Consider the following 70,928-nt stretch of genomic DNA (forward strand, 5'->3'; position numbering starts at 1 on the left):
TCACGGCGAAGCTATCCAAGAACATAAAGGGGAAAGGGGAAACTTCTAGTGCGCCGGCCGCGGTGAGCTCGATCTCCGGTGAGGTCAAGTCATGGCGGTGACGGGTCCGGCGATTATGCCATCAACTCAGCTCGAGAGGCTCTACCAGAGGGTGGACGAGGTAGAGGAGATGTCGGGGAAGCGGTGGGCGAGACAGAGCGAGGTGAGACGCGGCGGCGAGCGCGCGGGGGCTCGACGGAGCTTCCGGCGGCAATGGCGACGGCTGCGGCTTTCACTTCTCTCGGTGCCTCAGACGCGCGCGAGAGGGAGAGAGCGACTGAGAGCGAGCGAGACGGCAGGCGAACGCAGCTGCTTTGATGTCAACCGCGGCCAGCGACGCCAGGCCGATCACGGCGCGGGGCGGCCACGCGGCGGCCGGTGTCTGAGCCCGGTCGGCCACTGTGCCGATTCAGAAGCTTTTGATTCAGTTACTTTGATGCCGACTGATAGCGAATATTGTCGACCAGATATCTCTCAAACCGTGGTGATCCAGGTTAAGTCGTAGATAACAAAGTTGGAGACCTACGTGAGTACTACAAGTTTGCTAATTGGAGCTCGAGCTAATTCACCATGGATTTCCATCTACAGGGTTCCAAAGTTGTCTTCATGAAAACTGAAAAGTAGTTCTAATACTTAGAAAATTTCTAAGTGTTGAAACAGCACTGATCTTAGGCTTGTGGGCCCTTTTTGAACATGTTGTGCACATTTTCATGACTTGGCTTCTAAACAAAGTTTGTTCCTTATAAAATTCTCTACATCTTTGCTTTAGGTTGCTCAGACATGCAAACATCCTAAGCCACACTTTTTAAACAGTCAAACAAAAGGGTTCAGGGGTCAAATTTGGTCAAACCATGACTTGGAAACCTAATTAGCCAAAGTGATCAACATGAACCATGTTCCAAAAGACATTCTATGTGTAACTAAGTTACTTACAAGTATTTCTAGCCACACCATGCATTGGTCACACAAGAATCAATCAAGGTATATACTGAAACAATGAAAAACACAAGAAATGTTGCAAATGTTTCATAGTCATGTTTCACATGTTTCATGATCTTGTTGCATAGTATTAACTAATCTTGTTTCACTAAGTGAGTGTCACATGTTGCACTTCAGTGTTGCACACTTTACATTTCATAAAAGAACAACACACATGAAATATACAACATGTTGCAATGTTTCGTAATTATGTTTCATGTGCTACAAGTTCACGAAGGGATGCATGATGCTCATGTTCATGAAATGCAGTGCAAATGTGGAAGGCAAACACCTGGGGTGTTACAACTATGTTGCAAATTGAAAGCCCTAGTTTGGTTTTGGATAATTGATGAAACCTTAGGCCCTGTTTGAGTGTTGTTGTTTCTTAAAACTATGGTATTACGAAACCACAGTTTAAAAAACGTAGGTATGTAATACCATAGTATTTAGAACCGCAGTGTTTCCCTGTTTAAGAAAAGCCATGACGTGTTTAGCTACATAGCGATATGTTGCTTTTAAGACTAGTTGGTTGTGTCTATGCTGCTAAAAATAGCATGTATCTCTAAAAATAGCAGTGAAAAAGAGACGTGCCATCAGAGATGGACACGCGTCACCAAGCTTTGTAAAAAATAAAGAGGGTTGGGACCAAGTTTTTTAATTAAAAAAAACTATGGTTTTATTAATACCGTAGTTTCTAAAACTCTAAATTAATAACATCCAAACACCTTCTTTCTTTTAGATACCTAGGTATTTTTAAAAACTATGGTATTGATCTAAAACTCTAAAAAACTTAGTATATAAACAGGGCTTAGTGTACTAATCATTGCTCTAAGTGTATATGAGATAGGATTGGTACACACCAAGATATGGAGCTAGATGATGGTGTCCATGGTGATGGAGATGGACAAATGATGGATCAAGTGCTCCAACTTGAAAAAGAAGAAAGAGAAAAACAAAAATAGACTCAAGGCAAAGGTATATTTGATAGGGCCATTTTTACTTCGCCAAACAAGATACCATAGAGGATGTGTTTGGATTTAGGATAGATAATCGTACTATAAAGAGGAAAAATCTTCAATTGCAATGGTTATCTAGTGCCACTAAGTGTGAGTTTCATTTACATATACCTTGCGCTTAGTGACGTGGTGAGATGCATGAGAAAAGTTCGAGAAAATTCCTGGTGAAAAGCTATCTCAAGTGCTAAAATTAGTTTGGTGACTTTAGGGAGAGATAACACTTGTTTTTGGCATGTCGTGGAGTCTGGACGAGAAATTCCAGCTCAATGGACTTAAATTGCTTGGAAGGGGTTCTCGGTTGGCCTATTTAATTGGAATTTTATCCGGCCCGAGCTGAAATTTCCAAAGGAGAAGAAGAGCGCTGGGTGATGGGCGATCCAGTCGCGTGGGCCTCTGGCCGCATGGGCCACCTGCTCTCGCTGGCCCAGGAGGTGGACGGTCGCAGCCGGTCAGCTGGGCCGGCCCGTCGAGCTGCGTGGGACAATGTTGGGGGCTTGTTTGGTTTGCATTTTGCCTGGGCAAATAGCTGCCTGGATGCTGCCTGGAGTGTATTTGGATGGAGCCCTGAAAACGTGTCTGGGCCAGGCGAGGCACCCTCTGCCAGGCCACCGAAAATGACCGCCTGGCTACTGCTACCGATGAAAACGGATCGGATACGGACGGATATCACCAATATTATATTTGTTTTCATATTTCTGTCCGGATTCGGATTCGAATACGGATAGTGTCAACTATGTCGGATAGAATATGATTGGATATCGACATCATAAATATGTGATTTGAGTATTCGGATACGGATACGGATACGGTATCGGATGTTGGATATCCGGACTCGGATACGGACAGATCTCAAACCCTCTAAACGGATTCGGTTTCGAATACGGTCGTAAAATATCCGTACCGTTTTCATCCCTAGCTACAGCACGCTGCTACCTAGGCTAAATCAATACGGTAATGCACTTTTTATCTTGTTTTTTATTTGCTGTAGTCATTTAATTTTGTTTTTTTGTCTCACCATCAAGATATAAAGGTGTGACCGAAACACCTTCCCATGTTTCCTTATAATATCCGTCCCTTAATTATATGTGTAAATAGTTGTCAAGTAAAATAATAAAATTATTTTTTTTGTTTTATATTATTTATTTATAAAAGCAATGATTTATTTTTGCCTTTATTTAATTGTGTCTATTACTCAAATGATATTAAGTAAGGTTATAAACAAAAGAAAACATATTTTCTCTTTTTATTAAACTTCTTAGGCACATGCCTACAACCAAACAAATTATCTCTCAACTTCTCTAGCGAGGCAGATTTTATTAAAATCTCATACAACTTTCAGATAATATGTTTTACCGGACAAGTTATCCAGGCTTCCAACCAAACGCGCCCGTGCCTTCTGGGGTCGCGCTGGGCGCGCGCGATTGCATGCTTGATCGAGCGAGCGGCGGCCGCGTTGACCACGCGGTGAAGGAGCGCGGGTCTGCCCGTACCCGCGTGGAGTGCGGGGTCCTCGCCTGGTTTTCGCCGCTCCACCGGTTGGACAGAAGGGAGCTGGTGGGACCAGCACGTCAGGGATACAGAGAGAGTTGAGCGTGGTGCTGTTTCTGCTGCATGCGAGCACACGAAGAGAGAGGGACCGCAGGAGCGCCAGTGACTGAGTGAGGGAGTGGTGTCTGCGGCTCGGCTGCATGCGTGTCGACCGCTCGTTGGTGCTTGAAACCGCGTGGGAGGCTGAATGCTACATACGCTCGTTGACCAAGTAGGAGGCGTGCTCGGTGATTGGCCTGGAGCCAATGGCCGCTGTTCAACCGCAGGATGCAGGGGTGCGTTGTCCACCAGAGAGTGGATGCGCGTGGTGCCTCGCGGGACCCGCGTGCCAGCTGCTGGGAGATCGCCATTTGTGACCGTTACGCAGAGAATTGGAGGCCAGGGCCAGCTGCCCTGTAGCCGTTGGGCTGGGCCTGGGCGCCTGTGCTGCCGTGCCTGGGTCTGGTGTTGGGCGCTGGAGGGGATAAGGGGTCATCTTCCCTCTCTTCTCTATTCTTCCAACTCAAGAATCCTAAGAGAAAAACAAAGCTCTCTCTTCTCCTCTCTCACTCCCAAAAATTTGTACTCCAATCAAGTGACAGATAAAGCTCTAGTGTTGATCTTGAGAGCTTCAAGAGCATCTCCTCCCTCTCATCTCTCTCTCCTAGCTTGTTGCTCATTTGAGAGAGGATTTGGGGAAACCCCTAGTGTGTAATGCATCTGTGATTGCATATTTGGTGGCTAGGTGGTGATTGCAATTGTGGATTTCTTGTTACTCTTGGTGATTGCCGTTACCTAGACGGTTAGTGATTTATTGAATGATGAGGGGATTTGATGATTGTGTCCACCCCCAATCAAGGATTATATTCGTGAGTGTTCTTGGGCTTATTCCCTGGCGGAGCGCCAAAAGCAACTTTAGTGAATTCTGTATAGCTTTTGGATCCCCATCTTATGTTGGTTGTGTAGCACCCTATTGAGGGTTAGGCGTGTGATGCCTATTAGCTCGTGAACCTTGAAGTGAGTGAATCGCTACAACGGGGACATAGCTTGCCAGCAAGCAAGTGAACCTCAGAAGAAAGATCATTGTGTCATCTTGTCTTCCGGGATATTCAATGTGATTGATTGATTGTCACTTGCCACGGCGGTATAATTACCTTCAACATCTCTTGTGTATTTGCTTTCTAGTGTTGCTAAGCTCTTTAGTGTAATTAGTTTGAGAGCTAGCTTTGTTTGTCTTATAGTTTTGGCTAGTGAGGCTCTTTAGTCTAGTCTTTGAGAGCTCACTAACTTAGAGAGTAGTGACTTAGCCTTTGTATGATATAGTGATCATAGCAACTAGAATTGTGGATAGTTGACTTGCATTTTTAGTAGGCTAGCGCAACACTTGCTTCACCACTTAATTATCTAGCCTCTTGGCTTAAGTGTTGTTGTAGAAATTGATATAGGCTATTCACCCCCCCTCTAGCCATATAGGACCTTTTACAAGTGTATGTTCCAAATCTCTCATCTGTTTAAGACATATGTTGCAATTGTTTCATCTGAGTCTTGCAAAAGTAGTTCTAGATATAGGTGTGGAGGAAGCCCAAGCTCTCGATAGCCATGCTGCTGCCGAGCCAACATGGAGAAGGTCGGCTATTGCGCCTCCCTAGTGTGGCAAAGATGGATGCCATGGACAAGGAGCAGTGAGGATGGAATGTCGCGGCAGATTGGGCGGGATGGGTGTAGGGCCAGATGCATCGGGCGGGACTGTAACACCCTCGGTGTTACAATGTATAGTATTTTGCTAAAACACTGCATGAGTGTCATATTTATGTGTAAATGTGTGTAATATAGAGTGTAAAGCAATGTACGTAACTTGAAACGACCATCGAAAACGTGAAACGAAAGTTACATTCCATGTCGTGTTTTATCACTTAGGGTTTTAAACAATTTTTTATTGAACAGAAATATTATAGAATGCACATACAGAACTTTAATAAAGTTTGTAGTATAAGATTCATAGGTGACAATGAAATACTTGCGGTCGAGAATGGGATTCACTAGCTAGCTTACTTAATAGCTTGGAAATCGCATTCGACGCGAAATCGATCGAGACTTTGTCGAATTTCCTAAGTCGAAAAATGCTTTGACGAAGCTAAGTTTGACAATTTTTGTAGAAGAATCAGGCTAAGTAGTGGTATGGTCTTAGGATTTGTTTTAGTAGCTTGACATGCCATCTTGAGTGTAAAATAGGTGGTTTAGCAACTTGGACCACTGAGATGGATTTTTGGGACTACTTTAAAAAGCGTGTAGGGCATGTTCTCGATCGGCTTCAGCATCTGGACGCGGTCACCAGGCTTCAGGTTGGCTCGGCGCCGCAGCACTGGCTTGTCCAAGCGCACACACGTGCACACCGCCGCGTAGGCCCACACTGCCGTTGCACGTGTCCCGAGCACGCGATCACGCACACGCACATCCACTGCCCGGTGGCCTGGTCCGCTTCGGCCACCACCGCCGTTGTCACTGGGCCCACTAGCCCTGGCCAATCTGCTGTCCGCCTCTTCGCCAGTGTCGCTGCCTCCGTTGCATCGCGTCACCACTGCTGCTGCTAGCCTGCGGCCGCAAGTGCTGAGTCGCCTGAGTCGCTCTACCACCGCCGTCGCGTTCGCCTGGCCGCTCTACCGCCTCACGCTCGCCTACGTGGGACCGTGCACGCGTGGCCACACTTGGCCTGTATGGCCGACGCATGGCCCTACCCGCACGTCGCCTTGCCACGCGTGGGCTTGCCCCGCCTGCATTGCCATCACATCCACGCTCGATGCAACGCTATGCTGCTGCCTCCCATAGACCGGTGCCAGCCACTATGGTGCATAGGGCCGCACCATCGTCATCGGCTTGCGATTTATGGCCATGCGGCCACTGTCTAAAGCATGTTTCGTTGCCCCCCCCCATCGCCCTATAGCACATGCACGCTTGTGCGTCGAGTGGACAGCCATGTCCCGCCACAGCAGCAACAAGCCAAGCCATGCCAGTTTTTTCCCCTGTTCCTCTGTCGCCAGACCCACGCCTTTCAATTCGGCCTGGTGGAGCCACCTCAGTCCAATTAGCTTTGTCCATGGCTTCACGGTGTAGTCAGCCAGCCACCCGACCCCATCGTGCGGTGTTACTCACTGAGCCATGCTCCAATTTGGAGCTTTCCTCTCGCCGGGTCGTTAAGTCCATCTCGGCACGCGTCGACGGCAAGGCCCCTAATCCAGAGCTGCTCATGTTCGTTTCGTTGCCCCGCTAGCTTCACCTCCACCTACTCATCACCCGGTGCACCCTTGCCAAGTCGCTACCACCCTCTAGCCACACCTGACGCAGCTTTGCCACCGCGGTGCACCACCGCACCCGTCCGTGTGCACGCGGCCAGCTTGGCTCGGGCCACCTCCGGTCGAACCACCACCTCGTCTTGGTCCATGGTGAGTGCCTGGAGCTCACTCGCTACCCTATTTACTCCGATGTTGTTGTGACTCACCGGAACACCACCACCTTGTTGCAGGAGCTCCGCCGCCGTGGTCCGGCTTTACTGCGGCATCCTGGCTCGTGCTTTCTTCGCCCAATGCTTCACATTCGCGCCTAGGCTGGTATTGACTCGCTATTGGGGGCGGGGAGGTGCTGGTCTGGCCGGCGTGACCACCGGGTATCGCTGTTGCGAAGACAGAGTGGTCTGAGGGCTTATCTACAAAGTAGATGACTATAGGAATAGTGCCGTATGTCTCAGGGTGATTTGTCGGTAGGTCGGGGACGTTTTCGCAAAACGGCCATCGCGCGCGGGCCTCCCCATCGCGGGCCGTCGTCGCGTGCCTAGGCCACCACCGCGTGGGCCGCGTTGGTGGGTCACGTAGGCACGTGCACTGCGTGGGAGTGGGCCAAGCCGCTCGCGCGATGGGCCACGTGGGTGGATTCGGTTTTCCTTTTTCTAGTGAAGTGATAAATGTTTATTCAATTTAGTTTTGAGCTGAACTTTGAAAAATTATAGTAAATTCTATATGTGTCCAAAAATAGTGAAACAAAATTTGTTAGGTTCACAAAAATGCTATCTATCTGTTGGTGCAGTTAGTTTATAATTAGCTATGGTAATGATAGACTCATAAATTCACTTTAGAAAGCTTAGTATTATTTAGCTTAATATTTATAGGATTTTTTTGTTGCAAATTGGTGATAGCTTTAGCCATGAAATTTTTACAGTAGGCTCATTAGATTATTATGTGCTTACTATAATTTTTGTAGCCCTAGAGTAGGTAGATAAATAGAATAGCTAGCACCTTAGTCGGTAGGACTAGCTTAGTAGCTTGATGGGTGTATTTTATTTTAAGAGTTGCTGTTGTCGTATTACTAAGTATTGCATCATCATTTCATGCATGTAGATAACGAGTTAGTAGAGTTTGTGCCTGTGGACGAATAGGACTATGAGGAGATTATTGAGGAGTATGAGGAGGAGATTCTCATACAGGAGGGAGCCCTGGAGCCATTCATCACTGACTTTGTTGACACACCGCCTGCTAAAGGCAAGCCCCGATGCATAACCCCTATTTTTAAATGATTAGTGAATATATATATATGATGTGCATTTACGTTATATGCATTTTATGGAAACTACATGCATAGATATACTTACCTATGAGTCCTACTAGTATAGGTCGAGTAGCTGCTATGCTTAGGGTATCGGTAGCGTGAGTAACCTGTCGTTACTCATAATAGATGATAATTATGATCACTCATGATAAAATGGTGGAAAGGAATAATGGTAACCGGATAGGGATATGGTTTGGGTATTGATGAGTGTAAGAGGTTGTGTCCTACGGCCAACAGGGCATAGCTTGGTTACACTTGTTCTCTGTCTATGTCGGTTAAGGATCGATCATTGCATTAGGTTTTAGGCAAGTCACAGACTTATTATCCCGAGCACATACTTGGGTATGGGTGCAGAAAAGACTTGTTGCTCTCTTATTGTGGGTTTTGGCTCTTTCTGAACTGATTGATTGGAGGTGGAGATGGTAGAGGTCTAAGCACCGCACTAAGTCTGAGACTTAGGAGCAGGGGCTCAGAGTCCAAGTTTGGATGGGGACCTGGACCCTTTGATAGGAGAGTGATGGGTTGATCCTACTTGTGTCTAGGGTACAAGCGGGGCATATGTTTTAGAGGTACCCAGCTGGGGGTATTGATTCACGAATCATCGGGCAATCCGATATGACTTTTCTATAGTCTAGCACCGTAGTAAGAACTAAAAGATAAAGGTGATGAAATGGAACTGTTTGCTCAACTCTTGCTTGAAAATAGAACATGTGCTTATATAGAATGGCTAGATAAAGAATTAATCATGATCGCTAATAATAACATAAATAAGGATCTACTATTAGCATTGCTTTCTACAAAAACAAACCCAACAAACCATAAAGCTTATCATATCCCTTGGAGTCAGGAAAGTATTTTCACTAGTTGGATAAGTCTTATGAGTACATTGTGTACTCAGAGTTTATTTATCCCTGTTGCAGGTAATGCTTGAGGAGTAGCCGTTGTGTGAAGGATTCATCTGGTGGGCATAGACGGATCCTTATTCGTTATCGATAGATATGTATTTTCATTCCGCTGTTTAATATTCTGTACTCTAAATTTGGTATTGTAACAATATATTTCTAAGAACTCTGGATGTATGAAATGGATTAAGTATTGTAACTCGTTCTTATTATTGGATCCTTGGGAAAAAAATGTGGACTTTTTGGGCTCTCCCTTGGGGTGTGCCCGACGAAACCCACTCGATGTAGCTTGCTTTCAGGGTGCTTAGTGTTAGTGGAAGACAAGCGCCTCTGTAAATGCGTTATTTCGTGTGGTTCTACCATAGGGACGGGGAGTGGGATGGGCGTGGGCGATGGGGCTTGCGTCGGGCGTGGGCGAGGGAGCTATGTCCGAACGGACGCCGCATCCGGACATCTGAGCGTTAGTGTCTCCATTAATATAGAAGGTTGGTCGCCGGCACAGTGGGCTCTCTCTTTCACAAAGTTTAGTGGAATTCATGTGTTTGCATAAAATGAATGAAGAATTAATCCCAAAAACACCGCGACCGTTCCAAGTTCCTTGGTACGATGAAACATTGATTCCAAAACCGCCGGCCTTCACATCGCCTCTCATGCTCCTCGCGTGTACATGTACGCCTATCTCCGTGGCTAGCCATCGGTGTTGTGTCATGCAACACAGCATGTCTGTTGACTCCGGATATGCGAAAACAACCATCGTACTAACTGAGCGCGCCCGTGTTGCAGCCATTTCCCCCCGTCCACGCCTCCACCTCCACCACATCGGGTGCCACCATCCATTGTTCTGGCTGCCCGCACCATGATGCATTGAAAACACATGTTGCAAACGTATGTTCTAGTTGTTTCAGAGGTACGTTGCAAGTGTTTTATATGAATGTTTCACATATTGCAATGGCTATACCCCTATGTTGCAATAGTTTGTTCAAAATGTTTCATTCGTTTCAGGCGTATATTGCAAATGTTTTATCTAGATTTTGCACATGTTGCAATGGGTATGTTGCAGCATTGCAGGTGTACGTTCCAAATATTTTATCTGTTTTAGACGTATATTGCAATTGTTTTATCTGAGTATTGCAAAAGTAGATCTGGATGTAGGTGTGGAGGAAGATTTTTTTTCTTTTTAACCTTTTTTAAAATAGTTTTTGAAATTAACACGGTTGCTTTTTATTTCTAAATCTAACCCATTTGGCCGCACCTAAGTCCCTGACGCGATCAAAACACGCTGCCGCGCCACATGCATCGGCGCGGAGGTAGTTCTAGTCAAGATGTAGCACCAAAAAGTATCTTCATTTGACACTGTGCAAAAGATATTCATTTTTCAAGGCAATAAGAGCTTATACGTGATTAATATGTTGCTAAAAAATTATATTATTTTTTAATATCTTAACGACCTTAAATAAAAAAAACTCGAAACTATGAAGTTGTAGATCCCAACTAGAGCTACAACTTTCATATAGAAAATATCTCCATTTAACACTATATAAGAAAGATATGATTTTTCAAAGACGACAGACACTTGTATGTGATTAGTTAATATACAGCTGAACATTTGTTTAATTTTTTTTAGCATCTTAACTTTCTCAAATTAAAAAAACCTCAAGACTAGAAAGTCATGGAGAGCTATAATTTTTATATAAACATCATTTTCATCCAAGTCATTTGAAAAAGATATAATTTTTCTAGTTTGCGCTTGCCATGTCAGTCTAGTTGGCGCGATGCTACAGTGCTGTCACGTCAACAGAAGTGGCACGACAAGCTTTTCTAGCTGGGAATCGCTGTCCACCGTGGCAGATCGTGCCGCGCTGATGGATGTGATGCGACATCGTGTTTTGGCCATGCCAGGGACTTAGGCACGACCAAACGGGCTAGATTCAGAAATAAAAAATGGTGTTAATTTTTAAAACTATTTTAAGAAAAAGTTAAAAATAAAAAAATATAGAGGAAGCCCAAGCGCTCGGTGGTCGTGCTGCTGCCCGAGCGGTGACACGGAGAAGACCGGCTGCTGCAGCTCCCTCATGTGGCGAAGATGGAGGCCGTGGATGCGGGAGTGGCGGGGATAGAATCTCACGACAGATTGGGCAGGATGGGCGTGGCACATCTAGGATGGTGAGTGGAATAGGCATGGGCGAGAGAGCTGCGTCGGGTGCGGGAGCTCTGTCTGGACGAATGCCACATCAGGAGCGGCACTGGTGATGGCGAGGGAGCTGCATCGAGCTCAGGCAAGGGAGCTACGTCCAGACGGACGCTGCATCCGGATGTCTAGACGCTAGTGTCTCCATTCACATAGAAGGCTGATCGCCAGCATAGTAGGCTCTCTTTCGCAAAGTTTGGTAAAATTCTTGTGGTTGCATAAAATCAGTGAAGAATTCATCCCAAAAACACTACAACTGTTCCAAGTTCCTTGCTATAATGAATCGTTGGATCCAAAACCGACGGCCTTTACATCGCCTCTCACTCTCCTCATGTGTACGTGTATGGCTATCGTTGTGACTCCCTAAACAGTAGCCACCGGTGTCGTGTCATGCAATGCAGCATGTCTGTTGACTCCGGACAAGCGGAAACAACCACTGTACCGACCGCGCGCGCCCACGTTGAAGCTATTTTCCTGGTTGCGTGGGGTGCCTCCATGTGTGAGTTCGACGAGTCAGCCGCCCTATGTTGCGCTAAAAATATGTGTTACAAATGTATGTTCCAGTTGTTTTAGATGTTTCGAAGATATGTTGTGTAACACCCTCGGTGTTACCATTTAAACAACTTGCTAAACTATGTCATGAGTATTATGTTTATGTGACAATGCATGTGATAAAGTGTGTAGATCAATTTTTTGTAACTCAAAACGGTCAACAAAAATGCTAAACGAAAGTTGATTCAATAGTCATGTTATATCACTTAGGGTTTAAAACCAATTCTTATTAAGCAAAAATACTATAGAACATGTGTGTGACACTTAAATAAAGTTGGAAGTACAAATTTGGTAGATGGAAATGCAACTTTTGTTTCGGTAAATAAATGTTGTTCAATAGTATTTTTGATAGCTCAAGGATTGAATTTGGAATTTAATTGCAGCCTCTAGAACTAAAATGAGCAAGTGTGAAAACCTAATGATGATGCCATTTTGGCATTTAAATTTTAATCAAATTTCTTAAACACTAGATTCGTGTTTTTGCACTATTGGTTGTACCATAGTGAGTACTTTAGCATGGGGTAGTTCATGGGCTAGTTTGAATTTGGGTTGGTGTTTTAAAAATTGCTCAAACTTTCATAGAACTTGTTGTTGGCCTTGTTTTGGACTCAGTTCATGAACAAGCGCACTGCTTAGCGAACCTATTTTGGCGTGTCTCTATCTCTCTCGCTAATCCATCTAAGTTTGCGTTTGATGCTCCTCTTAATAGCCCTTAGTACTATCTTGAGCCCTGTCGAATTGGTTTGGTCTCTACCGAGTTAGTTTGATTTTGGTCGGCGCTTTAAAAGTCATGCACGTCAATGGAATGGCTGCCTGTGTCGTTAGCTACGCTCCTTGCGTCGTCACCGCGTGAGGCCATGGGCCGGCGCGCATATGCCACGTCATGGGCCATCATGCTGCTGCTGCCGCCGTACGGTGTTGTGCCGTGCCTGCACCTGTGCCGTGCGTGCTCGGTCGTGCTGTTACGCTGCTATGCCACTACACACGCTGCCGCACGCGAGGCCGCTGGCCACTACCAGCCAAGCGCCAAAGCTAGCCGATGTGGCACCCGTCTCAACCACTCGATCCACCTACCGTCGAGTCACTACCTACCTCCATTGTCCCATTGTGTTGCTGCCCTTGTCGCAAAACCACTGCCCCATCTACCGTTGCCGTCGACAAAACCGCACCACTGCACGAGTTTAATTCGCGCAGCACGGGATATCGGACCTCGATTCAATGCCCCAATAGCTAGGTGTGAAAGCTAGCTAATAGCCCGACCTGCACCAAGGCATAGCCAAGCTTTATTGCCGGCTAGTTTTAAGTTTTGCTCGCCGCCGATCAGTTTCATCGTCATGCCTTAGCCTGGTTGGGGGTGAGTCTCTTGTCACCCATAGTAGTTCAATTGATGGCTTGAACTCATCGTGACCTCCTCTATCTGGTGCTCGCCTCAGCTTGGCCAGAACCCTCACCGGTGATGAGTTGACGCATCCATGCCACGCTCAGAATGCCGCCGTACCACATAGGTGCACGTGGCTAGACCTACTCGAGCCGCCTCCGATTCAATAGTCACCTCGGCTAGACTCGTGGTAATCTCCTGTTGCTCCCTCACCTCCCGTTGTCCTCATCGCCGCTCTAGTTCATCAAAACAGCCTCGCCGACCACCATGAACCATGCTACTCTAGTAGCCACCATGGTCGGCTAGGCTGCAGTGCCTCTCTGAGTCCCCAACCACCGCCCCTAGACGCGTACCGTAGTAACTTAGATGCTCGGCCACCCCAGGCCACCGGAGACCCCCGTAGGTGCCCGGCGTAACCGTCGAGTACCGGAGGGTGCCGCGCCGTCACGCGCGCCGCTGTCACGGACCACACATCAAGGATTAGAGGAAACCCAAGTGGTTAAGTGGGAATATTAGAGAAAGAGATAAATAGTGTTTGGACCGTGGGAGGATTCGATCGAAATCCGAGGGCCCTTTTGTAAAAATGCCAGCGCGCGTGGGGCTCTTTCATCGTAGGCCGCTCGCTGGGCCAGCCTGTTTGCTCGGCCACGCTCCGCACGGGGCCATTGGGCCGCTAGGTCGAGTTACTTGACACCGACCCCTTTCTTTTTCTAAAATATTTTCTAATTTAGTTTCTAGGCCAAACTTGTGAATTCAATATAAATTCGTGTAGTTGACCAAAAATTGTGAAACTAATTTTGTTAAGCTTCTAAAATCATGGTCTACCTACTAGTGTACTTGGTTCACGTGGTTCTAAAATATTTCATGGATGCTTTAAATGTTTTAACATGCTCTAAAATTATTAAAGTATGAACTTGTAGGAATTTTTGTGGCAAAATAATGATAGTGTTAGCTTTGAAAAATTTATAGTAGCTTCACAATATTATTATGTGCTTTCTGTAATTTTTGTAGCTCTATAATAATTAGTTTGCTAAGGTAGCTAAATGAGCCCTAGTACGAAAATATATATTTAATCAATCACATGTCATAAATAATTGAGGGTTTGTAGAATGATTTTTTCCCCCAGAAACAAGCCTTACTTGGCGACGTGAATATATAGACTAGTATGTCAGTCATTAAGCTAGCTCGTTAGCTCGCGGAGCGTAATTGTATTATAGAGTTGCAGTTACCAATGATTAATTGTGTCTCTGCGTTGCATCCACGTATATTATAATAGGAACAACGATGGATCATGGAGATGACCGAAGTAGCGTAAAAAGATGGTGCCTTGATGATCGTGTCACCATGATGGAATGCTAATCCTTATTTACATCTTGCCCAGACAAGCCCCGGTGCATAACCCCTATTATTTTACACTTTATTTTATGCTTGTGCATTAAGTTTAAGGACTTGAATGAAACACACTTGCATATATATATATATATCTTTATCCTATGAGTCTTACTAGTATGATAGGATCGTGTAGATTGCTATGCTACAAGACTCCGGTAGAAGTCGAGTGATTGCCTGTTACTCGCGAGAGATAAAAAAATATTATTGTTGTTATTATATTACTATCACATGGAATATATATGAATGATAATTGGAGACCGAGCAGAATGACTTTGGATCTGGACTTGGTTTGGCATTCGAGCGAGGCTCGGATAGCACTTGTTCCACCTGTATCGGTTAAGGACTGTCTGTTGCATCGGATGGCACTTGCTTATGGGAGCGGAAAGGCTCGTTGCTCTCTTGTTGTGGGTTTCGGCTCTTTCTGGACCGACTGATTGGAGGCGGGGATGGTGGAGGTCTAAGCACCACACTGAGTCCGGAACTCAGGTGTGGGGGCTTGGAGTCCAAGTTTGGACGGGGACCTGGATCTCTTGACAGGAAAGTGGTGGGTTGGTCCTACTTGTGCCTAGGGTATAAGCGAGGTGTGTGTTTTAGGGTACCCAATTGGGATACATTGATTCGCGAATCACCATGTAGTACGGTACGACTTGTCTACGATCTAGCACCATAGTAAGAACTAGAATATAAAAGATGGTAAAATGGTTCAGATTGCTTACCATCTGCTTGAAAGTAGTACATGTGTTTACATAGAATGGTTAGTTAATAAACTAATGATGATTGCTAATAAAATTGAATATAAGGATGCACACTTAGTAATGCCTATTGAAGATGCAATAAACCCACAAGTCAGATAGCCTTGCATATCCTTGGAGTCTATTCTTTTCTCTTGACGGGTAAGCCTTGCGGAGTATAATTGAGTACTCAGGGTTTGTTCTACCCAGTTGTAGGTGACAGGTGGATGCTAAAGCTGACACTTGTGTGTGGGAACCTCTTGGTGGGCTCAGCGAGGATGTCCTTAACGTTGCAGACATAGAGTTTATTTAAAAATGCCACTCAAAATATTTTACAATGAAAAAACTTATAACCTGTTATGATGTATATAACGGATCATCATGTTATTGTTTAACTTGTCATTAAATGATTTTGTTTCCGCTGAAACTCTGATAACATGGTTATATTCCGCTGTTATAAACAAGAAATATTATACTATAATGTTGCATGGAAAGTGACGTAAGAAATGACTTAAGAATATTGTAAGCTTTATTCTCTCATTTGTGATCCTGATGGAAAAATATGGATTTTTGGGTTCTCCCTTGGGGTGTGCTCGACAGAACTACGTAATTTAGTGTTCTTCCTTGAGTACTTAGTATCTAATGAAAGCCTAAGTACTCCTGGGAGGCATTAGATTAGATGGTTCTGCCACATGTTGCAAGTATTTCATATGGATATTGTAAAGGTACATCCAGATGTTGCACATGTTGCAATGGCTATACACGTATGTTGGAAGAGTTCGTTTAAAATATTTATCTGTTTTAGACGTATGTTGCAAGTGTTTTATCTAGATATTGCATATGTTGTAATGGTTGTGTTGTAAGTGTATGTCCCAAATATTTTCTCTCTTTCAGATGTATGTTACAATTCTTTTTCATCTGAGTGTTGTAAAAGTATATCTGGATGTTGGTGTGGAGGAAGCTTAGGCCCTCGGTGGTCGTGTTGCTACTCGAGCAGTGACACAAAGAAGGCCGGCTTCTACGGCACCCTGGTGTGGCGAAGATGGAGGCCGTGGACGCGGGAGCAGTAGGGACGGGATGCCACGACGGATCGGGCGGGTTGGGCAGCGGGGTGGGCCTGGGCGTGGCACATCAGGTGGGTTAGGGAGCGTGAATATGGGCGCCGGCGAGGAAGCTGCGCCGGGCGTGGGCGAGGGAGCTTTGTCCGGACGAACGCCACATCCGGAGCGGGATTGGTGCTGGTGTGGGAGTTGCGTCGGGCGCGGGCAAGGGAAATGCTACGTCTGGACATCTGGACACTAGTGTCTCCGGAAGACAAATCATGAGTTATAAACCTATAGTAGTTAATGGACAGTTTATATAGCATTCTCAATAATCTATAGGGGTCGGCTAATCCTAATAATGACTCTATGTAGCTCTGACCCTAGCACAAGCATTATTTTTTACTTTCATCGAGAGACAAAATTACGCAACATGAGAGAAAGTAGAAAACAAAATTCGGAACACCATACTAGCTAGAGAATTGCTATCCGTCATGTGGATGTTTTGGGAGAAGGCAGCAACCGAATTTTTGGCAGTCCATGCCGTGCCATGGCGTGCCATGGCCGTCCGAGGGTGATGGCTCCCATAGTCTCGTTCCCGTCCTCCGCCGCCCTCCACGCCAGACACCACAATCGCCGATCTGCGCCACCACTGCAACCGGAGCGCTAGAGCGGTGGAGCCCGCCGCCTCCCTTGTTCTACAGCCATCCGTCCTCATTGGGTCCCACCAGTGCCCGACGTCCGGCAGCACCGCCGCACATGGCACTGGAGGCCGGGGCCGGGGGGACGGGTGGGAGCAGCCCTCCCTCTCAATCCTCTGGTGTGAGCAGGCGAGCAGCCATCCAACCGTCTGCGGCCTCCCCCCGGCACCAGCCGTCCGCCGCTACCGACCCCCCCCCACCCCCCATGCCGCCCTCTGCCACGGCCGCTGCTCCCACTGCCATGGCCGTCCTCGGCGTTTGCGCGGGCGCGGCCCCTCCCGTCCGCGATTCGATTTGCAAATATTTGCAATTTTTGTTTGTCTGTCATATATTTCTCTGGTATATCTGTAGCGCACATAAATAATTTGTAAAATTTTCTGAAAAATGGCATATATTTTCTAGGATCCGCAAACTATAGAAATAAAAGTTGTGTTATCCCTAAATTATATCACTCTATTCAATAAATTACACCAAAAATTTATTGTAAATATAGTGATAACACAATGTAAATATAGATAGAAGACAACTAAAATGTATCGGAAAATTCAGTTATCGAGAGGACCCAAAACGACCTATTGTTGGGTAGAAGTTTTCACTAGCTATCCAGGCATTAACGAGTAATGAAGGACGCGTGTCGATCTTCAACTTCAAGTACGCGGGAACTCCACCGGCGCTGGGGACGCGAAGCCCTTGTGGTAGAGCAGGTCGCTCATGACGCTGTTGGCGCGCTGCGTCAGGTGCACGCCATCCCAGCTAATGCGCTCGTCGGGCCTCGCGCACACCGACGTGCCTGGCGCGCCGCACATCCGGTCCATGTCGAAGTTGTACGCGCCGCCGCCAGCGCCGCAGCACGCCTCGGTCCGCGCCGCCTCGTCGAACTCCGCCTTGCCGGCGTTCCTCAGCATCCGCACGTACGCGTAGAAGTAGTCGGCGTAGGAGATGGTCGCCGACGCGTAGGACCGGCGCAGCTCCCGGATGCCCTGCTGCAGCAGCACGTTGTGCATCTGGGCGAACAGGTTCAGCGCCGCCAGGCAGCCGTTGGCGTCGTAGGCTGCCGGGTCCGTCTCGTTCACCGCCGCCATGTAGCTCGGCACGCACCCAAGCGGGAAGTTGCCCGGAATCACCACCCGCGTCGCGCCCATGTCGAGGAGCTCCCTTGCCGCGCTCGTGACGGACCGCACTACGTCCGGGACGAGCGCCATCGCCTCAACCACGCCGGTCGCCATGCGGCCCAAGTTGTAGATGCTGCGCGCGCCGCCGGCCGCCGGCTTGTTCGCCGAGAAGGCGTAGTTGTAGTCGTTGCCGCCGATCTCCCCCACCATGACCAGCGAATGAGCCAGTTTCTCGTGGATCTCCTGCGGGGACCGGGTGTTGGCGCTCATGAAGTCCTTGAACCGCTGCAGCTGGACGCCCAGAGAGCTGTTGGTGTGAGGGACGGCGACCCCTCTCCTGGCGAGCGCCGCCGCGTCGAGGGCCGTGGCACCGGCCACGGCGAAGTTGACGCCGTGTGAGAAGTCGGCGCCCTCGTCGAGGTACGGGTTCAGCAGCGGCAAGCCGAGATCCTTCGCGAGATAGTCTATCATGAGGTACCCGTCGGAGCATCGCCCGGTGGCGCCGCCGATGGCGGACCCGTAGGGAAGACCCGTGGTGTGCTGCAGCATGCCCGTGGCGCCTTCGCGAAGCAGGTTACCGGTGTCCGACAGGGAGTCGCCGAAGTTGTAGATGGCAGTGATGCCGTCCACCACCGCCTTCTCTTCCACTGTCGATGACTTCGCCGTCTGTTCCGGCGCCGGCCTTGCATGGCACGGGCCGACGATGAGCAGCATCGCCACTAAGGCGGCGAGCAGGATGCGAGCCATGGTCGCCATGTCAGTATGTCACGTACTGCAAGTGCGCGCGGTGTTCGTTTTGGAGGCCAGCAGGCGCCTTTTATGAGCGCGCCGTGAGCCCCATTTGCTTGCCGGGTTCGGACAAGGAAACGAGCATGTCCGAGCCGGAGAGAGCTGACGCGCATGCCCGAGCAAACCGAGTCGGAGTCGCCACGTCACCACGTCTTTCTCGCACGAATCTCCAGGCGACCGGGGTGAGGGGGTTAGGAGAAAGCCGCGTGTCCTTGCACGGATCTTGAGGCAGGTTGGGGGGAGGGTTAAAGCCCAGGCCGAAGGGTTTGCTCGTCTTCCTCTCTCTCCCCTCCTCTCCCGCGGCGGCGCGTGCGAGACCTATCCGCCGCCACGCCATGGCCAAGTACAACGTGGTGCAGAAGAACAAGCGCCAGTGGAAGCAGGACCGCAAGCGCGCCGCGCATGGGGAGCCCGGCACCGGCAAGCTCAAGCAGCGGACCGCGCCCGTCTCCATGTCCGGCAAGCGGAAACGCAAGCTCGAGCGCCGCCTCAACCGGGTAAGTCTGGTGGCTTTTCTTAGCTAGGAGGTCTTTCGTGCGATTGTTTGGCTTCTCTGATGTTTTTTGGTGGGTTATTGCTGTGCAGGAGCAGAAAGAGGCTGCGATGATTAAGGCGCTGGAGAACAATATGGGAGATGTCGACATGGTCTCTGCTGAAGGTGAGAGATTCTAGGGACGATTGCTTGTTTCGATTGAGTTAGATCGGATTTTGGAGAATTGGTGTAGTGGTGATTGCAAAGGATTGACCTAGACTGGCTATTTGGACGGTTAGTAATAATTGCAACAGTTAATGATTGTGTGGTTCGTGTATTTGTAGGATAATTAGTGGCTCTGTAAAGATTTTTAGCAGTCCTGTATCAATCGAAAGTTACACTTGAGGGATAACTGACCGTTTGAGTGTGTAAACTTGACCCTCCATTTGGTGAGCAAATTAGATATTTGGTGACCATTCTCATATTCCTGGCTATTGCATCTTTGGTCATGAAAAAAAAAGTTGTTTGTGCTGTTGACAATTTCCATTGCCTTATGCTTGTTGATGTTTCATTTTGGCATTTGGAAACGAGTTGTGATTTGGGTCATATGCAACTGTGATGCTTGTCTTAGGTCACAGGGTCGCAGCTTCACCAAGTCACCAATAACTCGGATGCCCTGCAATCTTTCCCATGCTGTTGTAACATAATACTGGTTATACCAGCAGAGTACCTGATTTAATGCTAATATATATAAATGTAGCACTGATTGCACTGATGCAACAGTAGTTAGTTGGAGTTGAGACTACAGGACTGATGGCAACATGAGGCACTGTTAATCATGGTGTTAGCTCCACCTATTTATGTTAAGCTTGTCCTTCTAGTAGATTCAAAGACTTGAAAACGTAGGTTTCTGTTTAGTATAGTGTTGCAGATCAGGAAAGTAAGGTGTTTTAGTGTATTGTGCTCAGAGTGCTCTAGATTTGCACCTCTAGGGAAAGTTAGCCTTCTTTGTGTTTGTAACTTTTATTGTCCATTCACATTATAACAGAGAGTATCTATAAAAACATACTGTACCAAACAAAGCTATTCCTGTTTATTGTGATGAAATATATTTCAAGACAGCAACTGCCCCTATCCTTTCAATACAGCTTCTAGTGTTGCATTGTCTGTACTCTGTAGACAGGCTAATCAAATAAGAGAAGCTAAATTATTGGCTGCTAAAGTGTAGTGAAAAATATGCCTACCCATGCTAATATATCTGTTAGTACCTATTGTAGTTTAACTTTTATTGCTGAAGCTTTCGAAGGCTTTGCACCATTATGCAAACAAAGTTAAAACATATGGTTGAACTGTTTGATCTTCTCCAAGAAAAGAGAAGGGAGACGATGCATTGAGAGATTCTTGGTTTCAGGAAATATGCTCGATTTTTGTGTATATCTATTATTTTAATTGGCAGAGATAAACATAAGAGACATGCTTAATATGAATACCGATGAAGAGCTGCCCATCTAATCTCATAGTGGAACTATTTGTACGATCTAATGTCTGCAATAAATTTTAGTCGGCATTTTTGTAGAAAGTTAGCTTCATTTGCCTCTCATTTGTGTCAGATCTATTAGCTTGCTCACAATGTTTTCAACTTCCCGACATTGTTTGATCAGGGATGTGACCATGGTGTACTTTTTATTTTCACAAAGAAAATAGACTTCTAACTTGGGTACCTGGTCTTAGGTTGACCCACTTACGACCTACCTATAGGGAATTCTATTGCTTTCTATTGTTTCTGTCATGCTATTTCAGTGTGTTGCTTGATGTTATTTCCACTTGTGTTTAGCTAGGCAACTTTTTTTTCCCTTTGGACCTTGTGTTAACTTTCCTGAATATTTATCTGATGATTACTGCAACACCATTTCTTACTTTGGTATTTTTTTATTGACAGAGTCTTCTGAAGCTGCAAAGGGCAAGTCTCAAGTGAAGTTCAGTGTGAAGAAAAACTCAAGAATACAGATCAAGAGATTAAAGGGAAAAGGTATCCTGTTGTTCAAATTGTAAATGGTAACACATTCAAACTTCATTTCCTTCTTGGAAATGATAGTATTGCTTGAGGCATGTAATCATGGTGATTCACTCTGCAGGCAGGAAGAAAGCCAAAAATGCAAAACCACCTGCGAAGGAGAAAGTTGATGCCATGGTAGAATGATGGATAAGACTGAATCACTAGAATGATGATATGAGCCTTTGTATGTTTGCTCAGAGCTTGCAGCAAGGATTGCAGGGACTGACCTGACGGAACACTGGAGCGTGAACTGCCTCTTGCATCTACTGCCTGAATGTTCATTAGAAGCTACTTAGGTCTGGTGTTAATGTGTCGAACTTCAAACATGAATCTACCTTTAATAGTGAAGTATGCATGTTTTATTCATGTTCCATATTGTGTTTGTGGAGATGTTTTGTTGTGAATTTGCGGCTGTTGGCTTCTACAGTAAGCAACTACCATAACCCTATGTTTCTCCCTAGCATCGGACGGCAATTGTTGTAGTCAGGCATAACCGATCCGCAGTGATACACAATTGCCTGTTAAACAGTATTCCCGGTTTAGGCAGACGGGAGCATCCCTTGCTGTCCTACATTCTTCTTTTACTTGTGCGCAAGTGCGTGCTGATCTATTTGTCTGAACTTGTTAATAGAACACAGAAGCTTCATGGCTTGCGAATTGCTAATCGAAGCCATTTCATAGCAGATGAATCAAGACTATGAATCATGGTGGAAGCTTGCTGGCTGTTGTGGTCTTGTCAGTAGTCTGTATAAGGTTGCCAAGTGAAATCCTGTGTGTCTGTCAATTTTGGTCTGAATAATTCTGCGTAAAACGATCTTTCTTCTGTAATTCTAGCATCAGTTTAGCTGATAAGATTGCCTAGTGAATTGAAAGTAATCCCCCTGTGCTCTTACAGTCTTACTGCTGCATCCAAATTTGTCCACAACTAAAGAATTTATACATGTTCAGTTACGAAACAAGTAACAGCCATGCTCAGTATACTTAAGCACATTGCCTGACACAAGATTTTCCATTCATTGTTACATCATCACTACATGATACACAAAAAAAAAAAAAAAAAAAAATCAGAGACAGTCACAGGTCCAACATAGCTACTGATCACACCAATCCACTTTCTATGTTCTTACAATCTACAGCTGCCGATCTTTCAAAAAAACTGCAATCTACAGCTGCCGTGCTCCTGCACTCTGCTCGCCGCGCGCTGCCTACGCGTCGGCCTTGAGGACGAGCCCGAGCTGCCGCATGAGGCTGGGATGGCCATACTCCGCGATGCCGTGACGCTGCAGATCCCGTGGGTGGATGGTCTCATCGGGCAGCGCCGCCCTCTCCATCTCCAACAGCTGTCGGCGAAGGTTCGCCCTGTAGAGCAGACCGGGCATGTAGACAGCCTTGGGCGCGGCATGCTGGACGCCTTGGACCTTCTTTGCTTCGGTACTCTGCTGCACCACTTGTGCCGGCTCCGACGGTGGCTGCGCAGACGTGGCAATGGTCTGCTCGGGAGGAACTTGAGCTGGGCGATCAACACACTCGTCGCTGTCGGAGTAGCTTTCGCTAGCAGAGTCGCTGTCCGTGTCGAATCACCGCTGCTGCTTGAGCTCGGCTTGCTGCCGGTTTCGACGATGGGGGACAGGCCGCAGATGTCGATGTACTCCGCTTCCTCCTGCTCCAGAACGACTTCGCCTTTGCTCTCCTCAGCGAGCTTGTCGTCCTTGCTCTCCTCGGCGACCTTGTCGAGTCGCGTCTGATAGAGAATTTAGGATCTAGGAGAGCGGCGGTTGACTTCACTAATTCGGTATAAACATCGTATAGTTTATCGATGTGAAAACCTAGAGAGACCTATACCTTTGGCTTGGCTGAAGAGGATAGAGGAGGAAGAAGCCGTCATGGCAGTGGCGACGCAACGTAGAGCGGTAGGAATCCAAAAGGACAGGCGTGTGGCCGGCGGTGCTTTCCTATCACAGCAGCGCGCCTATGATCGGATAGGGCCTTCTAGGGGTTGTCAGTGGATTAGTGGACGTTAGCCAACCTCGTTCCCTACCTTTCTCTTTTATAGCGCTATGTGACAGAGATCTGCCGACTTAGAAGTCAGTTGAGCGCCCCCCTAATCAGGACGCGGTCAAGGGAGCCCGACTCGATCGTTGGATCGAAGTCGGATGAGATCAATCCTAATATTCTCCCCCATTATCTTATCTTATACTTTAAGCTTAGTCTTAAACTTAAAATACTTAACTTGGCATCCATTTCATTACAGATTAGTGTATAGAGCATGTCTCGTCATAATAGTCAGCACTATTAAATTAACATGCTATAATACATCTTTCTATTTTGAAACAGATCTTTAACTTATTCTAGGCCCTTAGTATCCAGAAATCATAAGCTTTCCCGTAAACCCATGTCGACTGTGTGTTCTTTGAACGCACTGGGTGGTAAGCCTTTGATAAGCGGATCCGCAAGTACTTACTCGGTTCTTATATGCTTAATGCTTTCAAAATGATTCTGGATTTTCTCCTTTACAACATATAACTTAATGCCAATGTGTTTGACAGCACACTTGACCTGTTGTCATATGAGTAAACTACTTTAAATGGTTATTGTTGTTGTCTACCATTGTTAATTCCGAGTACAAATTCCCTTAACCATTTTTGCATGTCCTTGAAGCCTCATAACAAGCTATACTATGTGTATGCATCATTGATGATACAACAACGGTTTTGTCGGGTATCTTAGAATGGGGTACCCCAAGCAAAACATCAAAATTGGTTGCTAAAGTCCCATCCAAAAAGAAAAAGCTAAAAGGTAAGTCGTGGGCCCCTCACCCGCCACGACCAAGCCCACCGGGTCCTCCCCCTCCTCGCCTCGAGCCTCGAGCAGGAGGTCTCGGCATCCTGACGCCAACTCCGCTTCGCGCGAGGCTCCCCAGGGAAGGCCTCGGCAAGGAACGCCGTCTCCGCCCCGCCCGAGGCTCTCCACGGAAGGCCTCGACAGGAAGCGCGTTCTCCGTATCGCGCGAGGCCACTCGCGCGAGGCCTCGGCAAGGAGCCTGATCTCCGTCTCGCGCGAGGCCTCATTCTCCGTGTCGCTCGAGGCCGGCTCGTCCGCGGTCCGTCGCCCCCCGCCTCGGCCGACCCTCCCGACAGCGCGTCACGTCTCATTAATACTTTCAACCACTCCCGCAATCTCAGCCGGACAGCGGCTCAACGTCACAGAATGGCCGACGCGACCCGAAGTCGCATCAGCGCCATACCGGCTGGGACAGGGCACGGCGGGGGTTACCGGCAACTGTGTCCCAGCACTGTGTCCACGATCAGCGCCTGGGACAGGGTATGACGGGGGTTACCGGTAACTGTGTCCCAGCACTGTGTCCACGATCAGCGCCTGGGATAGGGTATGACGGGGGTTACCGGCCACTGTGTCCTAACGCTGCACCCACGACCCGCCGCCTGCTCAAGGCCTCGGCACTGTACACCGGGGCCTCGGCAATCTCGGGGTTCGTGCCTGCCGAGACCCCCCCACCGCAGTACAAGCCTCGGCACCGACCAGGCCTCAGCCTCGCGCACAATCTGTCCATCGGGGTTTGCACGTTCGCCGCCATGTCCGCTCCGAGATATTCCCGGGGCTCCCACGACGCACAGGACCTGATGGGACAACCACGCCGCTTCAGTATTCCAAGGACGGATCGCTCCTACGGCCACGCCGCCACCGGAACGGGCCACAGGGTTCGGACGTGCCACTCCTATTGGCACAACGTTGCATAGTGATACATGTACTGCTCTCGTCCTCCCTTCAACTATAAAAGGAGAGGACTTGTGCCTCTTAGGGGGGGAGGAAAAAGACCGGATAACACATACACACATGCACACATTCCAGCCGCTTGAGAGCAACATCTCAGACGGCCCACTCACACCCTGCCGAGACCTGGGACTAGTTACCTCTCTCCCTTAGCTTGTAACCCCCTACTATGAGCACTTCGGTGCAAGGAATACAAGTTCTATCCCTCAGACTGGACGTAGGGCGCCGATTGCCCGAACCAGTATAAACCTTGTGTCTCTTTGCATCACCATCCGAAATCGGGAGCACGCAGAACAAATTCACTAGTCGGTCGAGGACCCCCCGGTCCGAAACACCGATAGTTGGCGCGCCAGGTAGGGGCGCTGCGTGTCGGTTTCGTCATCCCAGCAGGTTCCGGATGGCAGACCCGGTACGACCATTGCGTCTCGGCACCGTAGTTTAGTTTGGGAGCCTAGAGTTCATGTCTCTAGGGCATGAGTATGACATGGTACTCCTCACTCCTCGAGCCCCGCCGTCCGACGATGAAGTTATGCACCGGCAGCCCAGGCGCAGGCGGCGCCCGGGCGGCCGCTCTCGCCGCGCTCGCCAGGCACGACGCGAGCAGGGCCACCCCGACGCTACGTGAACCCGGGGCGGCACGCCACTCCCCGCCGATATCCTACGACCAGCTGTTGGTACGGGGTCCCTGGCCGGGGACCTGTCTGGCCTGAGCTTGGACAAAGGGAAATCACCGGTGGCTTGCGATGGCGCCTAGTCGTCAAGCTCCGCTCCACCACTCCCCGAAGAACCGACCCCGGCGGAGCAGAATCTGGCAACGGCACCATCCTCATACCCCTTTGGGTTGAGAAATGCCGCCGCTTCTTACGCCTACATATACGCTGCCACTCACGAGGATCCCTTAGAGCGCTGAGGATCAGCGCCACCCTCGACGTCAAATAGGAAGCCGTGCTCATCGACTTTCTCCGTGCGAACACCGACATATTCGCATAGAGTCCCTCGGACATGCCAGGCATACCAAGGGAGGTCGCCGAGCACGCCCTGGACATTCGGGCCGGATCTAGACCGGCGAGGCAACGCCTGCGCCGCTTCGACGAAGAAAAGCGCAGGGCCATCGGAGAGGAGGTACAGAAACTCTTGGCGGCCGGGTTCATCAAGGAAGTGTCCCACCCAGAGTGGTTGGCTAACCCCGTTTTAGTCAAGAAGAAAAATGGGAAATGGAGGATGTGTGTAGACTACACTAGTCTGAACAAAGCCTGTCCAAAGGTCCCCTTCCCATTACCTCGAATCGATCAAATCATTGATTCCACCGCAGGATATGAGACCCTATCTTTCCTTGATGCGTACTCTGGTTACCATCAGATCAAGATGAAAGAGTCCGACCAGCTCGCGACTTCTTTCATCACACCGTTTGGCATGTACTGCTACGTGACGATGCCCTTCGACCTCAGAAACGCGGGTGCCACGTACCAGCGATGCATGACCCAGGTTTTTGGTGACAACATCGGGCAGACCGTCGAGGCCTACGTAGATGACATTGTGGTCAAAACCAGAAAGGCTGAGAATCTCGTGAATGACTTGAGGGTAACCTTCAAATGCCTTAGAGAGAAGGGCATCAAGCTCAATTCCAAGAAGTGTGTGTTCGGGGTCCCTCGAGGCATGCTCTTAGGATTCATAGTCTCGAAACGCGGCATTGAGGCCAACCCAGAGAAGGTCTTGGCTATAACCAGCATGGGACCAATCAGAGACCTCAAGGGAGTACAGAGGGTCATGGGATGCCTTGTGGCCCTGAGCCGCTTCATCTCGCGCCTCGACGAAAAAGGTTTGCCTCTATACCGACTCTTGAGAAAATCCGAGCGTTTTTCTTGGACCCCCAAGGCCGAGGAAGCCCTTGACAGACTCAAGAGGCTGCTCACCAATCCTCCCGTTCCGATGCCCCCGGCCATGGACGAGGTCCTCATACTCTACGTCGCCGCAACAACCCAAGTGGCCAGCGCCGCCATAGTAGTAGAGAGGCAGGAAGAAGGACATACTCTGCCTACCCAATGACCTATCTATTTCATCAGCGAGGTGCTCTCCGAGACCAAAGTGCGCTACCCCCACATCCAGAAGCTAGTCTACGCCGTGGTCCTGGCCTGGCGCAAACTGCGCCACTACTTTGAGTCGCACCCAGTGACTGTGGTATCATCCTTCCTCCTAGGCGAGATAGTTCATAACCGGGAGGCCTCGAGCAGGATATCCAAGTGGGCTGTCGAGCTCATGGGGGAAACATTGACCTTTGCGCCTCGAAAAGCGATCAAGTCTTAGGTCTTGGCCGATTTCGTGGCTGAATGGACAGATACCCAACTACCACCTGCTCAAATTCAGATGGAGTGCTGGACCCTGTACTTTGACGGATCCCTAATGAAGACCGGGGTAGGTGTGGGTCTGCTCTTCATTTCGCCCCTCGGAGTACACATGCACTACATGGTGCGGCTCCACTTCGCCGCCTCCAATAACGTGGCCGAATACGAGGCCCTCGTTAATGGCTTACAAGTCGCCATCAAGCTTGGGGCACGGTGCCTTGATGTCCGAGGCGACTCACGGCTCATCATAGATCAGGTGATGAAGGAGTCAAACTGCCTTGACCCTAAAATGGAGGCTTACTGCAAAATGGTACGATGCCTAGAAGACAAGTTCGATGGTCTCAAACTAAATCACGTCGCACGAAAGTATAACGAGGCCGCCGATGAGCTGGCAAAGATGGCCTCGGCATGGGCCCCGGTCCCCCCAAATGTCTTCGCCAGAGACCTTCACAAACCTTCCATCGGCTGCACCTCGACAGCAGAGGAGGGCCCACCTGGGGAACCCATGGCAAAGCCCGATGCCCCCTCTGCTGCCAAGACCCTCTCGGCCGAGCCCGAGATCATGGAAGTCAACGCCGAACCTCCGCAGACTGATCAGGACGCGGATTGGCAAGTCCCGTTCCTCGATTGGCTTGATCGGGGGGAGCTTCCCGACGACCGAACTAAAGCACGATGGCTTGCGCGCCGAGCCAAGACCTACGCCCTCTATAATGGCGAATTATACAGGCGAAGTCCCTCAGGTGTCCTTCAACAATGCATCAGTTCCGAGGCGGGCCAAACCCTGCTTTGGGACTTACACGCAGGCACCTACGGGCACCATGTGGCGCCTCGGACGCTCGTAGGGAACGCTTTCCGCCAAGGGTTCTACTGGCCGACGGCGGTCGCCGACGCTACCCAGCTAGTACACTCTTGCGAAGGATGCCAGTACTATGCTCGGCAGACACATCTCCCGGCCCTGGCCTTGCAGACCATCCCCATCACATGGCTGTTTGCTGTGTGGGGGCTCGACATGGTCGGGCCTCTGCAAAAGGCCCCCGGGGGCTACACCCATCTACTGGTATCCATCGACAAGTTCTCTAAATGGATCGAGGCCCGTCCGATCAATCGAATCAAATCCGAGCAGGCAGTGCTGTTCTTCACTGACATTATCCACCGGTTTGGGGTCCCCAACACCATCATCACCGACAACGGGACGTAGTTCACCGGCAAAAAGTTCCTGATGTTTTGCGACGACCACCACATCCGTGTGGCCTGGTCGGCCGTAGGACACCTAAGGACCAACGGCCAAGTAGAGCGTGCCAACGACATGATCCTACAAGGCCTCAAGCCACGAATTCACAACCGGTTGAAAAAGTTTGGCAAGAAATGGCTCGCCGAACTCCCGTCGGTCATCTGGAGCCTGAGAAACACTCCAAGCCAAGCCACGAGGTTCACGCCTTTCTTCCTAGTCTATGGGGCCGAAGCCATCCTCCCCACCGACCTGGAATATGGTTCCCCGAGGCTGCAAGCCTATAACGAACAAAGTAACCGCACAACCCGAGAGGACGCCCTCGATCAGCTGGAGGAAGCCCGAGACGTCACGCTACTACACTCAGCCAAGTATCAGCAGAGCCTGTGGCGCTATCAGGCCCGACGCGTCCGAGGCCGAGACCTGAAGGTAGGCGACCTGGTGTTGAGGCTAGCACAGAGCAACAAGGGTCGCCACAAGCTGACCCCGCCATGGGAAGGACCGTACATCATTACCCAAGTCCTGAAGCCCGGGACCTACAAGCTGGCCAACGAAAAGGGCGAAATCTTCACCAACGCTTGGAACATAGAACAGCTACGTCACTTTTATCCCTAAATTTCCAAGCATTGTATATGTCGTTTCTCGAAATACAATTAAAAAGCACTCTTTAGTTGGTCTTTACTTTTCGAGAAACCCCCTGAGCCCACCGTAGGTCTCGGCAGTACAATAAACACAACAAGGGAGACCCGGCTCTGCCTCAGCAGAACCAAGCCTCCCTCGGGGGCTAGATGGGGGACTCCCCCTAGGTCCCACACACCATTTTTAGTTGCTTTTTGAAAAAATTCCTACGCCAAGTCTCTAGCAGGTTCTGACGAATCATTTGTAAAGACTCACCGGACCAAGGTCCATTTCCTAAGCAAGAGGCCGGTAGAGTCACGAGACGGCCTACGCCCCCAGGCTATGGCACTCCCTCACTACCTCTCGCTCAAGGGACGGCTTAGGCCCCACAGGGGTGTTTTGCAAACGAAATCTGATCAGAAGCAACAGAGGGCAAAGGCTCGGAAATATGAGAAAAACAACTAAGAAACACAAATACGTCAGAAATAAAGGCCTCGACGGCCACAAACGCTATGATACAAAAATAACCCCTATTCTATCTTTACATAGCCCTCGGGGCCCAGATTATGGCTCAGGGCCTCCAGCACCGGCAGATGGCAGGGGAGGAACCACCTCGTCTTCAAAGAGCGTCGCCAGCGCCATGCCAGGGCCTTCCGCCGCCTCCAGCAGCTTCGCGACCGCTGCGTGGGCCTCCTCGTCATCATCAGGTAGAACATAGCCATCATTGATGGTCGGAAGGTCGACGCTAAGGTAGTGAGAGGAGATGACGGCCATCGCTCGCTTGACACCCGTGTGCAGCGCCCCTCGAAGCTGCTCGCGCATCTGGCTGCTCAGCGCAATCAAGCGGCTCCCAAGGGAGCTGCCCGACTAAACCCCCTCGACCTCTAGGGCCTCGTAGGTAAAAAGGGCAGCACACTTTAGTGCCTCGTGCTCCCCGATCTCGGTCTTGAGCACCGTCTGCACCGTGCTAGAAGCCTCGGTGGCCCGAATGATCTCCGCCTCAGACTCTGCACCACAAAAAATGGAATAAGGTCGAGCCAGAGAAGAAACAACCTAAGCTAGGGACGGAAGCCCACGGAGCTCACCCTTAGCCTTCAGCTCCCAGCGTCGAGTCTCGGCCTGATAGGCCTTGGCTTTCTCCTCCAACCGCTGGGCCTCGACCCGAGAGGCCTCGGCCGCCCTGGAAGCTTCACTCCCCAGCTCTGCGTCATACAAGGAAGTTAGGGAGCGGACATAAGAGGAAGAAAACAAAACAAGGGGACTCAAACTCACCCTCGACTATCCCCCTCAAAACCACAGCCTTGATTTGCGAGGCCTCAACCGCAGCAAGGGCCTCGTTCAGAGCGCCTTTGGTCAGCCGGTGCGCACTCTCCTCTGCCCCTAGCTGCCCGACGAGGGCCTTGCCCGAGGCCATCGCTTCTTCAGCTCGGGATCTGAAGGCATCCCGATCGCTGATGGCGCAGGTAAGCTCCTCCTCTAGCTCCTTGATCCACACCGCCAAGGGAGCGAGCTACGTCTGGGCTGTGGCCGCCTCGACCTTCACATCGGCACAGCGAAGGCGAAGGTCCTCCACCTCCGCGCTTCGTGCCGACAGAAGCTCGTTAGCATCGGCAAGAAGGCCCCTCTGCCTCTGAAGCTGGTCCCAGATTCCCCTCTCCCACCGGAGGAAGACCGACTTCCCGAGGGACTGGGTCTCGAGCTCCTGAGGAGGCAGAGCAGAGGTCGTCGATTGCGACAAAACCAAGGAAAGAATAACGTCGCGCGAGAAAGGAAAACACGAACCTGGGTGACTCCGGGCAGTTCGTCGGCCACCACGGACAGCACCGTCCATAGCGACCGCTCTGCCAGCTCGCGGTACTGCTCGAAGGTACTCCAGCGCCCGCCCTCGACCGTGTCCTCGAGGGCGAACAGAGGCTCCCCCTCAGGGTCGTCCTGGCTCCGCCACAGTACCCGCGGGTGATCCCACCCACGGGGCTCGGGTCGCACCCGCACGAGGGCCAAGCTTCCCTCGTCTAGGAGCGGCGTCGGCTGCTCCACAGCATTGGTCTCCTCGGCGCCGACCACCTCCCGCGCCCGAGAAGTGTCGTCAGAGGAGATCGGATAGACCTCCGCCTCTCGGGCACTCTCCCGCAACAACGGCGGGCCCTGAGCCAAGGGCACGGCCGAGGCCTCCGCCGCCTGCATCTTTGCCTCCTGCACAGACGACCTCGCTGCCATCACGACGGCTGCGGTGACCTCGGGGGCTCCGGCCTCTGCAATCACGGCCTCGGTGGTCTCGGGGGCTCCGGCCTCCGTCATTGTGGCCTCGACAGACGCAGAAACGCCGACCACGGACACTGCGGTCTCGGTGGTCATGGGCGTAGGGGCCTCCTTCGCCTCAGCCCCAGAGGCCCCGGGAGCCTCGGCAACAAAGGGTACGATGGCCCCATCCGACCGTGTAGGGGCCGCCTCGGCAACCCCTCCTTGGGCGACCGGTTCCTTTGGGTCGACCCTCGCCGACGCCACGCCGCGTTGGATGGCAGCTTGCGCCTCCGCCACCCAGTGGGCAGAGGAGCTAGGGCTCGCCTTAAGCGCCTTAAGGGGCGCCAAGGGGAGGTCGTCCATAGGCCGTTTCCGACTAAAGAAAATTAACCTACAGGGTCAGCGCGAGACCAAAAAGGTGAACGGAAGACACCATAACCCAGCCAAAAATACACTTACTTTGAACAGGGTAGCCCCAGCTTCGCCACAGCAAACCTCATCCGTGACGGCGGAGGTGGCGGCGGTGGCGTCGCATCTGTATCCATCGGCGCCGGTCGGTCCTTAGCGGACCCCGATGCCCCTTCGGTCCTCTATGGGGCTGGTGGCGTCCTCCACCGCCACCGGCTCCGCCGCGACTGCCGAGCTTACCAGGCTGACGGCGCATTTGCCTAACGCCCGCGCCTCAGGCATGTCGGCCTCGGCCCCGGAGGGGGGCACCGCCGGCCCCGGGTCTGCTTCTCCTCCCCTTCCCGGCGGTGCCGGGCTGCTTGCCAACGCCCCGGGCGCCACCTCCACGATGTCAGGAAGGTGGTCTAGGGGGCCTCACCCTACCTCGCCCTTGTCGTTCCCGTCCGAGGCCTCCGTCGACAACGACGTCGACGGGGATTCCTCCAACGAGAGACCATCCTTCCATTGCTGATGGCGGCGCTTATCCAGCGCCTCGCGCGCAAGGATGTGCTTCGTACGCTTCGCCGCCTTAGCATCCTTCCGCTTCTTCTGCGCGTCGGCATGAGCGCGGTTGATCGCTCGCTGCCCCGCGTCCTCGGGAACGGGCGGCGAGGAGGAGCGCACGTCCCTCATCCCCTAAAGAAACGACAAATGCTCATAAGGAAACAAGGGATAAAGGGAGATTGAGGAGGTTCAGAGGCTACAGCGGCACTTGACTTACCAGTGAAAGGAACCCCCGTGACGGTCGCATCACGAAGGGGGTGAGGTTGCCGCCCCTCAACTTCGCATCTACCGTCTCTCCCACCCGACGATGAATTTCCTCGTCGGAGAGGGCAGAGGAAGACATCCAGGTGCCTTCGACGGGCTCACCTGGCCTCATCTCGAACAACTGCCGCCGCCAAGCCATCAGCGGCAGCATCCTCCGGCGGTGGAAGGCGGCCACGACCATAGCGACGGTGAGGCCATGGCCCCACAGCCTCGCCAGCCCCTCCAGGAGCGGCTCTAGCTTGGGCTGGTTGACCTTCGGGACACCCCACTTCCATTTCTCCTGGGCAACTGCCCACGATCCGCCCAGTATAAGGGGGAAGCCCTCCATCGTCGTTGTAGAGGTAGAACCAACTCATGTACCATCGGCGGTTGGAGGACACGAGTTGGGCTGGGATGTAGAGGTGCAGGCGGTCCTGACGCACTTGGAGAGTGCAGCCTCCGACCCTCGATGCCTTCCTCTTGCCCGACGTGCCTATCGGCTTGGTAGTATGCCTCGCCCAGAATAGGTGGAGCCACAAATCCCAATGGGGAGCGATCCCCAAATACCCCTAGCAGACGGCAACAAAGATAGCCGCCTGAGCGATGGAGTTGGGATTAAAATTATGGAGCTCCACGCCGTAGTAGTGTGGGAGCGCTCGCATGAATCGGTCCGCTAGAACGCTGAGGCCACGCTCGTGGAAGGATACGAAGCTCACGACATAGCCGTCGCGGGGCCTCGGCTCCAGCTCGCCGTACAGAGCAATCCACTCCCGCCTACTAGGGTCGGTCACCGGGCAGAGGAGTCCACCGTCGACAAGCGACTAGAGCATCTCCTCGATGACGTCCGATGGATCCCAAGGGTCCGCCTCGACAACGACAACGTTGCCGGCCATGAGTGCGATGGAGGAATCAGGCGCGGTGGTGAGTTTTTCTCTCTCCCTCCACGCTCTCGCTTTTTTCTCGCTTTCTCCCTAGGCTCGCTCTTCTCTCCTCTTCTTCTCGGCATCCGCTGCTCTGGTGATGGCTCGACGGAGGTGGCAGGCAAGGTAAGACAAGGAGGGGCAAGACTCTTTGGGTATTTATGCAGGGAGGAGGCGAAACGAACGAGCGATGAAATCGGGGAGGTTTTCCCCGTCTGACATGGTTAACCACGAGCCGATTTCGGCGGCCCATGCGCCCACATCTCCTGCATTAAATGCGAGGACAGTTACATCCCATCCATCGCGTCGTGCTCGGCCACTATGGCAGCAGGCGTCGTTTCACCTCCCCATGAAACCGCCTCAAAAGACATGCCACCCGCGGCCGAGCCAATAGGGAAGATATTTCCCGCGGCCTGTTCCTTTCATAGGAAGGAACCGGGCTCTGAGCCTATTACGATCCAGGGGTTCGAAGGCTGGACCCCAAAGGGTTTTGACAGCCGCCCTAGGATAACGAAGTCAGGGGCGACTGCGGGCGAGCCTGTACGGGGCCGAGACCCAAGCGAGCGAAACGCTTGGGATGCCCAAAGTCGTGTCCGAGACCGGCTGGAAAGTATCCGAATGGGATCCCACCGTAGGGAGGCACCGAGCCACCGAGGCCCAACGAACGGCCTCGGCACCCACTAGAGAAATCCTCTGGTACTCTTGGAGTATGTCTCTGGACTGCTAGCTGTCCCCTAACGAACAGGGTTCGGACCTCCACTCGGACTACCCGATAACAGCTCATCGGAAGTGCCACCGCTCGTGCCCATCGAGGGTAGCGAGGCACATTCCACCCCTCCTTTCGAGCGAAAAGGAAGCGCGAGGGTCACATAAAAAGTTAGGGGAACCCCTGACGGCCTTCTCGCCCTATGCAGAGGCTAGGGGCTCCTCCTGCAAATATGCCGAGACCCCACATTCTGGGCTCGCACCCAAAGGGGCCTCGGCAAACAAACCCTCACGCGTGAGGGGCGTATAAAAAGTCAGGAGAATTTCCGACGGCCCTCTCACACAGAGGCTAGGGGCTCTTCCTGCAACCTTGCCGAGACCAGAATGGGCTCGGCAAACTAACCCTCCGTCCGAACGAAAAGGACATGTGAAGATCAGATGAAAGGGCCAGAACACCCAAGACAAAGACAAACAGCCCAAAACCGCGCTAGAGGTTTCGCTACAAACACGATAAAAGGGCGCCGAGCCTGTTACGGTCCAGGGGTTCGAAGGTTGGGCCTCCAAAAGGCTTCGACAGCCGCCCCAGGGCAATAGAGTCAGGGACAACATCGGGACGAGCCTACGAATGGCCTAGGCCCGAGCGAACGGTCGCTCGGGGCGTCCTAAGTCGTATCCGAGACCGGCGGGGAAGTATCCGAATGGGATCCCACCGTAGGGAGGCACCGAGCCACCGAGGCCCGTGAACGGCCTCGGCACCCACTAGAGAAACCCCCTGATACTCTTGGAGTGCGTCTCTAGACCACTAGCCGACCCCCAGCGAACGGGGCTCGGGCCTCCACTCGGACTACCCGCTAACAGCTCACCGAAAGTGTCCACGCTCGCGCCCATCGAGGGTAGCCTGGCACATTCCACCCCTCCTCCCGAGCGAAAGGAAGCGTGAGGGTCATACCCAAAGTCAGGGGCCCCCTGACGAACCTCTCGCCCCGCGCGGAGGCTAGAGGGCTTTTCTTCTGCAGCCTCGCCAAGACCCCCGCAACCCGAACTTGCGCTTGGGGGCTCGGCAAATGCAATAAGAACTACTCGTTCAGACATGGAAATAAAGAAAGCCCCTGGAGGAGTAACTCCACTCCCCTAGGGGCTCGGGGGCTACACCTGGCGGGTGCGCTCGCGCGCACCCATCAGAACCTCAAAAAAATAAACCCTAATTCTTACGGGGCAGGTATGAACCAAGCCTCAGCAAACCCTTAGGGGGAGTGCACGCACTCCCCCTGAGGCTTGGGGGCTACTGTCGGGTATCTTAGAATAGGGTACCCCAAGCAAAACATCAAAATGGGTTGCTAAAGTCCCATCCAAAAAGAAAAAAAGCTAAACGGTAAGTCGTGGGCCCCTCACCCGCCACGACCAAGCCCACCGGGTCCTCCCCCTCCTCGCCTCGAGCCTCGAGCAGGAGGTCTCAGCATCCTGACGCCAACTCCGCTTCGCGCGAGGCTCCCTAGGGAAGGCCTCAGCAAGGAACGCCATCTCCGCCCTGCCCGAGGCTCTCCACGGAAGGCCTCGGTAGGAAGCACGTTCTACGTATCGCGCGAGGCCTCTCGCGTGAGGCCTCAGCAAGGAGCCTGATCTCCATCTCGCGCGAGGCCTCATTCTCCGTGTCGCTCGAGGCCGGCTCGTCCATGGTCCGTCACCCCCCGCCTCGGCCGACCCTCCCGACAGCGCGTCATGTCTCATTAATACTTTCAACCACTCCCGCAATCTCAGCCGGACAATGGCTCAATGTCACAGAATGGCCAACGCGACCCAAAGTCGCATCAGCGCCATACCGGCTGGGACACGGCACGGCGGGGGTTACCGGCAACTGTGTCCCAGCACTGTGTCCATGATCAGCGCCTGGGATAGGGTATGATGGGGGTTACCGGTAACTGTGTCCCAGCACTGTGTCCACGATCAGCGCTTGGGACAGGGTATGACGGGGGTTATCGGCCACTGTGTCCTAACGCTGCACCCACAACCCGCCGCTCGCTCAAGGCCTCGGCACTGTACAACCGGGGCCTTGGCAATCTCGGGGTCGTGCCTGTCGAGACCCCCCCTACCGCAGTACAAGCCTCGGCACCGACCAGGCCTCAGCCTCGCACACAATCTGTCCACCGGGGTTTGCACGTTCGCTGCCACGTCCGCTCCGAGACATTCCCGGGGCTCCCACGACGCACAGGACCTGATGGGACAACCACGCCGCTTCAGTATTCCAAGGACAGATCGCTCCTAGGCCACGCGCCACCGAAACGGGCCACTGGGTTCGGACGTGCCACTCCTATTGGCACGACGTCGCATAGTGATATATGTACTGCCCTCGTCCTCCCTTCAACTATAAAAGGAGAGGACTTGGGCCTCTTAGGGGGGAGGAAAAAGACCGGATAACACATACACACACGCACACATTCCAGCCGCTTGAGAGCAACGTCTCAGACGGCCCACTCACACCCTGCCGAGACCTGGGACTAGTTCCCTCTCTCCCTTAGCTTGTAACCCCCTACTATGAGCACTTCGGTGCAAGGAATACAAGTTCTATCCCTCAGACTGGACGTAGGGCGCCGATTGCCCAAACCAGTATAAACCTTGTGTCTCTTTGCATCACCATTTGAAATCAGGAGCACGCAGAACAAATTCACTAGTCGGTCGAGGACCCCCCGGTCCGAAACACGACAGGTTTTTTTTGGAGCTTTTCCATAATAAAACTCCAACCGTGAGTGTTAGCAACTACTATAGATTTCACTACACATCTCGCCGAAGTTTAACATTTGTACCAACAACTATTTGAGAGTACTTGTTCTGTCTTACTCAGCATGAGGCCTATAATACTTCGTAAAGTTGCAAGACATTCTTAACTCTATTCCAGTGATCTATATCTGGACTGAACTTCTACCAAAACATCCCGGATATGTAAGTTATGTCAGGGTAAATTCTTACTTGTACACTCATTAAACTTTCAACAGCTGAAGCATATGGAACCATATTCATTTGATCGATCTCATATTGGTTTCTGGAACACTGAAGGTTTCCAAATCTATTACCCTTGACTATAGGAGCAGGCGTAGGTTTACTCGCATGCATACTTTATTTCTTTAGAATCTTTTCTAAGTATGCCTTTGCGATAGTCCTAATATCACTTTTCTTCTATCTTGGTGAATTTCAATTTCTATAACTAATGAAGCTTCATCAAGATCATTCATATTAAAACTTGAGGACAAGAACTTCTTCTCCAATAGCAGATTAACATCACTGCTAGTGAGTAGGATGTCATCTATACACAGGACGTGGAAAATGAATTTTTTATTCTTGAACTTTACATAAACGCTATTGTCCTTCTCATTATCTTTAAACCCAAACTTTCTTATTGTTTCATCAACTTCAAACACTACTGTCTAGAGGCTTGTTTTAACCCATAAATGGATTTCTACAGACGATATCCCATACGTTCTTTTGCTTCCATGACAAAACCTTTGGGTTGTGCCATGTAAACGTTTTCATATAAATCCCCATTAAGGAATGTCATCTTTATATCCATCTGATGTAACTCTAAATCGTAATGTGCTACTAACGCCATTATGATTCTAAAAAAATCCTTGCATAAGATTAGAGAAAAAAACTCACATTATAATCTATTCATTCTCTTTGCGTAAAGCCTTTTGCTACAAGTCGTGCTTTATATCTTTTCATATTTCCTTTGGAGTCATATTTTGTCTTGTAGACCCATTTACAGCCTACCGTTTTGGCTCCATTAGAAATTTCTTCTAAGTCCCAAACATCGTTGGTATTCATCGAATTCGTTTCAGCTTCCATATGGTTTTCTAATTCTTCGAGACCTTCTAGGGCCTCAGCTACTGGCATTTTTGTAAGAGCATGTTGTTGGTCTTTATTGCCAAGAGACAATTAATTCTACAGGCTGCTGTATTATAAGATCCTTATTTATATTATTCATCTTCTTCGAAGAGCTTACAACATGTGTTGTGTAAGTCATACAACATCAATATGTATTGAGAAATTTGTTGTTTTTGAACCACTAGAGTGGGCACGCAGTCCCGCTTCTATTCAAGTCATAGGTCTCTACATACCATGCTCCCCAGATTATCCCATCTTCTGTAAAGATAGTGTATGTTCAAATTTCTTATTTGGGTTTAATCTGTTAAAACATCATATGGCGCTTTAAGCACTGTCTTAATATCTCTGAGGCTCTTCTAGTATGAATTTTGTCCAACTACGCTATCTTTCTATCTGAACTGTAAAAGGTCCAGAAATTTAGCTATTTTTCTACTTAGAGGTATCGTTATTATGACCGTTGTACTCCTTCGATGGTCATATTCATCTTAATTGATCTTTATCTCACTCTTAATAAAGAGTATTTTCTTAATTGATCTTTATCTTATCTTTCTTAATTATATCTTTCTTAATTGATCTTATAATTCTTCCTCTCGAAATGTGGCATAAACTTTACTGTCATAATTTTGAGAACTATTCAGAACTCCTATGAACGAGGAGACACTTATGACTTACTTCATTCACATGATTATGTCATGTAAATAAAGTTATTTCTTAATTCGTATAGGAGTACACTTTCCTCATTCCACTTCAAGAACTCAACAAGGTATTTTATTAGTAGTACTTCTGCAAGCCACGTCGCATGTTTCTCTTATCTTTTGGTTAGTATTAACAATGGCGGTGCATTTATATTGTGCCATGGTCAATACTAGGATAGCATAAGAGCTACCCCAAACTTCTCTTGCTATGCGGGATATACAAAAACACATAAGTCATCACAAAACTTCTCCCGCCATGCAGAATTGACTAGCATAGGTACTATACCAAACTTCTCCCCATGCGGGGTAATTCCCTAAATGGGACATAAATGCCGAAATTAGCTCTCAGGACATAAGAAGTGTTTGAACATTCAAGACATTAAATTCAGAAATAAATCCAAATACTTTGTAACACATATGTTTAATCTTGCAACTCTTATCATAATAATGGAAAATATACTATTTACAGTAACAAAAACGTAGTCATGACGACTAAAACATTCACTTATACTTTATTTTTTAATTAAATCTTCCATCGGATTCCAATTTATTCAGAAAATTAATAAACTAAGCAACAGGGGAAACATAAGTGAGAGAATTGCTAGACTCATTTTGACCCAAAAACAACCCTAAATTGGCTCAACTCATTTTGGGCCAGCTGAGTTCCCTTTTCATATTTGTTGTACCGACCAAAAGGCAGGACGGCGTAAAAACTTTTCCTTCACATAGCCCAGCAGAGCAGCCCGTTGGCTTACAGCTTAGTGATCTCGTCGGTTAAAATAAAAACATACAAGGTGCTTCTGCATTAATTCTACATCACCGTTGGGCTGAAAATAGAATTAATGCATAAAACTCATAAATAAAAAATTATAATATTGCTATCATCAACTTTGGTCAGAAAAATAGCAATATCATAAATACAATATTCTTCTACATTAATTTCATATCACCGTTGGGCAGAAATGGAATTAATGCATGGAAAAAAACTCATGAATAACTTATAATATTGTTCTTAACTTGAAAAACGTATAACTACTCTTCAAAATTAAATTCTTCTGTTGGTTCAAATTTAATTAGAAGACGATCAACATCATTGTAGCAGAAACATGAAAATAAAATACATTCTACTAGTTTAGGAGCATTTCTTGGTCCTTATCTACTCTCTGAAAAATTGATCACGCTGGTGCAAAATTTATTAGAGATTTAAACTTCAAACTTAAACTCATAAATAAAATTATAATATTTTTATCATCGATGTTGGTCAGAAAAATAACAATACCATAATTTAACTTAAACAAAAATTGACTACTCCTCTAATTTAAATTTTCCCGTTGGTTCCAATTTAATTAGAGGATCAACATATTCATAGCAGCGGAAACATGAAAGGACTTGAAAAAAAAATTCTTGATCAGAAGCATCTCATCGTACTCATCTACTCTCTAGACAAATTTTTCTTTGGGTTCAAATTGAATAGAGATCAAAACTAGACATAAAAACATCAAAAAGAGCTTCTGAAAAAGAATAAAACTTATTCAAAAATGTTATTGTGCAATACGGCCCAGCGAAAAAGGTGGCCCAAGGCCCTTGCACGCCACAACCTAGGCCTGGGCCAGGATTGTCTTTACCCGCCTGGGCCAAAAGGCGACCCGGCCGATCCTAGCCGTTCGTCTTGATCCGACGGCTCTCCGCGCAAGTCATGTGAACAAAACGGCACCACGACCGGTTCTCCCCTTAGCCCTAGTGAAAGCATCTAGGCCCCTAGTTGGGTTTTGATTATTAATGATGGCACGAGATTACTATGACTAACGTGTATTTTGAAGAGGCAATTTTAGTTAGGTCATGGTAATGGAAATTGATTGGGTAATCAATGGTTGTCATGCCCCTGTCGATGGAAATCGTTCAGTTTTCAAAGGATGGATGACAAGGTAAAGGACAGACTAGTTCTAAGTGTCGTTTGGTGTTGGAGAGACACTTAGAGTAGTTTAGGACTTTGTTTTTCTCTTGGCCATACTATTAAGGGGGTATGGACTAGTAGCTTGACCTAGGTGAGTCTAGTGGGTTAGGTGTAGCGCATACTTATCAAACCTAGCACTAGGTAACTTAGGAATAGCCCTAAGATGAATTGGAGTCAATTTCATTCACATAGGATTTTGAGTTGGAAGTGAATGGAGGGTCAAATAACTGACCGAATGCTGGTCTGGTTGTGATCGAACGCTAGAGGGTGAGTCCGGTCAGTTCATTTAATCAACTGCAATCATCTAGTACTGACCGGACACTGAGTGGAGGAGCACCGGACGCTGGGGTGCCTGCGTCTGGTCCACTTCAGAGAGGTTCTAGAGAGGTTTTTTCTTGACCGGACGTGTCCGATGGGTGCTGACCAGACGCTGGTCAGAGTCCAGTCAATCAACTGTAGTTGTCTGGTACTGATCAGACGCTAAATGAAGGAGCACCAGACGCTGGGGTGCCTACGTCTGGTCGACTCTAGAGAGGCTTTTTCTTGACCGGATGCATCCGGTGGGTGCTGACCGGACGCTGATTAGAGTTCGGTAGAGCTTAATAGCTCTCTCTGACACAGTGGTGGGAATAACCGACTGAAGCGTCCAGTCACCCAGACCGGAGCGTTCGATCAGCCCACAGAGTGATGATTCAGCCTCCAAACGTTATGTTTTGAATGAGGGGGTATAAATATTTACTCCACTCATCCATGGGAGGTCTCTTGCCCATTTGTTCAGCTGAGAAACATCTTTGGAGTGCAAGGGAGAGCAAGAGCCTAGTGGGGTGATTGAGATTTGATAATCTAAGATTAAGGACCTCATTAGTGTATAGGGAGTAGCAAGTATGCATCCACCTTACTCATTAGGCTTGTCTTGGTCAAGTGAAAGTTTGTGCTTATTACTCTTGGTGATCGCCATCACCTAGACGGCTCGGTGGTGATTGGGAGCTTGGTGATCATCCGACGGAGCTTGTGGATGAACCAAATCAAGTTGTGAGCGGTTGTTGGTGATTCACCATGACGGAGTGTTAAAGAATCAGCCCATAGAAAGCACTTGATCCTTGCGCAGATCAAGGGGGAGCTACACCCTTGCGCGGGTGCTCCAACGAGGACTAGTGGGGAGTGGTGACTCTCTGATTCCTCAGGAAAACATCGCCGTGTTCCTTTCTCTCTCTTTACTTTGAGCATTTATATTTGAGCAATTCATTTCATGTCTTTACATTCCTAGAATTGCTATGCTAGAGTAGGATTAGAATCTAGGGTGCAAAACTTTTGTGCGGGAAAACAATAGAAACACGTTTTAGGCATAAGGGATGAAATGGGCTAAGTGTAGGACTTAAGTATTGAAAAAATTTAGAATTAGCCCAATTCACCCTTCCTCTTGGGCATCTTGATCCTTTCACCTAGCTTCAGTCTCTTCCTCCCCTTCTACCTCTTCTCTCAGCGACGACGGAGCGACGGTCGCTCGCAGCAGCCGAAGGAGTGTGGCGCCATCATGGGGCCACTCGCTGGAGCGCACGCTCCCCGATGGGTGAGCGCGCTGCCATCGAGTGGCCTCGCATCGGCGCCCTGAGCCGGCGCGCCGGCAAACCAGCATCGAGCGGCGGCTATATTTCTTCTACTCGCGCGATGACGGTCTGCCCGCGCGACGATGGTCCTTCTTCTCGCGCAACGGTGATGGGGACGACGGTGGAGGAGCCCGGGTGTGTCCCTCTCCATCTCCATCCATGCTATCTCCATCCATGCTATTTAGGGTTAGGATTAGGGTGATTCCTTCAATTTGATTCATCTCCTTCTAAATTCTTCTCGATTTACTACCCCCAAACTCTAGATCTACACCCTTGTATAGCTCTGATACTATTGTTAGAGAATTTAAGATCAACTAGGAGTAGATCTAGCGGATTGACTTCACCAATTTGGCATAAACATCATACAATTCATCGATGTGAAACCTATAGAGAGAGGCCCATACCTTCAGCTTGGTAGAGGAGGTAGAAGAGGAAGAAGTCGCCATGGCAGTGGCGGCGCAATGTGAAGCGATAAAATCCAAAGGATGGTGGCACGACCGGCGGTGCTTCCCGTCACTACCACGCGTCCATGATCGGATGGAGCCTTCTAGGGTTTGTCAGTGGGTTAGTGGCGTCAGTCAACCTCGTTCCCCACCTTTCTCTTTTATAGCATTGTGTGATAGAGACCCACCAATCAGGAGTCAGTTGAGCGCCCCTGATCAGGGCACGGTCAAGGGGTCCGACTCGATCGTTGATCAAGTCAGATGAGATCAATCCAAACAGCGTCTTCAGCTTGAACAGTACGGAGTCTTCGACGGTATCAATGTTGATCTCGATCTCACCATGGGCATCGGCATCGCCGAACTGCTTCTGCAAGAACTCCATGATGTGCCCTGGCAGTTCCCCAGACAGCGAGGACAAGCGACAAGCAAGCTGATTCCTCTCTTCTTGCGACATCCGCGGCGCCCGTATCTGCTTCTGCTCCATCAGAGTTGAAATCTTCCTCCTTTTCACCAAAGGCACATTGCCTCCACCATCCTCGATTGGCTTCGGTCGCTGTTTCGAGGCCAAGAACCGCTCCTTCTTGCCGGCAGTTGGTGCGCCGCCGTTGCATGCCCCACGCAGGGATATAGGGCATGTTTGGTTGGAGACCTCGAGGACTTGTCTGGCAAAAAGTGTTGCCTAAGAGTTGCCTAGAAAGTTGATAATTTTTGCCTGACCAAACAAGTCTGAAGAAGGTCTGTTTGGTTGGAAGCATGTGCCTGGATAGACTAATAAAGATATAATACCATCTTTAAAACATACATTAATGTTATAATGTATAAACAATAAATAAATAAAAATGATCCACATATTTTCTCAATTAATAATATATTTCAAATTATAAATAAATTTAATAGATTTGCTAGCTATTAAAAAACCTCACAAGAAAAAACACATGAGAAAGGAAGATAATTGACACTGCTCACACTGCTAATTTAACGTGAACATGATCAACGAAAGGGATAAAGAATATAGAAAATATAAAATATACAAAACAAAAACTACACGGTGATATGATATGGTTCTCTTTTACCTTGATCACTGTTTTCATGTCATGCAACCGCGTCAGTATCCAGGCAGTCGAATTCGGTCGCCTGGCTCACGTTGCCCTTGCCTGGTCCAGTCATCATTTGAGGGCTCCAACCAAACACCTCACAGACAGACTCCAGGCAGCTGCAAATCCAGGCAAAAGTAATCCAGGGTCTGATCCAAACAAGCCCATAAGTTCTGGTTTCTTTAGGAGACCGCGCAAGACATTGAGCTCGCACGCCAGGCGCTTCTTTAGGAGCTCTTGAGCAGGGTCGCCTGACACTGACATCTCGCCGCCGACGGCAAAGACCTTCGTGCCGGCGGCGGTCACGACGCTGCTGCGGTTACGGGTCATCTTGGTGAGGCAATCCAACGAGTCTCGTGCGGGCGCGACACGCGGACGCTTCTTCCCGGACGCGCGTTCACTGGCGTCAGAAGGTGCAGTTGCGGCGCGACGATGGACGCCGCCGGCGAAGGGGCAAACGGCAGGCGAAGGGGCACACATGATCCGCCGGAAAGCAAGCAAACGAGCTCTAGGCGCTACCGCCGGTGGGCAATCTTAGCCGCCGCCTGCCGAAGGGATGGCGAGAAAGAGAGAGCAATGGATGGATGGAGATGGGATGGGATCGAGAAGGATGGCGGATACTTATCTCCCGGCAATTCGAGTCGAACTCATAGGATCGCCGGAGAATTAGCAAAATTGAGGCAACTTGGAGTCGGAGATGAAAAAGAAGCTTCCGAATCGACTGCTCTGCATCTGGTTCCGTCTCTGTCGGTTCACCGGGATTAAATGCTCGCGAAATGGCCGTGTTATTTCTAGCCCGCCAATTCGAGTCGAACTCGTTGGATCGCCAGAGAATTAAGAAAACTAAGGCAACTTTGTGTCGCCATGTCGGAGTCGGAGACGAAAAAGAAGCTTCCAAGCTGCACAAGATTATTGAATGTGTTGATGAAACTTGTTCTCGCTGTGGAAAATTGGAAAATGAATATTATCTATTTTTTGAGTGCAGCTTTGCTAGGGCCGTGTGGTTTGCTTCTTCCATCGGTTTGAGGACTGATGCTCTGTCCCACACTAATGGTGGCCGTCAGTCCTTCACTCACACATTGCATAGATACTGCAGCATGGTACTTCGCAGGCTACTACAGGTTTGATCTTTTCCATCCTTTGATGCTTATGGAGGGCGCGTAATGATCAAAGGTTTAGGCCTCGTTGGCACAACTTCTGCAGATGTTTAAAGCTGTATTGTACTAAACGGTTATTACTTTTTGAAACAGTTTCACATGTGAAGTTTTTTAACGTGCTCTCACAAGTGAATGGTGTAGGATGAAGCTGAAAATAGTTGCTTCTCCCAGCTTCAACTTGCTCTGTGGGTCCCATGCGTGGGATTTGTTGCGCTGTTTTGTGAAACGGTTTATCATAATAGCTTTAACTTTATCGATAGATTTGTTCGTAGAGCTGAAGCATGAAAAACTATTTCAATAGTGAAGCTAAGCTATGTCAAACAAAACCTTAATAACGAGCATTGGTCTATTAAGCGAGTTCTTCGTGAAGTTTATGCTATTGATAAATCATGTAGTCTTTTTTTTTTTTTTGCGACCGACAAATCATGTAGTCTGGCTCCTGAAAATGTTGTTCTAGGTAATACAAAGCAGGAGCAGCTTGGCTCAAATCATCTTGCTGCTCCCAATACTGACCCTGTAGCTCCCGTGGCACGAATGCTTGATGGTCCCAAACCTCTTTTTTTTTTTTTTCTGCTGATGCCTCTGTTTGCTTGCAGGAGTCTCACACACAAAATCAGTCGGAACACTGGAGCCTGAACTGCCTCTTAGCCTCTACTGCTTGAACTTTCAATTGTTCGTTAGAAGCTACTTAAGTCTGGTGTTAGTGTGTATCGAACTTCAAACATGAATCTATCTTTAATAGTGGAATATGCATGTATTTATTCATTTTCATATTGCGTTTCTGGAGATGTTTCGTTGTGAATGTACAGCCGTCGGCTTCTACTGTAAGCAAATATCGTAGTATCATGTTCCTCCCTAGCAATCGGACGACAATGGTTGTAGTCAGGCATAGCCGATCTGCAAATAGGAGCGTTCCTCGCTGTCGTTGATACATACATAGAAAGTATGCCAGGTTTGGGCAGATAGGAGCGTTCCTCGCTGTCGTTGACATTCTTGTGTTACTCGTGCTCAAGTGCGTGCCGATCTATTTGGCTGAACCTGTGAATAGAACACAGAGGGAAAGCTTCATGGCATGCGAATTGATAGTCGAAGCCATTTCATGTCATATGAATCAAGACTGTCTCATGATGGAAGCTTGCTGGCTGTTGTGGTTGGTTGCATGTCAGTAGTATGTTAGCTGATAAGATTGCCTAGTGAATCCTGTGTGGGCTGTGGGAGTTTGGTCTGAATAATTTTGTGTAAAACGATCCTTCCTCTGTAATTCTAGCATCAGTTTATTATAGTGAATCGAAAGCAATCCCCTGTGCTCTTACAGTCTTACTACTGCATCCAAACTTGCCCACAACTAAAGAAACTATGCATACTCAGTTATGTAACAAGTAACTGCCATGGTCAGTACTTGAGCACATTGCCTGACAGAAGATTTTCTATTCATTGTTACGTACATCATTACATGACACAAAAAACATCAGAAACAGGTCCAACTGACATAACTACCGAGCACACCATTCCACTTTCTATGTTCTACAACCTACAGCTGCCGATCTTTCAAAAAAAATAAAATCTACAGCTGCCGTGCTCCTGCTTCTGCTCGCCGCGCGCTGCCTACGCGTCGGCCTTGAGGACGAGCCCGAGCTGCCGCATGAGGCTAGGATGGCCATACTCCGCGATGCCGAGACGCTGCAGGTCCCGCGGGTGGATGCTCTCGTCGGGCAGCGCCGCCCTCTCCATCTCCAACAGCTGTCGACGAAGGTTCGCCCTGTAGAGCAGACCGGGCATGTAGACAGCCTTGGGAGCGGCACGCTGGACGGCTTGGACCTTCTTTGCAGCACTCTGCGCCACTTGTGATACCGCCACCGTCAGTGGAGCCGGGCCTCCGATACTGTCGCCGGAAACGCTCTCTGCTTGTATGGTGCTCTGCGCCGTCCCTGATGCTGGCTCCGACGGTTGCTGCGCAGACGTGCCCATGATCTGATCGGAGTCACTTTCGCTACCAGAGTCGCTGTCCGAGTCTGAATCAGCTTCTGCTGCTTGAGCTCGACCTGTTGCCGGTTTCGACGATGGGGGACAGGCCACAGATGTCGATGTACTCTTCGTCCTCCTGCTCCAGAACGACTTCGCCTTTGCTCTCATCGGCGAGCTTGTCGTCCTTGCTCTCCTCGGCGACCTTGTCGTCTTTGCTCTCCTTGGCGACCTTGTCCAGCCACGTCTTCAACTCGAACAGTACGGAATCTTTCACAGAGTCGATGTCAATCTCGATCTCCGCCATGGCTATCGGCATCGCCGAACTGCTGCTGCAAGAACTCAACGATGTGCCCCGGCAGTTCCCCAGACAGCGAGGACAGGCGACCAGCAAGCTGATTCCTCTCTTCTGGCAACATCCGCGGCGCCCGTACCTGCTCCTGCTTCTGCTCCACCAGAGTTGAGATCTTCCTCCTTTTCACCGAAGGCGCATTGAAATCTTCCTCGATTGTCTTCGGTCGCTGGTTGGAGGCCAAGAATCGATCTTTCTTGCCGGCAGTCGGTGCGCCACCCTTGCCTGCACCACGCTGGGATATAAGCTCTGCTTTCTTTAGGAGACCGCGCAAGGCATCGAGCTCAGACGCCAGGCGCTTCCGTAGGAGCTCCTGGGATGACATCTTGCCGCCGACGGTTAAGACCTCCATGCCGGCGGCGGTCACGACGCTGTTGCGGTTACGGATCATCTTGGTGAGGCAAGCCGACGAGTCTCGTGCCGGCGCGACGCCGACACGAGGACGCTTCTTCCCGGACGCGCGCTCACTGGCGTCAGAAGGGGCAGTTGCGGCGCAACGAGCGACGGCGCCGGCGAAAGGGCGAACGGCAGGCGAAGGGGCGAACATGATCCGCCGCAAAGCAAGCAAACGGGCTCTAGGCGCTACCTAGACGGTGGCGAATCTCAGCCGCCGCCTGCCGAAGGGATGGAGGGAAAGCAGTTGATGGATGGGATGGAGAGAAAGATGGCGGATACGATACTTATGGCCCGGCAATTCGAGTCGAACTCTTAGGATCGCCGGAGAATTAGGAAAATTGAGGCAACTTGGAGTCGGAGTCGGAGACGAAAGCGAATCTTCTGAATCGACTGCTCTGCATCTGGTTCCGTCTCTATTTCGGTTCACCGGTATTAAATGCTCGCGAACTGGCCATGTTATTTATCGCCCGGCAATTCGAGTCGGACTCGTTGGATCGCCGAAGAATTAAGAAAATTATAAAGGAACTTGCTAGTTGGAGACGAAAAACAAGGCTCGGAATTGACTGCTCCGCATCTGGTTCCGTCTCTGTCAGTTGGCAGACAGGAATCCTAGTCCATGGCTCGACACCAACAACAAAGCAACGAACCACTTGCAGTACGTTGCATGGCGACCATGGCTCGCATCCTGCTCGCCGCGTTCGTGGCGCTGCTTGTCGCCGTTAGCCCGTTCCACGCAAGGCCGGCTCCGCAACAGGCAGCGAAAGAGAAGGCGGTGGTGGACGGCATCACTGCCATCTACAACTTCGGCGACTCCCTGTCGGACACCGGGAACCTGCTCCGCGAAGGCGCCACCGGCATGCTGCAGCACACCACGGGACTTCCCTACGGGTCCGCCATCGGCGGCGCCACCGGGCGATGCTCCGACGGGTACCTCATGATAGACTATCTCGCGAAGGATCTCGGCTTGCCTCTGCTGAACCCGTACCTCGACAAGGACGCCGACTTCTCGCACGGCGTCAACTTCGCCGTGGCCGGTGCCACGGCGCTCGACGTGGCGGCGCTCGCGAGGAGAGGGGTCGCCGTCCCTCACACCAACAGCTCACTGGGCGTGCAGCTGCAGCGGTTCAAGGACTTCATGAGCGCCAACACCCGGTCCCCGCAGGAGATCCGCGAGAAGCTGGCTCATTCGCTTGTCATGGTGGGGGAGATCGGCGGCAACGACTACAACTACGCCTTCTCGGCGAACAAGCCGGTGGACGCATGGCGACAGGCGTGGCCGAGGCGATGGCGCTCGTCCCGGACGTAGTGCGGTCCGTCACGAGCACGGCCAGGGAGCTTCTGGACATGGGCTCGAGGCGGGTGGTGATTCCGGGCAACTTCCCGCTTGGGTGCGTGCCGAGCTACATGGCGGCGGTGAACGAGACGGACCCGGCAGCCTACGACGCCAACGGCTGCCTGGCGGCGCTGAACCTGTCGCCCAGATGCACAACGTGCTGCTGCAGCAGGGCATCCGGGAGCTGCGCCGGTCCTACCCGTCGGCGACTATCTCCTACGCCGACTACTTCTACGCGTACGTGCGGATGCTGAGGGACGCCGGCAAGGCGGAGTTCGACGAGGCGGCGCGGACCGAGGCGTGCTGCGGCGCTGGCGGCGGCGCGTACAACTTCGACATGGACCGGATGTGCGGCGCGCCAGGCGCGTCGGTGTGCGCGAGGCCCGACGAGCGCATTAGCTGGGAGCCTCGGACGGCGTGCACCTGACGCAGCGCGCCAACAGCGTCATGAGCGACTTGCTCTACCACAAGGGCTTAGCGTCCCCAGCGCCGGTGGATTTTCCGTGAAAATCAAGATTCAGCTTCATGGATGTTCCCATTTCAACAGTATGTCAAAAGAGACTTCGAGGTTACGCAGAAGTCAAACACTGAACACGGTTGGAGAATCAAGTAACAATGTAGTAATAGTATAACAAATAATCAATAGTATAAAGAAAAGGATCCGTACAAAAAAATATTATCACGTCTCCGTTGTTCATATACAGCTCCAGGAAAATTTTTGGTTACAAGTATCGTATCTGGAAAATCCCTATTGAATTATATGCCTATCAAAATGTATGCTGCCCTGTCACTCCCACGGCCACTGATGGCCGGCCACCCGCCTCATCCCAAAAATGAAACAAGAAAATGGAGAACACGTTGGTACTTCTTTCCTTGTTTTGCCTTTACAGTGTACAATAGTTTATTCAACTCACAATGCTACATGAAATCTGCTGCTCACACGGCAAAAAAGCTGTCTTCCTATCCTACCTGCAGAACAGAAAGAACCGGAGTTCATGTGCTTGTGAGAGATAAATATTCCAGGAAACTTGTCTCACTTAGTATATTGCACATAGAAGTATAGAACCCATGTGGAAATCAAAATCTTATATTTTAGCCCACAGCTGCCAACCTATGTCAAGCTAATAGGTACAGCTAACCAGATTATTTTCATCTTCAAGCATATATCCGAAACAATGTGAGCCTATGGATCAGCATTTGATGCCTCTACCATCAATTTGCAACAATTTGTTTTCTTAAATTGCTATAGAAAATGAACTTTCACGGACAAATATCCACTAAAAATCATGATTTATCTTGTGTAAAATATCTATAATCATACACCTTACTGAATTGGCAAACTACGTGCATATAGCTATTTACCATGTCAAACTGTCAACTGGGCAACACATTAGAAATCTGGCTACAAGAATCGATGTATATACCTCAAGAAACTAGTTCATGTAGGCAACAACGGTTGCCTCTCATCAGTTCCAATCCGATGGCTCGCCTGAAATGAAAGCCAAATTAGATGTAGCCTCTAAAATGACACACATCTATTCTAAAATGGAAAATGAGATACTCACATCATCAGCGGCACCAGCAGTCATATTTACAAAAGAAGATTCAGATGACCTGTGAAAAATAAGCACCACATGAAGCCACATGTTAAAACAAACTTAATAAACAGCTTGCTATTTCTACAACAACATTAACAGGCATCCCAAAGCACATGCCAAAGCTATAAAAGTCTAGATGGGGATGGACACAGTGCAAAACAGCACTTCTTCAAAGGCCAATCCTAAGTGAAACCTAAATCAAGTATTGAAGTAATTTGTTAATACCATTGGACGCGAGATAAAAACTTACCGGTGATTTTGGGTATCTTCCAACTCTATTAAGTCAGCTGGTTTGTCATCTTTGACTTTCGCAAGTGGAGAGAAGAACTAAGGAGAAACAACTGTAAGATACATGAAATACAACAATGGTTGTTCAACAAAATAAGTAATAAAAAAAGGTCAGTTTACCTGGTGCATTGAAATAAACACCACTGATATGCCCAGGAGAAAATTAATGGTCAAAGTATGCCCCAAGAATGCAGCAGAAGCTAGGCCAGTAAATATTGTGGCAACAGTTGACGAATACTTCTTCAAAATTGTGTCTGCAGTGTATTTCAGTTAGACAATAGATGTGATAACTGCAATAATAATAAAGAGCAAATGTCAAAAACCATTACCTGCATACTTAAAGAAGAACGAAGATAGAATGCCTTGTGCAGCATTGTTACATATGAGAAACATTGTGGCCCTTGAATGTCCTCGAAGAATATTAAAACTTTCTGGCCCTGCAAAAAGACAGGACAATGTAATCATCATAAACATAAGGCAGACAACATACCTATCGTGTTTGCCTCAGGAAAAGGGACATTCACATCCCACCCCAGCCCCCCTACTAATCATTAGTAAATACTTTAAATTCTAATAATGTTCTACACAAAATCAGTAAGCTTTTATGAGCTATGCAGTTCGTTATGCATATCCTTTTTGTTGGTACAACTTGTTAAGACCACCATACAAAATTATTTTTCTCATTGCCATCCAGAGTGTGGACAGATAAATACAGCTAGTGGCCTAGTGCACTAGAAATGCAGCTGCCATCATCTATCAATGTAAAACTGAACTTCAAATGAAGGTGCACACCTTGGAATAAGGCAGTCCCGAGAATGCCAAGGAAGTTGAATATTGCTCCATATCCATACAGAAACAAGTTCTACAATTAAATGGAAAAATCATTAACAGAAATAAGGGGCACTATGATAAAACAAATAGCAAGATAAGCAAGTCAAACCCTTTCAATATGAAGTTGGAAAACAAAAACAAAACTACGATGGACCATACAAGCTACTCTAGAGGAACTCAAGGCCAAAGGTAAACTAATACTTTACCTGGAGATAAATGCTAGTGTCATATTGGCTTTTCAAGGCATATTCATTGTAGACAGAAGCCACTGAAGGAACAGTTACCTACAATTCATAGTAGTAAATAAATATATCAGTAACTTAAGTTGCAAGTCTACTTTTTTATCGAGATAACTTATAAAAAGAAGTGTACATGAGGGAAAAGCAAATGAGAACAGATGGTCTAGCAGCAACTTACAAAAATCAATGTATATATGTAGGCAATAGCAGTGACAGGAAGACCAAATGCCGTATTGCCCGCAGGTACAGTTCGGAGTTGATTGATGCTGATTCCAATAAGCAATAGAGCAAGAGCTTCCCACTGTCAATATTTAAAAAAAAAGGTGGGAGAAAGGCCAACGTAGCTTGAGGTCAACACTGTTGCACCTGACAAAAGCATTCTTAAAAGGAAGTACAGCATTTGATAGTTCATTTTATGCTTATATATGTGGAAAAGGCCCATCAGCTCTTAAAATTCATGTTTGGCTTCATTTCTAGCCTACACCAACTTTTTAGTCCCAACATGAGCCCCCAACAAAAGCGAAAAGAAAGTGAGAAAGAAAAGACATAGTCTAAAAGCACAAATTATCTAGCACACAATACTCCCAATCTTTAAGATAAACATAAATTATTTCAATATAATGTCAATGTTACCCTTACCTGAATAACTGAGAATCTCCTTCTCATTATAAATTTCAGAAGAACAGCTATAACCAGTACCTAGAGAAGTTTAGACCACAGGTACTTTGAGATGTATGCACACAATGACACAAAGTATAGCTAAAGCAGCACAACTGAGCAGTACAAGAAAAGTGTACCTTGAGGTTACTTAGCATTTTCACAGTCGCAGGATTGAAGTACAACTGCACAGTTGGCTCAATATGTCAGGTTGTCACAATATCACAAGGCAATATGAATATTTACCCATAAAAATTACAATACTCTGCCAGTAAACAAGGCAAACATTACCTGCATTATGAATTTTAGGTAATTGTTGATGGCATATAGAAGAGCAGGAACTGCTAGAAGTACATTATTATGGGCTGCCTACAAAACCAAATAGTGAATGATCAAATAATCAGACAATGTAGCAAAAAATAAATATGGAGCAACAGTACATATCAAAGTACAATATATATTGTGGTAGATAAATCAATGAGATTGATCACCTGTATGAAGGTTGAACGTGCCAAAAGTGGCTTTTCTCCAACCTTTTGCTTTCTAGACTGTCAAATTGGAACAGCACAACAAAAAGGTAAACAAATAAGAAATTATAAACATAATACTACAAACTTAAGAGAAAACACTGCAGAGTAACTGTGATCCGGTATAGCCACCAGGCACCATGAAATTCCGAAGTGAGGAATACTAACAAAATCCTAAGGTAATCTGAGCACACGGAAAACAGCTTATTTGGACTGACCAAGCAAGAGTGCCACTCCACATTTTAGAAGGCATTAACTACTAGGAAAGATGGCTTCATGTTTTGTTGGACAAACCCTTTTTCCCATTTCCTTTTGCATGTAAACACTTAGATCCGTACTCCAGAACCACAGATCATAAGAGTGCTAAGTGGGCTGCTTATTAGGAGATCATAGATGTTATCAGACTATCATGTGAAAATAGTTCATGCAAAATGGATCACTCTTCATTTCTAAAGTCACTTAGAGTCAGAATGCTTGCAAAAAAAAGGAAAACATCAGCAAGAAAATAACAAGAACAAACCTGAATTATGAGCATCACGATAGCAAAGATGACTTTCATAACCTCTGTCAGAAAGTTAACACTGATGGGACTGAACTGAAACTTCCCATCAACCTTTGACATGAACACTAGGATGGGCTGCATAAACAAAGTCAAACATTAGCATAACGCCCCAAGGCCAATTATTTGCTATTCAGATGAACGTAACACTACAGCAAAGGGCCATGTCAAGCATGCGAGGCATCAGTACTAGTAAAAGCATTACTTCTGTACCAAATCCGTGAGGCCATTTCACTCAAGCATTGATCGTGCAAAGGTCTCCCACGCGAGGGACTGAAAATGAAGCGTTTAGGCGCGCACACACCTGGAGACCAACAAGGATGCAGTCACCAACGACGAGGAAGACGTTGAGCGCGCGGAACTTGGACGACATCTTGCTGCGGTGCTTGTCGTATGCCCTGGACACGCTCCGGGGGCTCGGCACCACCACCCGGGAGCGGCACACGCTGCATTCCACCACCCCGTTCCGCTGCATCTCGGCAGGCCACCAGCTACGCAGGCCACGCCTCCGCCGAGATGCCGCTCAGTCCCCGCGGCCTCCGAGAGATCACGAGAGCATCCACCTACAGCGACCACGCCATTTTCAGCAAATCAGCGGCAATACATCGGAGAGGACTGCCTAAGCGAGCAGATCCGAGGGGTTCAGCTCGGCCTCTGTACCTCGTGATAGGCGTAGCGGTGTCGGTGCGGATCTCGCAGATCTGGCCCGGCCTGGGCACCGCGCTCACGGCGAACAGGGCTTAGTCCGGCTGGGTTTCGGGCGGGGTTTCTGTCGAGAGCACGATGGTTTGATCCAGCGAGCGGAGCGAAGGAGCCTTTGCGAAGCTGCCTCCGGGATCTCGAATTCCGGCAGGAGTCGGGGACGCGGGGAGGAGGAGAGAAAGCGAAGGGGAGAAGAGAGGAAGGTGGGGGAGGAAGAGGTGACGCGACAGGAAGGCTGGTGTTTCGGTCTATTTATCTTTCCACACGTATCACAAATTTAAGTCCGTTCGCTTCTTGGTTTCGGCCAGCCCAAATCAGTCAGCCAACAGTATTTTTCTCTCACAACAAACTAGCACTAGCCAGCCCAAATTAACCCAGAAATCAACCAACGAACAGGCCGTTTGTATATTTTTGGGGGTAAACACGGAATCTCGCTCGAGTGTTTTTCCGTTTTTTTTACTTTTTAGTCATTTTTAAAAGTTTTTCACAAATACGCCCCTGGAGGAAAGATTTTAGAATCTGGACCCTTAGCTCGGCATCATCGATACTGGCGTCGAGCTAACATGTCTCGGCGTCAGCGTCCTCTTGGGCTCGAGACCAACATGGAGGTGATATGGCAGGGAGCTCGGCGCTAGGGACTGACGCCGAGCACTTATTACGTATGGACCCCGCTCCTCTCTTCCTCTCCCTCTCCCTCCAGACCAAAGCAGAGCAGAGCCCTGCCGCCGCCGCCCGTGCATGCGCCTCAACCGGCCGCCCGCACTCGCCTCGTCGCGCCCGCGCACGGACGCCCGCGCCGCGCTGCCATCGCGCCTGCGCCCCGAGGCCGCGCCACGCCACCGTGGCCACCTCGTGCCGCGCCAACGCGGCCGCCCCGCGCCCGCGCCGCACCGGTGCCCTCGGTGGTCACCCGCGCCGCGCCGTACCCCGCGGCCCTACGCCCGCGCCCTCGCCTCGCCCGACGTGCCGCCCACGGACGCCTTGGCCACGCCGCGCCGGTGCCGCGACCGTGCCGCCTTGGTCGCACCCGCCGAGCCAGACTCGCCTCGCAGAGCGCCGGGCATCCCGCGCCCGCCGCCCGCCACAGCCGCCGTCGGCTGCGCCATCGCCGGCCAAGGTCATCGGCCTGACCTATGCTCGGTGTCCGCTGCGACTTCGTTGATATCCGTGGATCAGTCATTCGAAATGTAAAAATTATGAATATGCAATGTACCTACTTAGTTGATATTTGTTATTTACTAGTTAATGTGATGACTCAGGTAGTTGATTTAGTTAGTGATCTAGTGAGATATATATGTATATAGATAGAAACATAGAAACATAGGTACATAGATATAGTTAGATAGCTATTTAGATAGATAGTTACATATTTAGTTAACTAAATAGGATATAGCTATTTAGTTAGTACACTATATCTATATATGTGGTTGTTATCTTATTTACTTAGTTTACAGTTAGAAAGTACTTGTTAGGTACTATGTATCGTCTAATTTGGACTAAAGGACATGTATTTCGTTATGTATTTGAATTAGATGGACAACCTAATGACCATATATCATGGAGGCACCGTTGAATACGATCGTTGTGGATATGTTGAGTTTGTTGACATGCAAAGCGTGCCTGTGCTATTCAATGATAGGTCTTTTATTTAGTGAGATGGTTGCAAAGGCTCAGGAGGAGCTGCATTGCCTTAAAAATGATGGCATTGCAGTTGATGGTATACTGCACCTAGGTTCTTCTTCCAACATCCTCAGGCGAATGATTCTAATTGGTTGTGCGGATCAATAGGAGAACTATGTGAGATCAGCTATGAAGAGCCAGCTGTAATGTTTGGACATGGTTATGCGTCGGGTGTTAGTTGATCCCATCCCTCATGGGTTTTCCCCACTAATGGGTCAACAGGCAAACATCGACCCTCCCGTCCCGGAACCTAATATGGATATGGAGGTTGCACCTACGGTTCCCGATGCTCAATCTGCCCCAATGCGGTAGTTGGAGATGCTTGTTAGACTCATATTATTGTGGTAATCCTCCTCATGAGATCCCTTTGACACAGAATCATTCGAGTAAGTGTCTCAACCACATGTTTTTTGGAGCTTACCCCTTTCCTTATATCCATTTCTTTCATTCTTTTCTTATTTCTCTACCTATGTTGTAGGAGATATTCCTGAAAATGTGGATGTGCCCCCTGTTGCTGCGCAAGTGTACTTTAGAGATGGATTCTGTGGCTCCAATAGTATTGAAATTATGTGATTCGGAGCCATATGAGATGGCAAGGGCTCTTGATTCTGATGATGATCGTCCTGTTGGAGAGCTGACAGAGAGTGATGTTGAGATGCTGAGGCGTATCTTTCTCGGCCGCCATGATCCAAGAGTTCACGAGTTCAGCGATCTTGCTCATTCGGATCAGGCGTGTACAGAAGGACGTGATGATGAGCTCCTAGAAGCTCCTGAGGCCGGCCCTAACATAGTAATTGAGAATGAGAGGGTGTTCAATGACCTCCGTGCGTTAAAGATGTGGTTGCAGGCGTTTGCAATGATATGAAAGAGACCTTACAAGGCCTTGCATTCATATGCGGAGCGCCATTACACAGTTGTGTGTGACAAGGAACGTTGCCCATGGAGGGTTTGTGCAAGAAAGCAAACGGTCACTGAAAAGTGAAAGATCACAAAAGTTGTTGGGCCACACAATTGTGCTGACCATGAGCTGACACTGAGGCATCGACAGTTGACATCTACCCTTATTGTCAAGCGGTTGATGGGAATATTGCAGGGAGAACCCAATATGAAGGTGATGACAATTATCAGGACCGTTGAGGCATTGTATGGAGGTTATGTGATAACTTATGGTAAAGTTTGGAGGGCTAAGCAGCGAGCATGGAAGATAATATATGGGGACTGGGAGGATGGGTATGAGCAGCTACCAGTACTTTTCAATACAATCAAAGCGGTGAATCTAGGCATGCATTATAAGTACATCCCAAAACCAAATGCATGGAAGGATGGAAGGCAGATATTCTTCTGTGCTTTCTGGTACTTCCCTCAGTGTGTCGAGGCTTTTAGGCACTGTCGTCCCATCTTCTTCATTGATGGTACGTTCTTGATTGACAAATACCAGGGTACACTTCTTATAGCTATATCCTATGATGTGAACAATAAGTTGGTTCCTTTGACATTTGCTTTGGTTGAGAAGGAGAACAATGATAGTTAGGGATGGTTCTTGAGGCTAGTCCGGATACACGTGGTTGGACCTAACACGAAGGTTGGCGTCATATCTGATAGGCACCAGGGCATACTTAATGTCGTGCAAGAGCAGATAGAGGGGTATGCACCTTTGCACCATCATTGGTGTACTCGGCACCTTGCCGAGAATCTACTCCGAAAGGATAGTGTGAAGGGTAACTTTGATCTATTCCAGGAGGCTACTCGACAGATTGATGACAAGTACTTTCAGAAAAAGTTGGAGCAGGTCAGAACCATATTAAATGCAGAAGGTAGACAATGGCTCACATGTTTGATGAGAGATTTGGAGGAATAGACGAGAGCTCACGACGCCGGTGGATGGAGGTATGAGTTTTAGTGCAGCAACATGGTGGAGTCATTCAATAAGTTGCTATTGGGGATACGTGGTATGCCTGTGAATGCAATCATTCAATTCACCTTCTATAAGCTTGTTGCCTGGTTCAATGATAGACATACCCATGCATTGAAGTTACAGAGTGATGGAGAGATATGGGCTCCGAAACCGAAGGCACACCTAGAGAAGGCAAATAAAAGGGCTGGCACACATGAAGTTACATGCTTTGATCACGCCATAGGGACTTATCAGGTTGAGCATAGGGGTGGTACAACATCTAATGGCGAGGTCTAAGAGTCAAGGATGCATGTGGTTGTCCTCCAAGATTTCAAATGCACTTGTGGTAAATTAAGGCAGTACCACTTTTTTTGTTCTCGTTTGGTGGCAGCAGCTAGGCATCGCAACTATAATATCGAGAGCAGAATACCTCACGAGTTCAGTATCAACACACTTGTGCACACATGGAACCCCCACTTCGTGCCTTTCTAGGACCAGAGAGAGTGACCTCCATATGATGGGCCAAAGTACATTGCGGATCCAGCTTATCGTTGGAATAAGCGTGGATCAAGAAAGAGGACGGGGCACATGATGGTTATGGATTAGATACTCGGAAGAACGAGACATGAGAGAGGAACCCCATTTGTTACTGACCCCAAGCAGTACGAGTGTGGTAAGTGTGGTAGACTTGGCCATAATTTATGAAGTTACCATTGGCAGATTAGTGAGGTGCGATTATTGGTTGATTATATTATTTATTATTTGTCGTATTCATTTAATTAATTATGCATGTAATTGTGTTAATTACTTGTACATTTCTAAGTTCATGTTTAATTGCATATTGAATTTCTAATTCACTGACTTTTTTGTAGGATGGCACAATTCCACCTGCTCGATCCAATGTACGAGGAGACCCACCGAGAACGTCTCATATCGTAGGGGCAGGTAATAATCTATACGTTTTGTTTAAATTTTGGTGAGCGTACATGTGTTCATGAAGTAACATGAGACTATTTTTTAATCTATGCAAGACCTTCCGCTCCTTTGTCCTAGAACCCATAGTGGGTTCTTGGACATGCGGTACGACGACAGGTACACTCCTTTCCTACAAAGAGCTGGCCTGGATGTTAACTCTTTTTAGGTTCATCGTGGGTTGCCCAAGTTCAACTCAACGGCCATAATTGTGTTGGTTGATAGGTATTATATTCAATCATTATCTCCATTTATGGCCATTTGTTCATGCGCTTGCCTTTTTGACATGTAATCTTGATTTGTCTAAAATATAGGTGACGACCGGAGACTCACAGCTTCCACCTACCTTTCGGGGAGATGACAGTCACGCTCTAGGACTATCAGAAGATGCTAGGCCTGAGGATTCACGGCAACCTAGTCACCGGGCAGTGCAGGTCAGAAGGCTAGAGAGCACGAGTGCATGCCTTCCTTGGGCGTGAGATTGACGAGCAAGGGGCTCGCACTTCTAGAGTTCTCATCTCCTGGCTTTGGCAAGAGTTCGTACAGTGCCCCAAGGAGGCAGATGAGGAGACAGTTGGGTACTACTGCAGGGCATGGATCCTACACCTGTTTGGCTCCATTCTCTTTCCTAACACCATGGGTGACACTGCGTCCTGGATGTGGGTCCACTGCCTCACTGACTAGGACCAGGCAGGTCACTACAGCTGGGGCTCTACAAACTTGGGTTTTCTATACCGGTAGCTGTGCGAGGGGTATCGTCAGACTTCGTCCAATGCGTCACTTGGTAGATGAGTGTACCTGTTATGGCTATGGATGTGGGCTCGTCTTCTAGCTGGCTGTCTAGAGGTTCTGGCTTGTCGTGAGTGGTTCCAAAGTCAACCTCTAAGTCAGCAGTCGACGTGGGCGTACCTTTGGGACCAGGTGAAAGCTCTAGTTTGGTTTTGGTGAATTAATGAAACCCTAAGTGCTAACCTAGTTTATCAAGTGATCATGAGATAGGTAGCACACTCCAAGTTGCGAAGCAAACAAAGATCATAGCATGATGAAGATGATGCCATGGTGATGATCAAGTGCTTAGACTTGGAAAGAAGAAAGAGAAAAACAAAAAGCTCAAGGCAAAGGTATAAACCATAGGAGCTATTTTATTTCGGTGATCAAGACACTTAGAGAGTGTGATCACATTTAGATTTGATAGCTGTACTATTAAGAGGAGTAAAACTCGTATTGGAATGCGGTTATCAAAGTGCCACTAGATGCTCTAACTCATTGCATATGCATTTAGGATCTAGTGGAGAACTAACACCCTTGAAAATGTTTATAAAAATATGCTAACACATATGCACAAGGTGATACACTTGGTGGTTGGCACATTTGAGCAAGGGTGAAGAAGTTAGAGGTGAAATAGAGTTGGTCGCAATAATGCAGGCGTCGGTCAACTGACCGGACGCTGGGTCGCTCAGCGACTGGACGTTGAAGGGGTGCGCCCGGTCGTGTTGTCGGTCAGCACAGTAAGGAGTCATAGTATGACCGAACGCTTGCAGGGTCCGGACGAGCATGACCGGACGCATTCGGTTGGCAAAAGTCGATTTTGGAACCTTACTGTAAACGATCGGACGCTGGGTGTTCAGTATTCGGTCAACTCTGGCGCAGTGTCCGATCAAGACTGATGACTGTTGAAGTCAGGACATATGGTTGACTGCGAGTGACCGGACGCTGGGGGCTCAGCGTCCGGTCAATAGACCAGAGCGTCCGGTCAGCCCGCGTTGTGCCCAGTGAAGGGGTATAACGGCTCTATTTTATGGGAGCATCTATTTAAGCCCCATGGCCGGTTGAAGCTCACACCTTTGGCAATTTTCATTCATATAGCAACCTTGTGAGCTTAGCCAAAGTCCTCCCACTCATCTTCATCATTAATTCATCATCATAGTGAGATTGGGAGTGAATCCAAGTGCATTGCTTGAGTGTTTTCATCTAGAGGCACTTGGTGTTCGTGTTTCGCTGCAGATTTTGCTTGTTACTCTTAGTGGTTGCCGCCACCTAGATGGCTTAGAGCAGTGAGGATCGTTGAGTGGAGAGTGGTGATTGTCTCCGGCTCCGATCATGGTGATTGTGAGGGGTTCTTGACCTTTCTCCGGTGGACAGCCAAAAGGTGCTCTAGTGGATTACTCGTGGCTTGTGTGATCCTCATTTTGTGTTGGTTGTGCGGCACCCTATTGAGGGTTTGGCGTGTGAAGCCAATTAGCGTGTGAACCTCCAAGTGAGTGAATCGCCACAATGAGGACTAGCTTACCGGCAAGCAAGTGAACCTCGGTAAAAATTATTATGTTCATCATTGATTCCAAGGTGATTGGTCTTCATTGTTATTCATCCTTGTGATTGATTGGTTCATTCATCTATATGGCAGTATAACCTCTTTGATCACTCTTTTTACATTACCGTAAACTAGTTGTCAAGCTCTTTAGTGTAGCTAATTGTGAGAGCTTGGTTGGTTGGTTGGTGTGGCTCTTTAGTTAGTCTTTGAGAGCACACTAACATATGATAGTGTCATAGCTATTGTGTGAATAGATTCTATCTAAACTAGAATTATGGTAGGTGGCTTGCTTTTTGAGTAGACTAGCGCAACACTTGCTTCGCCTCATAATTGTCTAACCATTTTGGTTAAGTGTTGTTGTATAAATTTTTATTAGGCTATTCACCCCCCTCTAGCCATTAGGACCTTTCACCAGGTCAGGGTTTCGTACGTGAGGTTAGAGCAGGCGTACATTGAGTTCACGAACAAGCTAGACACGCTGACGACGTCTAGTGTAAGTAAATTTTATTTTCCATGCTGGTTTGAAATGGATTAGTATACCATCTAACATCTTGTTTGGACATGTTGTAGGTGGAGTGGGAGTCATACGATGGAGAGGGGGCACTTCCTTTTTAGTTGAGCAATGTTTGTGGGTTCGACGACGACTTCTATAGGATGAGGTGTCCTCTAATCTACTTCTATGCTGTCGAGTTCCACCTGCCAGATAGAGTTGCACGCCAATTTAGAGTGAGATAACTTTGGCTTACGGCTCCGTTCTCGACTAGCATTGACTTACACAAGTAAGCATTTTGTTATTTCAAATGTCTCGTGATGGTCCATCTCTATTAATATGGTGACATGTGCATGGATTCAAGTAACGATGACATACGTGCAGGTTGGATCGTCTGAAGAACAGAAAGATTTATGACTAGGAGAAGCACCACCAATCCTACATTGAGCAATGGGAGGAGATGCACGACAATGTGGACGAGAACAATGAGCCACACACAAACCGTGAGTTTAGATGGTACCAAGCTTGGTACCAGCATGTGACACGTTGTAGGCTGAGGGTACAGTGGATAGAAGATGACTACGTCGACATCGAGTCCTCCGACGATGAAGATACAGTGTATAACACCTCTGGTGTTTTGACCTAGCATTTAAAACTTGACATGTCATCATATGCATTGCAAAGCATTCATAAAGTAGAAAATTTTGAATGCATTCACTAAATAAGCTTTATTTCATAAGTTGTTATTTTATGTGATGTATGTGATCCAAAACTTTAAATAAAGATCATGACCACAAGGGTCAAATTCATGTGATCATGTGAGACCATGTGTTAATTGACTCAAATAACCCTAATGGGCCATGTTACTGGTCAAAAATCAAAGTTAAGTAAAAAGGAAAACAAATTAAATTTGAATTCAACTTCAATTCATAAAAGTCCTTTTTGCCCCTTCTGTGTATTTCAAAATCCATTTGGAATTTGGGGATGTGATAAAAAGCAAAGTTGAAGCTTATTTTATAAGGATCAACTTTGGTATTCAAAGTTTTTAAAGTTTACATATAAAATTTGGAGTAATTTTAAAATGATTCAAATGCTCAAATGCACCCCAAATTCAAATTTCAAAATGAAGGCAGAATTTGAAAATGTTCGTTAAAGCAAAGTTGTAGAGTTTGAAAAGTTGAGAAACTTTCATTTTTGGAGATTTTCAACTTCTTTAAAAAATTTATGAGTAATTTGCAAAATGAACTCAGTGGCAATTCTGTAAATAATTCAAAAATCCAAATGAAGCCGAACGCCACCTCCTGCTTGCCGCTGGCGCCATGCAGCTGCTTGCCGCCAATCGTTTTTCACTGCTTCTTCACGCGAGGGCACGTAGCCGTCTCTGTGGCGATCTTGTTCGGGAGCTGTCGACGCCGGATGCCTCCTTCCCTTCTATAAATAGGAGCACCGCCGCCGTCGTTCTTCTTTTCCTCCCGTCTATTCGCCGCCTGTGTCCTTGCTGCGCTCGCAAAATTTATCCTCGCCATAGCACCTCATGCCGATTGCATTTGCCAACCTCTCCGCCTCGCCCTGCCGCTCCTTCCAGGCCTGCTCGCCTCGCCTCTAGCAGGCCAGCGCCACCGTGCGACGTCTTCTTCTTCGGAGCCGGCCGAAGCACCGCCATGACTGACCTCACCGTGGCCAAGCCGCTCCAGTCCGTCTCCGCCTTCACCGAGTCTACCGTCGTGTTCGCGGTGAGCTCCTGAGCATGATGCTCGCTCCGCTTTAGCCTCTACCGCATCGTAGTCAGGGTTGTGCCATGCGCCGCCATGCCCGCGCCGCCATGGTCGGCGTAGAGCTCCCTCTGGTGCGTCTGCTGCTGTTCTAAGGGCTGGGATAGGTTCGCGGGGTGGTGTAGATCGTGCTGGTGCAGTCCGCCTCGTCGGAACCTCACCGCCGGCGCGTTTTGCTGGCCGGAGCTGGCAGCACCGCCGTGTGTCCTGTGTTGTGTCGCTGATATGCGGGGATCGGTTGTTAGTGAGAGAGAACAGAGAGATTTGTTATTTTCTAAATTTTGAATAGTACAACAACTTTGAAAAATCATAGGAAAATAATTACAGCTCTAAAAATTCTAAAAATTTATGTGTAGCTTCTGTACATGTTTTATTATGGTTTAAAAATATGATGCTTGAAATTTGAATAAATTTTTAGTGTTTAAAAATTCAGTCAATTAATTGATAAATGCAATTTCCATAATTTTTGTAGGCCACTGTATAACTCCAAAAATTATGAAATTTATTTTGGTACACTAATTTGTCATAAGGAAGCTTGCATAAAATTTTGAGCTTAATTGAACAAAGTTGATTTTATACCTAATTTAGGCTTAATTATTTACTTAGTTAGTGCTTAATCATTTAGGGTTTGTTTGACTTTGGAATTGATTGTTGACCTTGGGTCAGTAACATATGATGATCCTTGGCACCTTAATTAGTTATTTGAGCTCATACCTAACTTATAATTAGTAAATCTTAATGATATTTCATGTGATAACAAAGGTCATTAGTAAGTTAACTTGTTGAAACCCTAGATGTTAGTGTCAATTGGTTTTGTTGGCTTGCAACTGTACCGTGAAAGAAAATTATATTCAAGGTGTTATTATATTTCATGCACCATGAAAGCATTATGTTTACATTATCATCATGTTGAAGCATATGTTATTATTTCGTGTAGAATTCGAGAGTGAACCAATCCTAGTTGAGCAAGTTGTGGAAGAATCCCTGGTTGTCTCGGGATTCGATATTTGTGGTACTGATCTGGAACCCGAGATCGTCAATGAAGGCAAGCCCCAGTTTATGCATTAAATCATTACCTTATTTACTTTGAAAAGTTTATCACCTATGTTACCTATTGTATTAAGTTGATTTATTCAAATGTTACCTACTTGATGCATTACCTACCTTGTTAATTGTTTACCATCCTTGAAGATGATTTCATTTACAAAGGCATAGAATGCTTAGTATGCTTTATGGTAGGCTTTCAAAGTAAAAGTTTCGATATAATCAAAGATGGCACACTGGCCAAAGAAAGAAAGAAGATAGAATGAACTAGAGACTAGTCGGGTGACTTATCTTGAATGTTGGGTAATGTTGCCGACTATGTCGCTTAAAGGCCACTCATTGTGGATCTTCTGAATGAGACACTTTGTAGTACTAGTCACATACTCCGGTAAGCCTACTTCGGCTAATCCGATAATAAGATGAATGCTCACGCACTGTGAGTGGAGAGATGGTGGGAGTAGCGTGTACCCTCGTGGCTGGAATGTGGCTGGATTTGAGGTGTGATGTGCTCTCAGGTGGCGTGGAGATGGCTTAGTATGGGAGGATCCGGTAGTGAGGTTAATATATGCAAGATTAAGTTCTACATATGTCGTATGATAAGGAATCTCCAGCTGGGACTTGAATCAATTCGAATTATCGGTGCTCCGCGGATATGGAGACTCAACTCATTACAGAAGCAATGCAGGACTGGTGAATTACTAAAACATGAGAAAAATGAATGGAATGAGAAGGATTGGAATATGGGATATGAACACTTAGTTTGAGATAATGAACTAAAGTACTTAGGGGTAAAACTCGAAAATAGGACCAAGAATAGTAAGCTTTTGGCAAAGAACTTTTGAATCTTGCTACATCCTTACCTTGACCCAACACCTGCATCTCTAAAGTCCTTCACCCCCTTTTACGTCGGGTCAGTCTTGTTGAGTACTTTTGTACTCAGGGTTTGTTAACCCTTATTGCAGGTGAGTCATATGCACAGGCTTGTTTTGGTCCCTGCTGCATGTCAGTGTTTGAAGTCGATGACGATGAGGAATGATGAACGGCCTTTGGACAAGGCACTAGTTTGTGTGAAATAAATAATTTTAATGTAATATTTATCCCGCTACTATGGTTGTATGACACTTATGGTTTTGTAAGTTTGAAACAACTGGTTTGTAATATTAAAACTTAAGTCTTCCACTTTAAAATCTATGGTATGTATATCGAAAATTGTTGTAATCTACAATGTCTGTGATTGGGATCCTATTTGAAAAAGATTTGTGGATGATTTGGGTTCTCCGAGGACACCCGATAGACCTGTTAAGTTGTTGGGAACTCATGTACGCTATCAGAGGTCTGTTGAGACAACGATAAGTGCACGTGGGCCCAATTTCTTAGGAGTTCTGCCACACAGCGTATGACCAATCTACTTGTGCAGGAAGGCAGGTGGAGGCAAGACCGATCTTGGACAGAGTCATAAGTCAATTGCTTTATTTTTCTATATTAAGTTGCATACCAATACATTAGGTGTTCTTGGATTGATATTAGGAGTTATCTATTTTAGTTAGTGCCACCTTCGAGCTGTATCACCCTTATAATACATTAGATTCTTATACAAAAGAAAACAAAACCTATTGCTATCTGTTCAGAAGTATTATTACTGAGAACTTTGTTGCAGGGCAATACACTCAAATTCTCCATTGAAGAGATTGAGCGCATTCGGCCGAGAGTCAGGGACGACTTCATGCTTAGCTTCATGGATGTAAGATTTAAAATATTCTTTCAAATATATTATTAATACGTTAGATTCTTTCAGTTAACATAATTTTGTACAACAGAGGCTGTCATGTCGGCTACGTTGTGCGGCTGCTCGTTGTGGTTGTAGGACAGATACGACGCAAGATGTGTATATTCCTTTCGTAGGCAGAGGAGGCTTGGGTTCCTCTAGCCAAGCAGCTATAGGGGACGGGGACGAGGATGAGGACAAGGACAAGGATGAGGATGACAACGACGATGACGTGGACCAGAGGTACAAGGAGCTTGGCCCCTCTTAGCTCCATGACGCTCCCTCGACTCAGCCTATACCGCCTCCAAGCACTAGGCAACGCCGTCCGCGTGACCCTTACACTCCGGGTATGAGCGCTCTCGGTCACAAGGGTAAGGGCAAGAGTAGGAGGCAGTGAGGGTTGTGGTAGATGTTAGTATGCACTATTATAGATTTTGTATTTACTTTTATGTAACTATTTCGGACTGTATGGATATTGTGGACTATTTGGACTATGTAGGATATGTTATATTGGTTGTGATGTTCGTTGTGGTTGCATTTTGCTCCTTGGATGATTAAATGTTTAGAATATATAATGATGTCTCTATTTGTAACTATGGATGCTCCTGAAACAAGGGAAACTCTAGCGATTTTTTTCCGTGAATCATTAATCATACTACACTGCTAAAAAGGCTCAAATCTAGTACATAGATTAAATGTAAATTTATTAGAACATGTATAGTCCAATCGTATCGTAGAGACTTGGGTCAGGGCTCCTGACTTGGGTCAGGACTTCCGACTGTCGGAAGTTCCGACTCACATCGGAACTTTCGGCTGTCAGAAGTTCCAACTCACGTTGGGACTTTCAGCTGTCGGAAGTTCTGACTCATGTTGGGACTTCCGACGGCCACAATCACTACGCAGGCTAAGTGACTGGGCGTCAGGACTTTCGGCATGAGTCGTGACTTCCGACTATCGGGAATTCTAGCTTACGTCGGGACTTTCGACACCAGTCTGCCAGTGTCGTCCTTAGCCTCCTTCGCCTGTAGTGTCGTCCTCAGCCTCCTTCGCCTGCAAGCCCACCTCTGCTAGAGGGATGAGCTCACTTAGTCTGCTAGTATCATCCTTAGCCTCCTACGCCTGCAAGCCCGCCTCTACTAGAGCAATGAGCTCACTCAGTCTGCCAGTGTCGTCCTCATCCTCGTCTCCCTCATCAAACAATACAATCGGTGATTGAACAGTGCGACCAGCTCGCGATCTATGCTAATCTAACTTCTTCTCCTCATACCTTGCATGAGCTACCTCTGTGGCATGTTCCTCGCTGCAACCAATCCCTTCATATATAAAATGCAATCGGTTAGCAATGTGAATATATTATATTTAAAATCAGGCAACGAAAAAAGGCTTTCAAGCACTCACTAGCACACAATGCAACAACATGCTCGTTCAAGACCTGCATCTGTACTCTTGTCTCCTCCATTGCCTCCTTCCTTGCCCTCTCCTCCTCTAACATCATCTACCTCTCCAATCCCCATTTGTTAAGCCCAACATTGATCGGGTTACAAATACCGCACTGTCTAGCAAACTCACTCATCTTTTCTTTGTGATGTTTAACGAATAGGTTGATATAGTCAGGTCCATATTCCCTCTTTCGTGCAATTACTTGCCTCCCCTTTAGTTCATCTAAGAATTTAGCTTGACCATCATAACATTTCCATCTGCATTTCCTAGTGCTCTGTTCAAAAGAAATATTATATTATATGTCTTAGCAAAAGAAACAAAATACGATTTCATGTTAACCATAAAAATAACCAACCTCATCATACTCAACCATATGGCCACAATAATGGCTTATTCCAAGCTCCGAAGGGACTAGGCCATAGTTGGATTTAACATCACATTCGCACATGACAGGTGGTGCTTTGTAAATTACCCTTTCTTTCTTCTTTTCCTTAACCTTTTGCGGTTCTTCCGACCATTGGTTCTTAGGACCATATAACCACTCCTTGAAATGCCACTTCACCATTGAAAACACCTAAACAAGGTGACATTAGTACATAAACACATATAGCTCAATATTTCAACACATACACTTTGCACTTACTTCATGCTTGTTTGGACAAACAAACTCCAACGAATTCTCAGGGTTTATCATAGCTCGATCTCCGCAATCGCACAGAGGAGGTTCATCGAGTTGTCTAACTGCGGCTAGGTGCTTCTCCTTAGCCATCATTGGTGAAGGGTTAGGGGGGTGGAACCCACCGCTTGAAGTGCTCACGTGGATGTCTCCCTCTAAAGCAATCGTCGAAAAGAAGGTAACTAGGATTAAACTTGTCTGCACCGTTGATCCACTAAAAGAAAAAGCACCTCTCATGGTCCTACATAATGAGATTCCAACAAAATATTAGTAGCATACTTACACAAATAAAGAAAAAATATAGTAGAAACAATTTCTTACATTAAAATGACTGCATGTGTAGAAGCACCGCGTCGATGTGTCTGAATGTTTTGATTGAAAAACATGGGCCGGGAAACCATAATCACAGTTAGGGATAGGGAGGTCAGGAGGGACAGGGGCATCTTTGCTAGACGCGTCGGGGTATAATTCTCGAGGACGACCCCGTTTTCGCCAAAACTCCTCCTGAAACATTTCTTGCATCTAACAAAACAGATGTAATTTAACAAACATAAATCAAAATATCACAAACAAATATCAATGAGAACCATAACTACAATACAACCAATTTTGTTCTAAGAACCCGAAAGTAATTAACATTAAATCCTAAACCTAGGGTTTCCCATTTGATGCACAATAATGAACCCATAACATAACTACATGCGCCTAGGTTCGCTAGCTTTTACACGCCTTGGCATCATCCTACGGTTGTATAATATAAATATTGAGGGATAGAATGAAACCCTAAGTAATGACGAGTCTTAGGTTGAAAAATCCGACTAATATATACCGAATCAATGCAAAAAAAACTAGGAGGGGAGCGAGGATACCTTGCTCTCGAAGATCTACAGATCAAATCAAGGTTTTCAAGGTCCAATATGCCAATTAGTGAGGTAGGGCGAAGTGGGGAGAGAAAAAATCCGAGAGGGAGGAGAAAGAAGAGGAATAAGGCTCAGGCAGGAAGGTTGAGGCCGGGGTTATGGCAGGGAGCTCGGTGCCAGTCATCCTGGTGCTGAGCTTGGTGCCAAGGTGACTGGCGCCGAGCTCCCTACCATGTCACCTCCACGTTGGTCTTGAGCCCAAGAGCTTGGTGCTAGGGGCGCTGGCGCCGAGACGTGTTAGCTCGGTGTCAGCATCGATGGCGCTGAGCTAAGTGTCCAGATTCTGAAATCTTTCCTCCAGGGGCGTATTTGTGAAAAACTTTCAAAAAGGGCTAAAAAGTAAAAAATTCAGAGTGTTTTTCTCTTCTTCTGGTTAGGAAACTAACACTTTAGGAAAAGTCTAGACTATTTTAAGCAAGTTCCAGGTTTCCTTGTCCTAGAAGGATATGGACTCATACCAAATTATAACTCTCATACCGTATATGGAGTATTTACTAGACTATATATTTGGAGGAGCACCCCATTGTAATTGATATAAAAAATCAGAAATAAAGAGAAAAGCTCCACCACAACTTTATGTCTCGTGTGTTCTTACTTTTGGCTTGGGTGATCATGTAACAAAGAGAGAGATCCTTACCGCTAGTAACGTGATTACTTAACACGTTATCAGCATGAGACTCTACCATCCTTCATCGATCTTGCCACCGCTTACACATCGTTGGTAATATCGCCGGATCGGTTGTCTACGTCGCCACCAACACAAGGTTGCGACCACACCATTTTCTACATCGATGCCGACACTGCCGAAAAGCTACGACAAGCGTCGACTTTGTTACTGCCGGTTCCAGATCTACTTACTCTTCACTGCTCCGGCCTCCACTGCATCAAGCTGCAACCTGCGTCATGAGATCATCTACACCACACCGACGGTATGTAGCAATCGTGTCTCGCAATATGCTTCTTTCGATAGAAATCGATCTGGAAAAATTTTTCCCCAAATTTGTTCTTGCGGCTATTCAGCAGTATGGTTCAATCCTCTAGCAGAGCACTCATGTTTCTGGATCTCTCAGCACTCGATTCAATTCCTTTTGTAAATTCGGTCTCTCCTCCTCTTTTTCTCCAAGTTCAGCGGCCTCAGAAGGGGTTCGAGCTCGAGGGAGGAAGGCCGGTCAAGCGGTGGGGGCGGCG

At 48.1% G+C, this 70,928-nt stretch overlaps 4 protein-coding genes and 1 pseudogene across 4 annotated transcripts; 2 read left to right on the forward strand and 3 right to left on the reverse strand.

Annotated features, from left to right (window-relative positions):
• Positions 1–17,687: 17,687 nt before the first annotated feature.
• LOC136462295 (GDSL esterase/lipase At5g03980-like) lies at positions 17,688–18,908 on the reverse strand. Its single transcript, XM_066461401.1, has one exon. It carries the CDS (start codon positions 18,906–18,908, stop codon positions 17,688–17,690), a length of 1,221 nt encoding a protein of 406 aa, XP_066317498.1.
• A 295-nt stretch (positions 18,909–19,203) lies between these two features.
• Positions 19,204–21,840, forward strand: LOC136462296 (uncharacterized). Its single transcript, XM_066461402.1, has 4 exons — positions 19,204–19,438; positions 19,527–19,599; positions 21,353–21,442; positions 21,549–21,840. Exons 1-4 carry the CDS (start codon positions 19,277–19,279, stop codon positions 21,611–21,613), a joined length of 390 nt encoding a protein of 129 aa, XP_066317499.1. The 5' UTR covers positions 19,204–19,276; the 3' UTR covers positions 21,614–21,840.
• Positions 21,841–30,313: 8,473 nt separating this feature from the next.
• LOC136462270 (uncharacterized) lies at positions 30,314–32,050 on the reverse strand. The gene is made up of 3 exons (XM_066461384.1): positions 31,417–32,050; positions 30,532–30,648; positions 30,314–30,453 (listed from the first exon to the last, which is right to left on the reverse strand). Exons 1-3 carry the CDS (start codon positions 32,048–32,050, stop codon positions 30,314–30,316), a joined length of 891 nt encoding a protein of 296 aa, XP_066317481.1.
• Positions 32,051–48,706: 16,656 nt separating this feature from the next.
• Positions 48,707–49,882, forward strand: LOC136462297 (acetylajmalan esterase-like; annotated as a pseudogene).
• A 101-nt stretch (positions 49,883–49,983) lies between these two features.
• Positions 49,984–55,009, reverse strand: LOC136462298 (CMP-sialic acid transporter 5-like). Its single transcript, XM_066461404.1, has 16 exons — positions 54,735–55,009; positions 54,379–54,637; positions 54,036–54,152; positions 53,480–53,536; positions 53,280–53,357; positions 53,129–53,173; positions 52,971–53,030; positions 52,510–52,632; positions 52,299–52,376; positions 52,054–52,123; positions 51,591–51,698; positions 51,382–51,515; positions 51,224–51,300; positions 50,941–50,989; positions 50,800–50,864; positions 49,984–50,344 (listed from the first exon to the last, which is right to left on the reverse strand). The coding sequence occupies exons 2-15, from the start codon at positions 54,547–54,549 to the stop codon at positions 50,814–50,816; spliced, it is 1,218 nt and encodes a 405-aa protein (XP_066317501.1). The 5' UTR covers positions 54,550–54,637; positions 54,735–55,009; the 3' UTR covers positions 49,984–50,344; positions 50,800–50,813.
• Positions 55,010–70,928: the final 15,919 nt, after the last annotated feature.

The sequence above is a fragment of the Miscanthus floridulus genome, chromosome 7 (assembly GCF_019320115.1).
Source record: "Miscanthus floridulus cultivar M001 chromosome 7, ASM1932011v1, whole genome shotgun sequence".
NCBI classification, from domain to species: Eukaryota; Viridiplantae; Streptophyta; class Magnoliopsida; order Poales; family Poaceae; genus Miscanthus; species Miscanthus floridulus.

What these genes read in the sequence shown, in the direction of transcription:
- LOC136462295 (XM_066461401.1), bottom strand. Translation starts at nt 18,908, where the DNA reads ATGGCGACCATGGCTCGCATCCTGCTCGCCGCCTTAGTGGCGATGCTG.
- LOC136462296 (XM_066461402.1), top strand. Translation starts at nt 19,277, where the DNA reads ATGGCCAAGTACAACGTGGTGCAGAAGAACAAGCGCCAGTGGAAGCAG. An exon ending in CGACATGGTCTCTGCTGAAG is followed by an intron (nt 19,600 to 21,352) that starts GTGAGAGATTCT and finishes TTTTATTGACAG; the next exon opens with AGTCTTCTGAAGCTGCAAAG. An exon ending in CAAGAGATTAAAGGGAAAAG is followed by an intron (nt 21,443 to 21,548) that starts GTATCCTGTTGT and finishes TTCACTCTGCAG; the next exon opens with GCAGGAAGAAAGCCAAAAAT.
- LOC136462270 (XM_066461384.1), bottom strand. Translation starts at nt 32,050, where the DNA reads ATGGACGACCTCCCCTTGGCGCCCCTTAAGGCGCTTAAGGCGAGCCCT. An exon ending in GCGGGTGCGACCCGAGCCCC is followed by an intron (nt 30,649 to 31,416) that starts GTGGGTGGGATC and finishes TGTATGACGCAG; the next exon opens with AGCTGGGGAGTGAAGCTTCC. An exon ending in CTGGGAGCTGAAGGCTAAGG is followed by an intron (nt 30,454 to 30,531) that starts GTGAGCTCCGTG and finishes TTTGTGGTGCAG; the next exon opens with AGTCTGAGGCGGAGATCATT.
- LOC136462298 (XM_066461404.1), bottom strand. Translation starts at nt 54,549, where the DNA reads ATGCAGCGGAACGGGGTGGTGGAATGCAGCGTGTGCCGCTCCCGGGTG. An exon ending in TCGTGATGCTCATAATTCAG is followed by an intron (nt 53,537 to 54,035) that starts GTTTGTTCTTGT and finishes CCAATTTGACAG; the next exon opens with TCTAGAAAGCAAAAGGTTGG. An exon ending in ACATATATACATTGATTTTT is followed by an intron (nt 52,377 to 52,509) that starts GTAAGTTGCTGC and finishes TATGAATTGTAG; the next exon opens with GTAACTGTTCCTTCAGTGGC.